Source organism: Physcomitrium patens, chromosome 18, assembly GCF_059467195.1.
Source record: "Physcomitrium patens ecotype Gransden chromosome 18, ASM5946719v1, whole genome shotgun sequence".
Classification (NCBI taxonomy): domain Eukaryota; kingdom Viridiplantae; phylum Streptophyta; class Bryopsida; order Funariales; family Funariaceae; genus Physcomitrium; species Physcomitrium patens.
The window spans coordinates 8,239,026-8,308,163 of NC_143427.1; the positions used below are offsets into that span (position 1 = coordinate 8,239,026).

Below are 69,138 nucleotides of genomic sequence, written 5' to 3' on the forward strand. Positions count from 1 at the left end.
CACTCATAGACAATGGAACATGGGAATTGACTCAACTTCTATCAAATCAAGCTTCAATTGGTTGTAAGTGGGTATTTAGAACCAAAAGAGATATAATGGGCAATATTGTGAGGTATAAAGAAGATTGATTGCCAAAGACTACTCACAAGTTATTGGTGTTGATTTCAATGAGACATTTGCTTCCATGGCCAAATTCACCACCATTAGAACCATTGTGGCAATTGGGGCAGCAATGGACTTAGAGATGTACCAAATGGATGTGAAGACGGCTTTTTTGAATGGAGACATCTACATGGATCAAACTCAAAGATTTGTTGAAGAAGGCAAACAATACCTTGTGTGTAAGTTGAAAAAATCCTTGTATGGGCTTTAGTAATCATCAAGGGCATGGTACCAACGTATCGACACCTTCTTTGTAAATGAAGGATTTATAAGGAGTGAGGCTGATCATTCCATGTATGTGATGCAATCAAAAGCCTTCTTGCTGATTGTTATTCTTTATGTTGATGATTTGATCATTTTGACCAATACTTTAAAAAAGATGGATTGATTGAAGGCAAAGTTAGCAAAAGAATTTGAAATGAGTGATTTGGGAGAGCTCCATTATTGCTTAGAAGTGGAATTTGTGAGAGATCGAGCTAAAAAGTTCATTACATTGAATCAAAAGAAGTACATTAAAGAGGTATTGAAATGGTTCAACATGGAGGAGTGCAAGTCCATTGGAACACCTTTGGAGGCAAATTTGAAGTTGATGAAGCTCACAAATGAGGAATTTGCTGAAGTTGAAGAAGAAATGAAAGATGTTCTATACAAGGCAGTAGTAAGCTCACTTATGCATGCAATGGTTGGTACAAGGGTGGATCTTACATATGTGGTGAGTATTGTGAGTCAACACATGTCAAAGGTTGGACCAATTCATTGGGCAACCATTAAGAGGATCTTGAGGTACTTAAAAGGCACTTTGAACTTCAAATTATGTCTTGGAGGTGATAGTATTACATGTATGGATATTGTGATGCGGATTGGGCTAGAGATGCAAATGATAGAAGGTCAACAACGAGATATATATTCTTTGTTAGAGTAGGAGCAATTTCATGGAATTGTAAGAGACAACCAATAATTGCAAGGTCTACAATGGAGGCGAAATACATGGAAGCAAGTCATGGTGCAATGGAGACAATATGGCTAAAATAAGTTTTAGAAGACATTGGACTTGTGCAATTGGAAGCAACTCCAATGAAGTGTGAGAATCAAGGATGCCTTTCTTTTGCCAAGAATCCAAAGCATCATTCAAAGACAAAGCATATTGACATTTAACACCACTTCATACGGGAGAAGATTGAGATGGAAATAATTGACATGAAATATTGTGTAATGGAAGACATGCTTGTTAATTTACTCACAAAAGCATTGGTGAAGGATAGACATTACAAATTGATAAAGAAATTAGGTTTATTAACCTTTGACCAATAGCAAAGTAGGAGTATTAAAATAAATGGAGGATAAATTAGAAGGTAAAAGATATTATCTTAGATAAGTTACTAATGGTCAAAGGGCAGCAAAAAGATGAAGGAAAGTTATCAAGGTGACGGCTAGGGTTTTAAGTGGTGGCTAGGTTAAGAGAAATCTAGGGTTTAGTTAGATGAAAGTAAGATGAATACTAGCCAAAATGGATGTAATCTCTATCTATAAGTAAAGGGTGTTGGAAGTGAGAGGTATCTCATTCCACACTTCTCTTGTATCTAACCTTGCTGATTTCTACTTACTTATGTCTTGCTTATTGTGTTTCTTCAATAAAGCCTTCGTAACTTTCTTCAAATAAAACATTTAGAATACCATCGGGAGTTGTTCATACCTCCAATAAAATCACCAAATATCGAAAAAAAATTTGAAGGTTGTGATACCAAATACATTGTATCTTTCCATCTATTTGAAGAAAGACATGTCATTCTTGAGTATCTTTATTTTGATTACATTGTCTTAAAGGTTGTGATAATTGTATTGTCTTATCTGATAAGTCAATAAATGAAAGCTCTTGAATTGAATTTGCTGGTTGTTAATTCTCCATCTCTTTAAGATCATATATATAGAAACTACAAAAAAAGATAGAAGATAGAAAATTTTCTTTCTTTGATTTTGTTTCTTATATAGCAAAGATTTGCTATTCTTTTATCTTAATTTTGATGGATGTTGTCAATAAAAATCTTTAAATTTCTTTGCTGTATTTTCAAGATTCTTTGTTGACTCTCATGTGCTTTCTTTAATATCATATCCACACTAATGAACAAGATATTCTAACATATTTTTGTGCTGCCTTGAATCTAAGACTTCTTTTACCTTGAACTCTTGATTATTATCTGCTTCTATTGGAGGAGGTGGCATTTGTCTTCTTTCAAAGATATTCACTGTCTTATATAGTTTAAGAAGAGACAAGTGAAATATGGAGTAGATCTTCATAGACTCCAGTAGATATAATCAATAAAGAATGAGATTGACTTATTTACTAATAAGAAAAGGTCAAAGCTTATGATAATCTATCTTGTCATAAATACAAATAGTCTTAATATTTCTATAAAATAATCATACCTTGTCACCTACGTTGAATTGTGGTTATTTCTTACAATAAGTATCTGCATTAATTTTTTGTCATTCTTGAGCTTTCTTTAACTACGCCTTCATTGTTGCATGTAGCTCTACCAAAAATTTGCCAAATCTTCTTCCATAAGATTATTAACTTTTAAAAAGTCAAAAGTATTAAGTCATAGATAATAACCATAATTAGCAAAGAAAGATGTTTGTTGAGTGGAAGAATGTACCCAACTATTGTATGTAAATTTTGATAATGGTAAAAGAGTTGTCCAATCATCTTGATGATAGTTAATGATACACCTCAAATACTGTTCTAATATTTGATTTATTCATTCTATTTGTCTATTAATTTGAGGATGAAAAGTTGAAGAGAGCTTTATATCCATCTTTAAAATCTTATAAACGATTCTCCAAAATCTTAATATAAATTGAGTCTCTCTATATGATATAATATCTTTAGGCAATCCGTGATAGTAATAGATGTTGTTAAAAAAAAGCTTAGCTATTTCTTTACCTATGATAGATTTTGTATATAGTACAAAATGTACCATCTTGGTAAAATAATCTACTACTATGAGTATAAAATCATACAAACATGAGACTAAAAGATTTGTAATAAAATCCATAGAAACTCAAGACAAAATTTGATGCATCTATTTTAATGAAAAATTTCACACATTAGTTTGAAATAACCAATTCTAATATCCATGTCATCCAATTATTTTAGATTGCATATATTGATACAAATGCCACAGTATTACTTTCATCTTATTCCACATAGAAATATGCATGTATTCTATATTTCTTTAAAAATCAATAAATATTATATTTAAGTAATTGTAAATAGAAAAAGAATAGAAGCAAAGGTGCCATACTAAACATCAGTTTTTGGATCTAATGGCACTACATAAGTAGATGACTTCCCATATAAAAATATCTTATATAAATAAAAAATCAATTTTTAAAACATCTAACAAGTTACACAATATTCTCAAATAGGACATGGTACGACTTAACTAAAGAGTATTCACCATAAATTTAGTCTATATCATACAAAAATTATGAATAGCAATATTTCAGAAATTTCAACCAATCACATGTGAACTTTTTCACAACATATATATAGAGATATTATAGTCTATCTATGATAAAGTTTTTTCAACAAAATTCTTCTAATTCTCAACAAAATCATTTAGGTTGCTAAATAACTCTCCTTTCTAGTTACTTGTACAAAAATGCAATAAATCCTTATTATTATTATTATTATTATTTAATATTAATATCTACTATCCTCTGACGTAAGCAGTGACGTGACATTTGGTGGTTGCTTATCTGAGGCTCTCTGCCAAGAGAGTGCTGCTCATGGGTCTCTCCTGCCCCCCCCCCCACTCTGCCCAGCCTGCCCCTCCTCCTAGCGGGCAGAGAGGGCAGGGCGGGCAGTGGGACGGGCAGGCCTGTCATGCGGGAAAAGGGAAGGAAGGGGAATGGGAATAGCCGCGGCCTCCTTTTGCCTTTTTCGCTTTATTTTTTCCCTTTCTCTGTTTTACTTTACGCTTTCCCGACTCGATTCCCTGAACCCCGTTTCCACAGCGGAGGCTTCTAACGCCCTTCTTCGCATCAAATCCTGAACCTGGACAGCTTCGTCGCGCTCTGAGCAGACCTAGAGCGATTTGTAAACCCAGAGCCTCTCCTCGCCCATCGCCATTGTGGAAGTAGAAGTAGAAGTCGAAGAAGAATCTTTTGACGTCGAGCCCATGAAGCACAAGCGATTTAGTAGCAGGCAAACACAGGTAGCTCAGGGGAATTCCAGCTCTAAACCAGCGCCAGCAAACAAGCTCTCATCTTGAACCCGCGCAGAAAAGCTGTCCACGGAATTGCGGAGGCCTACGCTCTTCTCCGCAGTAGAACGACTCCACTGAGACCCTTCACAGCCGCAATAGAGCCTCGCACGATGACATAACAGTCTTGCCCCTCAATTTTGTTCCGAGAGACGTTTTTTTCCTGTAGAATTCCCATCCGTACAGCCTTGCAAGTGTTTGGGATTGCTCGAATTTGAATCATCGTGGTTTCCTTTTCTCATGATGGTGAGTTAGTTCAACGAGCATTAACTGCGCAACCTGACCCAACTAAGCGAAAATTACGATAATCTGAAGGGTCTTGGGATATAGAATTTCACGAGGATTAGACTTGCATGCTCTTTGCAGTGGATTTTCCGCACCCAATGGGGGCTTTATGTATTCACTCGAAAAGGAAAAGTCAGGCACGCCGATTCTCTTCTACCACCTACATCTGGATTCCCACATGAGAGCGCTGCATGAATATTGTTCTGCATCCCTTATGGGCCTAGAGGATATGATTCGCATCTCTCCGGCAGGGCCCCGCCAGAGGATCGGCTCTCTGGTCTGTGGAATTCCAGAGATGTCAACGAGAAACGTAGAGCCGTTCGTTCTCGCTCCCGCTCTGTTTGATTGACAGTCGCTCTTCCCCACCGCGAGCTCAAACCTGGCAGGATGATACTGGAGAGTATCGAGGCAGCTGCGAAGTCATGGCGACTCTCTCTGTGGGCTTTCCCTTCCGACAATTCACCTGGCGCGGAATCAACACCTTCAGCTTCCCTGACTTCCAGTCAAAACTTTACGAATCCAGGATATCCCACAACATCCATGTTCTAACGCAGCGCATATTTCCACTGCCGAGGAGTTTACCTCGCAGTTCTTTCCTCAATTTCGATTTGAATATCGCACGTCACATTCGATACTTTTGATACTCGCCGGAAATAATTTACATGAATGACCAATCGAGCATCCACCTACAACACCATGTGCTCAAATTAGGATTGACCCTGATTGTGCTACAGTCAATGTTCGTCAATGTTAGTCTTTAGTTTAAAACAGTGAAAACATGAATTGCATGAGTATATTTGTAAAATTAAAAGTAATGGAGCTATTTACTTGTACTAATAAGCCATTCCATGAGACTAATTCAGCCCATGCTGGAGCCTGTCTTGAGGCGTGAAGCTCTGCCGTCGAGTCTGTCAGAGGGAGGTGACTTGACCTGTGGAGTCTGGGTTGTCTCTTTACTCTGGCTGTGCAATCTGGTGCAACTCCAGGAGTACTCTCTGTTGGACTGTCATGGAGTAACTTGTGCCGGTAGTACGCGGCGCGTTTGCAGAGGAGTTCGTTTGCCGCTGCAGATCGAACTGCTGGATATGGTACATACGTGGAGATGGGTACAAAATGAGTTATTTCTCCAAGCGTTTCCTCTGTGTTTTTTGGTACAAGTTAGTACTCTTTCACGGTTCTTACGGTTGTGAGCGCAAGTGCAATGGAGTGGGGTCGCAGGTGAATTCCACAGCAGCGTTGAGGTCATTCAAAGAATCATTCAGATGATGACCTTTCCCTTTGACTCTTGCCTGTCCATTTGGGTGGTACTCATTGTAAGTTGTTGAAGTGGATGTCCACCGAGGTCGGGAAGCCACATTTCTATTCGCTGGACGAGGCCCCCTCCCTTCCTCTGACCCGTGATGCTCATTGACGTCTGTCAGGCAGTAATCTGAGGCTTTAGTTTTCAAGAGCTGGTTCGGTAGTGAGATAGCAGCACCGCAAGATGTTTCTTTGTGACGGCATTGCCTTCTTGAGAGATTCGTTCTCAGTTTATTTTACATTCTGTTCGTAGATGCTATAGCTGATTGCTGACCCTCGAGAGCTATGTAGCGGTTCGCTACGCAACACAGCTGGGGGTAATCAAGAATCCAGTGCTGGAACTGGTTGTCAAGTGCAGCTGAATGATTGCGAGTGCAGATTGCGTAGACGTATCGAGGCGGCTTTTGTGTTGGGAAAGAGGGGCGGAAGCTGTGTGTGTGTGTGTGAAAAAGAGAGAGAGAGAGAGAGAGAGAGAGAGAGGAGACTTTGAGGCATTGCAAGAATGGCAGGAATTAGACCAAAATGGCTGAGGCTGCAGCTTGTAGCGCCATGGGCGGTCTTCATTTTTATTCTCAGCTCGTGTAGTTCAAGGACTTCGGCAATATCCCTGCCTGACCAAGGCGAGTGAATTTGCGAACGCTGCATGGCATGGATTTCTTCGACACCGCTTTTCACTTTCTGCGCAGTGTTGTTGTTGCATTAGGAATGGGAGTTCATGATTGAAGGTTTAACAATGTCGTTGGTGGTGAATAACTTGAATGCAACATTCAATGTGGTCGACTCTGCCAGATTTCAAAAAGTGTTTATAGGTGGCACTGTTTTCACAATGCTCGTCCGTAAAGAACTCTATGAACGAATATCTGTCCAAAGTCATGATCGAGAGAATTGTGTGAAGATAGTCCACAAATTTAACATTTTCCATAGACACTGAGATAAATAACACTCTCGCAGCAATTTCAGGGACTCTCCCAAAGCTTGACGCCCATGACTCTAGCACAATGCCCATCTCTGGCGCGCGACACAATTGTTAGGTTACTGAGTTCATCAGCTTGTACCTATGTTTGTCGCAGTACGTGAACCTTTTCAACATTGTTGATTGCAGTACGTGCTCTTATGAACCTGAAAGCGGCATTCATGAATGGTGAGCACGAGCTGCATGACTGGGATAACGGAAGCCAATCTCCCTGTGGATGGCTGGGTGTAACATGCAACAACCTCACTTTTGAAGTGACAGCGCTGTAAGTTGGATGTGCAAACTGGTATTCGTAGAGCTCCTGGTATTAGCAGGTCCTCCCGGCTTAGTGCCTAGTAAGCTTAACACGAGACGAACAAGGTTGTGCTGTGAAGGATTTTCCTGCAGATGTTTCGACTTATTGTTGTGGTAAAGCTTCAAGTTGCTGAGACTGTGGTTCTTTATGCCTTAGGGATTCATCATTGCGCTTTCTAAGCCTCTTGGGTACGTCTTTCGGCTGTGCAGGAATTTGTCAGATCTTGCTCTTTCAGGCGAAATATCTCCGTCGATTGGACTTTTGTGGAACCTTCAAGTCTTGTGAGGCCCTCAAAAGACTACGACTAATACTTAAATGTCCTGGAAAATTGATATGAGTCACCCTTAAAACCTAGACCTCATGAAACACTCAAAAATTTTCCTCTTGAGTTTTGCAGGGACCTCAGTCAGAACAGTATTTTCGGACAGCTTCCAATTGAGATATGCAACTGCACAAGCCTGACATGGATGTAAGTCTCCTCTTTTGGTGACACATCAGAGTGAAAGCACTGTCAGTATTGACAAGAACGACACATCGATCTGTGTCAACATCTTTGGTGTTCTGACACGAATGACTCATCGATCTGTGTCAATATCTTCGGTATTCTGACACGAGCTATTCATTATCAATATCATGCCCTTCCATCCGTGATACATGAATTTAGCTGGCGTTGGTGACAAGACCAGCTTTAAATCTTTTCATAATACTCTGCTTTTGAATGCTCCTGTGAACGGCTAGAGGCTCATGGTTAAGTGTCACCCCCTTCTTCTGCAGAGATTTGTCAGGGAACAACCTCAATGGCGAGATTCCATATCTCCTGTCACAGTTGCAGCTGCTTGAAGTCTTGTAAGTTCCCTGTTGCATCTTGGATTGAGACGTAGAAGCTGGTTCAACTCCACCTCGATGAAACAACTGCCTCTCACTTCTTAAAACTTCACAGCAGCAAATGGAGTCTCTCTTAGAGCAGAAATTAATTCTTGTTGTTCAATCATGTAGGAATTTGAGGAACAACAAGTTCTCGGGGCCTATACCCTCCTCGTTTGCAAGTCTTTCAAATCTGCGACACTTGTAAGCGCAATGTCCAGCTCCTTATACAATGCATACTTTATTCCTGGTCATGGTTACTTCACGATATACACACTCGATTGAAGGGTTCTTTTTTTTTTTTTTTTTTTTTTTTTTAGCTAGATGCCAATCACACTTACGGAAACTTTGCTTTTGAACAGAGACATGCAGATCAACAACTTGTCGGGTCCCATACCTCCCTTACTCTATTGGAGTGAAACGTTGCAGTACCTGTAAGTCTCAAAACACGAGGACACATCTGTAATTCTCACGAATTCATAGCGACTTATCTCAACGGGTTCCTAGGATATGATATTTTCTGTCTCTCTCAGTTGAAATTTAATCTTTTCGATCTATAGTATCACTGGAAATCCAAGTTTCATTTTGGTTGATGTGTTCACAAGCTTCATCAATTGTGGTCTGTATTTATATTTTAATTCCTTGCACGTTACTTTTAGGAGTGGCATTTCTAATTTAGAATTCTCACTGTTCATTCTGTCAAATTTCTGTTGCAGAATGTTGAAGTCCAACCAGCTGACTGGAGGTCTATCTGATGACATGTGCAAATCAACCCAGCTTGCCTATTTGTAAGCGTCAATTTTCGTTATTATATTATGCGTAAGTTATAAGTTTGCGGCTGTTCATGGTCGTTGTACTCAAGTCCCAACAGAACTCCTGGAAAAAGTACCAGTATTTTCAGATATTTTGAAGCCAAGGAAAATGACTGCGTATCTCGAAAAAGAGAACGGTTCCTCTATGTTCATCCTCTGTAGTATCAAACTGAAGTCTTTGCAACATGCGCCGAAACCCCTGACAGAAGTGCCATTTCTATATTTGTCTTCAGCAATGTCCGAGAAAACAAGCTCTCAGGGCCGCTGCCCGCTTGTATTGGAAACTGCACATCATTCCAGATCTTGTAAGTGACACAACCAATTCCAAGGTCGAATGATTCATATCTCAGCTATTTTGCATTGATCTTAGATGTTTTGAGAGCTTCATATTGAAGTCTCAAGCTTGCGGATGTGTGTCCTCAGGGACTTGAGCCATAACAACTTCTCCGGAGAGATTCCGTACAACATTGGCTACTTACAAGTCAGCACCTTGTAAGTTTAAACTCCTCTCTACAATCGAAGTGGAGCTACCACATTCGATTGACTAAGAATGCAGTCCCTTCTTTAGACATGAACAAAATGATCCTCAAGTCGTGATTTCAAATTTAATTGCAGGTCATTAGAAGGGAACAGGCTCTCTGGTGGAATTCCTAATGTTTTAGGGCTCATGCAGGCCCTTGTAATCCTGTAAGTTTACTTTTTTTGGCTGTCTTGTATGTTGCATGAGAAATGAAACAGCTTGGACGTTTTCAACACCGTCAAACTATATGATGCTTGACATTGATATGCACAAAATCTGCTGGTTGAACAGTGTTCTCTCATCTCCTGAGGAACAGAGGCGTGTTTATTTCTTTACCTTACTGCAAATAGGAAAACAAAATTTTAGGAAAATGTGTAAGATTGTTATGTGATTTTGATATTGTCCAGCGACCTAAGTAACAACCAACTTGAAGGGGAGATTCCTCCAATACTTGGGAACCTAACTTGTCTTACAAAACTGTGAGTTGGACGCATTTCCCTGTTACCTTACAAACCTTCTTGTATTTGGAAGAATTCAGTTGTTTGAATTTTTTTGCTCCATTGCATGATGAAGACCCACTGAACTCATATGCACAATTGATACTTGAATGAACGCGAATAAGATTCATTTGATTACAGGATCACAGTTTCGATTTCTGCCTCTTGCAGATATCTCTACAATAACAACATCACTGGTCATATACCGATAGAATTTGGAAATCTATCACGGCTGAACTACCTGTAAGATCCTTTGAGTGACAGCATTTCTATTTGGAAGCAGATCATCACTATGCCATATTTTCAAACATTGCCATATTGTCAACGGATTGCTAATGAAGTCAATTGGATAAATCATCTCGAAGCATAAATCTGTTTTTTTGCAGGGAGCTGAGCGGCAATAGCTTGACAGGACAGATACCGTCCGAGTTAAGCTACCTCACGGGTCTATTTGAACTGTAAATCTTCTAAACCCATCCTTTTCGCTAAGAGATGTTGAGACTTTTTCCACATGACCAGCGTATTCATTTCGATCAACTCAGACAAATCTAGAAACTAGACCTTGAAGAAACGTATCTCCATTTTGCAGGGATTTGTCTGAGAATCAGATCTCTGGATCAATTCCAGTAAATATCAGCTCTCTGACTGCACTGAACATCCTGTAAGTTATTCCCACGTCCAAATTTTTCAACTAAACCTGCGTTGGACTCAAGCACTCATGTTGAGTAGTACACAGTTGTACTGAGGCACACTGAGGTGTATCACCAGGAACGTGCACGGCAACCAGTTAAATGGAAGTATACCCCCGGGGCTTCAGCAGCTAACTAATCTCACCCGATTGTGAGTTTGCCTCCAATGTTGTGAATCTGAAACCGTGAGCACAGTGTCTTTAAAATAACCACCGTTCTTAATTTGAGATTTTGAGCCAAAGTACTTATTAGCAACCAATTGTTTAATGTTTTCAGGAATCTGTCATCCAACCACTTCACCGGAAGCGTGCCAGAGGAGATTGGAATGATTGTGAACCTTGACATACTGTAAGTCTAGGCTCTCGGAATATCAACTTATGCCTGTTGTAGTTGAAACTGAATGGACTAAAATTCATGTCAAAAACATGCGAGTTCCTTCTAATCTGAATTTTGTAGAGGGTAAAGGATTTGCTCTACGCTGATTTTAAATCCGATGTGCAGAGATTTGTCACACAACAATCTAACTGGACAAGTGCCTTCTTCAATCTCGACTCTTGAGCATTTGGTCTCCATGTATGACCTAGAAACATTCCGTCTTGAGATTTGAAGCACTTCTCTACTTTCAAACAGATAGAAATTTATTGGCTTCTTAACACTCACACGCTGAGTTTGCTAATACAGAGATCTACATGAAAACAACTTGAATGGGTCTATTCCAATGGCGTTCGGCAACTTGAAGAGCCTCAACTTTCTGTGAGTCACTTATCCTACGTGCGAGTTAGACCGAAAGGAGGTTCATAATGCAGATTGGGCCTAATCATCTGTGACTTCTCTTCGTTTGATGTGAATTCTCCCGATAATAAATGCCAATTTTTGTTTTGGTTGCAGTGACTTGTCGCATAACCACATTCAAGGGCCCATTCCCCTCGAACTTGGACAACTCTTAGAGCTGTTACACCTGTGAGTATTCTTCTCAACGTCACCCTCCTCCACTTCCAACGCTGACAGTTCGTCCCATCACACTCCTGTGTGTATACTAAACATTGTTCTATGGATTCTTATATTCTTCAGGGACTTGAGCTACAATAATCTCTCAGGCTCCATACCAGTACCACTAAAAGAATGTTTCGGTTTGAAACACTTGTAAGCTACGAAATCTTCATTGGGTAATTTGAAAGTGTACGCTTGTGTGGAGTGAATGGGTGGAAGAGTTTCAGGGAACGATTTTAAGTGTCCAGGTTCAGCAATGAGCGTAGCTTTGAACTGCCTCTATCAAGATTCTAAACTGATTTTATGAACTCTTCTGTTAACTCACATCTCAATGAAATTGTGCAGGAATTTGTCCTACAATCATCTCTCGGGAAACATTCCTCCAGATGAGCTCTTCTCAAGGTTTCCGGCGAGTAGGTGAAATATTCATATTCCCTCCACTTCTGAAACAGACCCGCGAGTAATGGTGATGAAGCTACCTTCTGCCCTCTTCCAGCTGCTCGTCCTCACACTTGCCAAATAGCTTTTGAGTGGTTGCTTGTTTGTTGGCAGCTACGCAGGAAACCCCCTGCTTTGCACCAACATCAGTGCCTCTTGTGGGCTTGTTCCTTTGAAGAGCACGAACATTGCGTCGCAGCCTCCAGGTTCGTATCGTTTCCAGTGACAAATTTTAGTCCTTCGTGAAATATACTTTTTTTTGTTTCCTCAGAATTTCACGAAATATCAAATTTCTTTAGCCACTAACGGTACTAGAGCATCTGCACAGGGACGCTTGGGGTTTCAGCCACATGGAGCATTACAATCTCTGCGCTTTGCTTGCTCGTTCTCCTCACTGTTGTGGCTATTCGATATGCACAACCACGAGTATTCCTTGAAAGCTCAAGCAAAATGTCTCAAGGTATGAAGCTCAATTTCTTCGAAGTACAATTCAAGGTGTGAAGATCATAAACTCTGAATTCATTTATGTCAAATGCAAGAGAGAACAACACACCTATGAATATCGATTGAATGGTGTTGTGAGCAGGTCCACCGAGATTCGTGATCCTAAACCTGGGCATGGCTCCCCAATCTCACGATGAGATGATGCGGCTTACAGAGAATCTCAGTGATAAGTACGTGATTGGCCGCGGAGGTTCGAGCACGGTTTACAGGTGTTCCCTAAAGAATGGGCATCCCATTGCGATCAAGAGGTTGCACAACACGTTTGCGCAAAATGTGCATGAATTTGAGACGGAGTTGAAGACGTTAGGTACCATCAAGCACCGAAATCTCGTAACTCTGCGCGGCTACTCCATGTCCTCCATCGGCAACTTCCTCTTTTACGATTACATGGAAAATGGAAGCCTGTATGATCATCTTCACGGTGATGCCCTGTGACCTAATCTAAACGCAAATCTAAAATCCATTCTTGTTTGACTGTTCTGCTAATTATCCGTGTGTCGTAACCAAAATGACTTGCCGCTGCAGGCCATGTGTCGAAGATCAAGCTCGATTGGAATACAAGGCTTAAAATTGCCACGGGAGCTGCACAGGGGCTCGCATACCTCCACAGAGATTGTAGACCGCAAGTCGTGCACCGTGACATCAAAGCTTGCAACATTCTCCTGGATGAAAACATGGTGGCACACGTCGCCGACTTTGGCATCGCAAAAAATATTCAGGCAGCTCGAACTCATACTTCCACACACGTTCTAGGCACCATTGGGTACATAGACCCCGAGTACGCACAAACGTCGCGCTTGAATGAGAAGTCGGACGTGTACAGCTTCGGCATCGTTTTGCTAGAGCTTCTTACGAGCAGAATGGCGGTCGACGACGAAGTGAATCTGCTCGATTGGGTACCGTTTAATGGCAGCCTTTCTAGTTCTCAGATTGATCTTGGGTTTGGTTATGGGTGGTGTTGAGAAATGGTAGGCTCAGATCATAACTGGCTTGTTTTGCAGGTCATGTCGAAACTGTTAGGGAAAACAATGCAAGATGTGGTTGACCCACACGCTCGAGCTACGTGCCAAAATCTGAACGCGCTGGAGAAGACCCTAAAACTTGCCCTTCTATGCTCAAAGCTAAATCCTTCTCATCGTCCATCGATGTATGATGTTTCTCAAGTTCTGCTCTCTCTCCTTCCTGTACAAATCGAAGAAGAGAGCCCTACTTTGAAGTCACCTTTCCCTGCGAATCAGCGTCGGTATATTGACATGTACGATACCAAGCATAAGGAAGCAATTTCTCTCAGTAAGAGCTCATCTGGCGACACTCTCCTTCACCAATTCAAGGAGGCAATATCTCGGAAACTGTGAGAAATTTCAAGGCATTGAAATTTATCTGAGATGTCCATGTTCACTCGTTGCACCCAGGGAATGGCATGCTTCAGGCTGGACGATGACGAGGCCGACCTTCGGCGTAGCTGCGATCAGAAAACCAACTCGAAGACGGTTCAACAGAGTCGTTCAAGCACAATGAAACGACATTTAAAACAGGAATCGCTTATCACGAGGATAATCTTGCCAGGAGTGTTCGGAAGTGGCGTCACGACCCAGATGGCGGCAGAGAGCTTCAACCTTGAGTCCCAGATTTCGAAGCATTCAATTAAGACTGTGGAAGGACTACTGGAGCAGTGGTGGGTCATTTGAAAGTGGTTTTTGTAGAGATTTTTGACACAGACGGGCAGGTGCAAGGAGGAGAGACAGACCTGTACAGATAGATCAGTCAAGATGAATTTTAGGTTTCCTCTTGCACTGGACTCAAGACAAAAAAACACATGGAACTTGAGCGCGTGTCTCAATTATGCTTCTCTAAAAGCGAGGAGCAACTGTTGTAATTATATACCACCCTGTTCTCCAGCTGACTCTGAATTGCATACCTAAGTCTGGCGTGTTTTGTTGCACTATTCTGGCACACACCCCCAACCACATTTGAAAATCGCAAGAAGACAGCCAGTTACACATTTCTCTTTAATTGAGCATGCTACAATGTGAACATTACCACAACCGGTGAGCTACAATGTTCCAATTAGAGTGTACAGTGTCCATTTCACAATCCTATGAGGTGTATCTCCCCAAGCATCAGCAAAGAGCTTTTGCTGCTGCTCATTCAACACCTCCCTCCCGGAATCAATAGCTTTCTGAACCGCCGACCACGAACGCAAGTGTGTTAAATATTCATTAAGCGTCGCTTGTTTTGTGGCTTCGAACTGAAACGGGCCAGTAGTTGTGAGTTTGGACCCCACGACAGGTTGAAACGGAAAGGAAATCGACTTATACTCTTCCTCAATGTAGCGCACCTGCGGGGCCCAATCCTGAAAGACCTTCTCATTGAAGTCATGCAAGACGGCATCCACAGCTGGTGATACTGACGGGGTCTGGTAAGTCCAAGCTGCGATTATGCCACCAGGCCTGCGCAGAACGCGCTTTACGTGGCCGTAGAAGTTGTCCAAGTCGAACCAGTGCAAGGCTTGGGCACACACCACTAGATCCACAGTCTCGGCATCTCCCACGAGAGTTCTCACCTCCTCTTCTGTCAAATGTGGGTTGGTGACCGCGTAGGTGATGTTCGGACGCTGGGCAGCTTGCTGGATTTGCTGCTTGCTCGCATCAGTTGCTACGACCTTCTCGTAATGATCCGCCAACTGCACAAGATTACCACAGCCTCCTTATCTCACTAACTCTCACACCCTGATCAGATTACAAGGTGAAATCCCCTTAACATGAGAACCGATCATCACATAATTGTAATACATATGACCACTGCATGACTCTGGGGGATAAACTATAAACTTTGATCGCCTGCCATGATTCTCAAAAACGCAAACCCACGCTGAGACTACCTGTCAGTCAGAAGCGACACGTTGTAGTAAAACATGGAGACCGTGGAGGATAAACAAATGAGGTTCTAGAAGCACCTGAACAGCAGCTTGTCCACTGCCGGTACCGACATCCCAAGCCACGGCGTGCGAAGGGGTGAGCGATGCCAGGTAAGAGAACAACGACTTGGGATAGATTGCTCTCGCAAGTGCATACTCTCGGGCTTGCTTCGAGAACAACGCAGCCATCGTGGCTGCGACTCGTCACAGCACCCCAACACTCTCCCCTCACCCACCTCAAACCCCTCGCAATCAACGCCTTCCACTCAACCACACGACTCCAAAAGAAAAACCCGCATCACTGCAACCATCACTGCAACAATCCACCCCACCAGAGCATTAACGGCATAATTCTGTCACCACCATCATCGACAGCAACTCCGGACAACGAAATTGATGCTGGGACATCGAAGGTGCTCAGAAAACACAGAAGAAACTTCTCCACATTTGCATTCCCCAAGATGCTAATTTTGGATGTCCCTCTTCCTACCCGAAATTGCGTACAACACTTCGACTGTTGGTTTTCATCAACAACGGGAGGGCGGTGTCTTCGACAACAAGCAATTGGAAGAGTGATGCTTGGAGAAGTTAGAATTGAGAGTGCTACAACTTAGTTTTAATGTAGCTTTTTAGAACTATTTTAAAATATATATTTTTAAAAAACATTTTTATTTAAGTTTAATATTTTTTTATGATTTAAACTTTTATTATATATATATATATATATATATATATAAATATATATGTATGTATGTATGTATTCATATGTTTATTGATTTAATAAAATAAGTAGGAAAATTTTGTAACTTTGTCATTTTTATATTTTAGCCTAGGAACATTTATTGCTATTTTAAAATATTAATATGAATATCTGTTATTGATTTTTTAAGAAATATTAGCTATTTATTGTGATAAAAGTATTAATTTTTTATGTTTTTTAATTTCTTTAATTTTAATCTTTGAGATTTTTATTTTTTTAATTTTTCTAAAACTTGTAGCAAGATTTTTTGACAAGTTTTTTTCATTGTATTTCATGTGAAAATGAATAATTTATCTTCTTTTCTAAAGATATCTATGCATCTTAAAGATTAAAAATTATTTATCTTTCAATTGATATGTTGCTTAACATAGTTTTTTTAAATAAAAATATCACTCCTCTCTTAAATATTATTCAAAAATAGAGAATGCAACTTTCTTCTTCATAGAAGATATTTTCATAAGAATTCTTTAAAACACGTTAGATAATATTTTAAATACAAATACTAAAATAGTTTAAAATAAATAAAGTTTTTTCTTTTTGAAATAATTTTTTATAAAATTATTTTATAAAATATATATATATATATATATATATATATATATATATATATATATATATATTACTAAAAAAATTACATAACAATCTACTAATATATAAAATATATGTGTACCTTTTTTTTACTAGCACTATATTAGATTGGTTCACATCTTTGTTGAAAAAGGATTTGGAAGTCCTTGGCAATTTTGAAAGAATATGAAGAAAACTTGGAAAAAAGTGATACAAAAAAAGTAATCCTATCTTTTGTACACTATACTTAGCATCTTATTCCACAACTATTCTTTGCATTAAATTACAGTAAAGAGACATTGGTATAAAAACACTTTTCAACGATAGATTGTTAGCACTATTTGTTAATTAAATTTTTATCAACTAAAAGAATGTAATATAATATATCGATTTTTTATAAAGAATTAGTGTATATGTATGAATGCATACAAAATTATGTGTATCTATATATATATATATATATATATATACATATATATACATTTTAAACTCATCTATACATATAAATACTATTTTGTCCAAGATATTTACAAACTGTAATGGATTACAATAAACTAATATTAAATTAAAAAAATAATAGCCTAACATCCTTTAAAAAAAAACTTAGACATTTAAAGATGAAGTTGGATGGAAAATCACTTGTTAAACTTAATCTTTAAAGATCAAATTATTCAATAACAATTTCTTTACATTATGTTGATATTTATAAATAAATTAATTAAATATTATAATATTATCTTTTTTAACATTAATTACAAGTTGTTAAAATTGTAAAACATAAATAGATATAAAACATTTTTTTCTTCAAAAATCTGAATTATATTGGTTGCTATTAAAACTACATCATTCATATCATATTAAAATAATTAAATATTTCCAAATGCATATGAGTTATTCAATATTATATTTTATTGCTCAAATAAGTATGAACATTAAAAAATAATCAAACTACTAAGTAATATTCTAACAAGATTGGATAATTTTTTGGTTGGAGTTCAAAAATAAGTTGTACTTGATTAATAAATTTATGTAATTAGGACCTAATTCTATCAAACTTCTTAACAAGTTTTTTTTTTTTCTTTTTTTTTAAAATATTTTAATAGATCTTATTATATTTATATATTACTTTGTAAATAATAGTGTTATTTAAGGTAGAGTAGTTGATAAAAAAAATTGCAATTTTGTATCTCTATTATTAGTCACTTTACATGTTAGTTGTAGCAGTAAACAAAGATGATGTATTGTAAGTATTAAATGCTTATTAATTAATGCATTTAAATTATAATTTTAATTACTTTTCTAAAGAAATATATAAGTAAATAAATTACTAAATTCCAAATGTTTTCGCAATAAAAGATACTAGATCATATTAAAAAAATAATAACATAAAAAATTTCATTATTGAAGAAATTAATTAACAATTTCTAAAATCAATTGATGCTCTGAAAAGCACTAAGAAATTTGTTTTAAATATAAAAAAATTAAGTTTTGATATAACAATTATCAATCTTATTAAATTGTCAAAAAAATGAATTTTATTGGATTTATTTTTAAATGACGTTCTTATATATTATTAAAATAAAATAAAATAAACCAAAATACTAAAATAAAATTATTATGAAATGCAAAATTATTGAAGATTCTTAAATTACCAGAATATGAAAATAAAAATAAAAGTGTTGATTTGATTAAAGATGACCTCAATCTTTCTTCTAAATGCACTTGTTAGCAAAAAAAAATCACATAAAAACATTCTAAGAATGATTAGACTTGCAAAATAAGTTGTGAGATTGCAAGACACTTCCCAATATCTTATATATATATATATATATATATATATATATATATAAAGTTAAATGGCATACATAAAAATCTTTTTTTAAAACTTTTTTTCAATATTTCTTTTTTCAACATTTCTTGAAAAAAAAAATCATCTATACAATATATTTCTATATATTTTTATATATTTAGATAAGATAACAATTAAGCAATCACTATAATAGTTCAACAACTTTATTGAGATTGTACATACTCAAACACATTATACTCAAATCATGTCTCAGACTTGATGCCACAGTATTCTAAACAATAGATGCAAACACCAAATCACTGAGCAGATTCCGAGAACGTAACTTTGTTCACAACATGCCCCCCTCTTGATTTAGCAAAATAAAGACCCATGTAGTGTGTCAAGCCCTGCACATAAAATACAAAGTAAAAATCAAAATCAGAAACTGAATTGTATAACATTCATCAGCCCAAAAAACGGAGCATGAAATTATGCTAAGTAGATATCTGGTTTTGCCTTCATGGGCATCATTCTTGAAAGACTAAGATGAAATCAATAGAAAGGTGATACCTGAGGATGAGGCAATGCTTTTGGAATGGTTTTGGCAACGTCATTTGGCAGGTCATAGGTTGCACACCCCTCCGAGTACACAAAAACATCCTCCAAGGGCTTCAAAATACCATGGTTGCGGGCTGACAAGGCTGTCACCACGAGATCCAGCACACAGATGTCGGTGCAGATCCCCACCACAAGTATCTGCATGGTGACAGACCAACAATGTTGATTCAGAACGAAGTATGTGCAGAAAAAACAACTGTTCATGCAATGCAACTCAAGTTCGAAATGCAAAACATGCTCAGCACGTAATGAAAATAGAAAAAAGGATGGAATAGGACACTAACCTGCTGAATTTTGTTGTCCCTGATCCAGTCAATGAAAAGGTTTGAGCCATCATCTCGAATGGCACCCACGAAAGGATTAATGCAATCTTTCCGCATCAGGGTTGCGTTTGGATCGTTTTCTAACCACGCCAGCTCTGCGTTGGGGAAAAAGAAACTGAGAGCATTAGGGGAAACAATTTCACCTGATGAAGAATACAAAAGCCCAACACTGAGGTTAATGTGTTAATAGAAGCATCAGCTTGCGTATCGAGAACAGACCTGGAACAAGGTTTTCTTCTCCAGTCCCTACTATGCAATGTGGTGGAAATGGATGCTCAGGTTTATCGATTTCATGAGTGTCTAGGGTGGCGAGAATCGGCCAACTACGTGCACTGAATTGCTTTGCCAGATGATCTGTCTGGTTAACCATATGAGTGATCGCTTTCGACGATTCTTTTGGTGCCTACAAAACCAATGTATCTGCAATGAGATAATACCTACTTTGTGTACAAGAGCTGCGATTTGATGGATAAAGTACTCAGAGAGCTTACCAAGTTACCAGCTCCCACCGTACAGAAACCATTTTCTTCATCCACAATTACAAGGCCGACCCGTTTTTCCTGACACGGCAGTTCCAGAGCCTCTAATCCCAGAGGAAGCTCCACCTGTAAGTAAGACATGAAAGGATCCGCTATCACCTCCATTTCACTCTAAATCCGCCCACTGGTCTGTCAACAGCGTTAGGAACAAGTGAGATTTTTTTCTGATTCCAGAGCATAGATTTATTGATATTTACCTAGAACAGGCATACAAAAGTGAGAACGCATCTTGCGCCAGTTTCGCACACGAGGATAACCTAGTCCATTCCAACTTCAAGCCAAGGCTCCATTTGCAACGTTGTGCACCCCCTTAAAACACTTACAAGATTCGCACAGTTGATTCTCAGTAAACTAATTTCGTGAATCAGAGTGCTGAATCCCTTTGTAAAATGCAATGACCCATTAACATTCAAGGTAACAATGATTCCCAAAGCGCACAATCGAGTAACGACAATTAATAGGGAATCCAACGTGCTGTTTCTTCGACACGATTCACGAAGGTAGAGAACCACGAAACCCGACAGTGAATCTCGTAACCTCGAAGTGCCACATCGCACATGACGAGCTCACACACAGGATATCCACACAGAAAAAGAAAAAAAGAAAAAAGAAAAACTCTAGGAAAAAATTGTTGGCGAAGAGGCGCAACAGTTTTTATTAGGGTTTCCAAATATCCCACAAATTGAAAATTGAAAAGAAATCAAAAGGATTCTTGAGTAACGACAACCAGATGGCTGTAACATTGAGCTCCCCGAACAACTGTGCAAGGAAAGGGTGACCAAACAGTGTACCAAAAGTAAGGATCCAACGGTGATGGCTTAGATGTATGTGCCGATGCTTGAGGAGTTAATAGAGATGCCTGACTGGAAACCACTGCCGAGTCAAAAAGTGTCCTACTTAGTGCGTAATTCAGATTTTTATTAATAAACATTTAAGTATTGTTAATCTCATTATTTCAAGGAACAAACAAATACTGTCTTGACATTCTGAATCGTTTGTTTGCATAGATGATGAGAAACATACCCGCCAAACTTCTCGGCGGTCCTCAATAAAAAAGCGGGTCTGAGGGGTACCCTTTGGGTTTAGGGCTTTGGAGAAACTCCACAGCGCTCAGTTTTCGAGCTTTGAGATTGGTCTCAGAGCATTGTCATTGTTTCAGACTGTTAGATTCATGGCGATGGCGCCCCGGTCCATGTGGAATACCCTCGTGCAGTACAAGGTGAGGTCGAGGTGTTTGTTGTTGATCTCTTCACGCATTATTGGATACGTGTGTGATCGAGCAACTGCAATTTGGCAGGTGGGTCATCTTGATGCAGGGTTCTAGAGAGCAATCTGATCTCTTTTTATTGATGCAACAGGGTTTCTGGGATCGCAATGGTCGACAGCTATTTTCGAGCAACACTGGGAACCAGAAGCGAGGGCCTGTTATGAGTAAACCCATGGTATTTGGGGTGGAAAATATTATTGCTATTTCCTCAGGGAAAGGAGGAGTTGGCAAATCAACTACCGCAGGTACGCGCCATGGAAGGATTGCGTGGTATTGTGGTTTCCCAATTTGAGCAGCTGATTTTGAATTGATGACTGCTTCTATATGTTTCCATGTCAAGTTTTCGGTCAGTCTAGATTGAATCAAAGTGATGCCCGGCATATGCATTTGTTTCGTTTCTTGCTGTTTGTTTGTGTGTGTTTTTTTTTTTTTTTTTTTTTTTTTTTGTACTTTGATTTCGAGTTCGATTTTAATTCAATAAATCTAAAATGTATAATTTGGTCTTACATCATTTATTTATTTATTTATGTATAAGTGCGTAACGTGAAGGATATACTTCATATTATCAGATTGCCTGAGCAGTAATGATCGTTGTTCAAATTTAAGTTTTTGTATATTTTCTCGACAGTGAATTTAGCAGTAGCGCTGGCTATGGAGTGTAGACTGCGAGTCGGCTTGCTTGATGCGGATGTATATGGTCCTTCTATCCCCACTCTAATGAAGCTTGATGGACGCCCCCAGCTCGATTCAGGCACTTACAATTTTCTTCCCAACTTCCGACTTGTACAGTTTCATTTTTTCAAATTTTTTTAAATTATTGTTTTTATTATCTCGTATTCTCGAAACCCGCAGTCTGTCCCTATCTTCGTGAAATGTCTGCAATTGGTTCCAGAATTTAGTTATTATGATTGTGTCTTTTTATTTGCCGTTTTATATCACCTCTGACCACGACGTTTTGGAAACGCTTAGGGTGAAAGAGTGTAATCTAGAGGTTGATGTAAACTGTTGTACCTTGTGAGTTTCATTTTTCCATGCCTTAGAAGATGTTGTTGCGATTTCTTTTACTTTTCTGCAGAGTCAAAGATGATACCAATGGAAAACTACGGTGTGCGCTGCATGTCGATGGGGTTGCTTATGGATAAAGACTCTCCAGCTGTCTGGAGAGGGCCTATGGTAATTGTGTTTTGTTTCTGCCTGCTCTGATTCCTTTTCAATATTTCATTAAGTGCCCTGCCGAAATTTAATCTGGCACAAACCTAATTGTGTCTCATGAACACACGATGAATAGTGATTGCATGGTTGCAATCAGAATAATTGACAGAGGAGAGGAGACTCCTAAACGTGTTGAGAGTTTCTGTCCCAGTGGAAACTTGACAGGTAATGAGTGCATTGGAGAAGCTTGTACGGGGTACCGCTTGGGGAAAACTTGATATATTAGTAATTGACATGCCTCCTGGTACCGGCGATGCTCAAATTTCCATCTCTCAACGGCTTCCGTTAGCTGGTACCTCAAGATCATTGGATTGTGTTACATTTCTGGCTCCCTTGTTTTCTGTTCGGAAGATAGCATTTCATGCTTTATCTTTACTGGACACGGCTGTGTGGTATATAATGGTTAATGTTCATCAGTCATGCTTAATTCACAAGCTTTCAGAAAGGAAATTTCTCTTTGCTTGGTCTTTAGCTATGTTCAGTCGTTGGTTCTTTGACTTAGTAACTTGTGGCTGAAATTAGTGTGATCCCGTCTCATGAGCAGGGGCAGTGATAGTCTCAACACCACAAGATATCGCACTGATAGATGCCCGAAGGGGTGCAAATATGTTCCGTAAAGTGGACGTTCCTGTGAGTGACCTTGCTTATTCTTCTGTGTTATGGCTTCAACAACACCGCAAATGTAGACTTATATCCCATCATGGCTGAATCAAATGTTTGTGTGGTCTAAACGCATTCAGTTGTCTAGGTTTGTTATATTATAGTGGAAATCCATCGCGTTGACTGGGGGGTTGTACGCAGATACTGGGTCTTATTGAAAATATGAGTTATTTCAAATGCCCAAATTGTGGTGAGCGGAGTCACATATTTGGTCATGGAGGAGCTCGTGCAACTGCGGAGGAAATGGACATGAACTTTCTCGGAGAGGTTGATCTGCAATCTTTCGGGTTTACTTGCAAGTTGCTTTTATCACAATGTAACATAAAGGTACTGTAATGCTGGTTACACATCGTGATACGATACCCGTGATACTGTGCAGGTACCATTGAATGTTGAGATTCGACAGACTTCAGACGCTGGCAGCCCCATAGTAGCATCAGCACCAAATAGTGAAGCATCCAAAGTCTACAGGGGTATAGCAGTGGAAATAGCTTCCAAGTTGAAGGACTGGGTATCCTCAGGTGTGGGTGCCGGACCCCGCATAACAGTAGAGTAAGCTGTTCTTGCTTGTGGAAGACACCTTTGGAATCTGTAACTAGCATGTTTTTTTTGGTGCTGGACATAATATGCCAAGGAACTGACTACCATTTATTCAGTCAGAGGAAATAAAAGTTAAAAGGAACCACTGCTTCTTCGAATTGTGCAAAGATATGGTGATTAGAGATAACAAGTCAGCATGATTTTTTTTGGAGTGTCAATTGTTCAAAGAAGTAATGATTTTTTATGAATTATTGTCACGGATTATGAAATTATCACAAGAACATTTGTGCAACAAGTACATGATAATAGAGTGCTTCCTTAAATCAATTGAAACAATAATAGGGAGGACAGGGCTGTAAAAAGCTCGAGAGAGCTGTAAGTTTGCGAGGGAGGTTTTAAAAAGAGATAACGTGCTTTCTAAATTTTGGAGGGAGAAAAATATGTCAAATCCCATTAAGGAGGGCAAACTTGTTCTGTTTGCTCCCATGGGGGAGCAACACGATCAACTAAAAAAATCATGGTGCATTATGGAAGTTTTGTAAGTATTACAACTCTATTGATTTTAACAAGTACGTTAAACTAACTGTCTTGCAGGACAAATCTTAACACTCTCCAAAGTGGTAACTTAATGATTTTTCAAAACATTTTGGAACATTTTTCAAAACTCATCAAAGGTATAGAACAAAGTAATGCTATTCAATGCGTCGTTGTTGAAGAACTGCGTCCTACCTGGAACTTGAGAACTGTTGGTATCACTGGCCAACTTATGGATTTTGCACCCTGGACAGCTGCCCCCACTGAGGATTTATCATAAGCATTGCTGAAGCATGCTTCTACAGGTTTAAAACACGCAGTTCCTTAGTTAACTGACGCAATTTCTAAGAAAAGTTTAGTCCATTTTGTGGCTATAACTCTCCCGTTTGAGGTAGATCTGGCTTACAGGAGTTAAGATAAACATCTTGACCCCATGAGAAGGTACCTCTTGGCAGATCTCGTACATTTCAGCCTCGCTTATTGTTTCATGCTGCACGTTCAATCCATCCACACTAAGAAGTTTCATCATATAATAAACAGTACTGCTCTATCATACCTGACAAATATGAGCATACAAGTATGAAGTCCCTACCTTCCAGAGGTCTCTAACAGTTAAAAGGGTATCATTTGGAATCCCCATGTCAGACCATCTTGCGGTGATGTTGGCAGATTCGCTGCTTCGGTTCCACAGTAACAATACGACACGGCCCGAAGACAGCGGCCCCGACCATACCTGTGAATTAATAACAATATTTTAGTGCTGTAGTCTAATCAAGGCCGAGAACTTTACGGATGATCGCATTCTTCACAACTTGGAAGATCTATGCTACGACACTTACAAAATAGAAGTACGAGGGTTCACAACTGTAAAAGAACATGAAGGAAAAGCATATATTGCTCACCTCAAGCCCACTGAATCCGTCCATTCGTACTCGTTTCCCTTGTACCCCAAGGGGGTCTGCGCAAAGTAAAGCAATCACATGCCAGTGACAGCTCAGTTAGAAAACAGTAATGCTGTTCGTGAATGCTCATTACATGTGATGCAGGTCGACCTCGCTAAAAATTGAGGATAAATGATTACCTTTCTAAACTAATTTCATCTATCCTTGCCGTTTATTACGTGTTCTGCATCTTTGTTACTCCACTAGAAATAGAACTTACCTTGATTTACTGCTATGACTTCCTCATTTGCAAGAATCTCAAGAATTTCGGCCCCAATGTTGCGCACATCACATCCAATAAGAAGTGGTGCCTGAAAACATACAATTTCACAACAGCAAGTTGGAACTTTCTGGCTCACAATGTGACTCAACATCACCAGGCTTCATAAGAATCAATTTTTGGTCTCATCAGAAATGTGAGGAGTGGCAGTTTTACAGCGGAAGGTTTCTTCAAGTATCACCTATTCTTTGTCATGTTAATGATAAAACATCACCACTGAAGCATTACATTCTAAACCAACGATGAATACGAAAGATCTTGCCTTCATAAGGGCCCACAAACTGAAGTGAGATCGATATTCTTCTACCGTCATTCCTCCATTGCCAACTTCTAACATGTCAGGATCTGCATGAAGAACCCGCAGTTAGACAGATGCTATAGTAGCACAGATAAGAAAAATATTAATCACGCTGAAAAGCAACGTGAAAGAAATACGCCAATAAAGCAGTAAAGAAATGCAAGAAATGAGTGTTACCATTCCAACCACCAGGTGCGGCGTAGTCCGCCCATACGTTATTCAATTCAACAATACCAACCATGCTGCATAAATCGTAAAATTAAATAAGTCTACATAAGAGGAATATAGAGCAGACAGCCTAACTCCCAGGAGCAAGATCACGCATATCATATTCTCATACAACGGGATCTCAACTTGGTGTTCAAAATTCGTGCAGGGAAATGATACATGCAACAACAAACGGCAAGTCGATATTTTTTACCTATTCCAGTCGTCAGTAATGTCACCAGTTGTGCGCCAGCTGTTTCCAACATTATTTGCCCATGTTGCTGGACTGTCAATACCCCTGCACCAAGAATCCATAACTATCAAATGTATTCCTGAGTATCATGAACGACAGCCTCTCAACAAGTCTATGCCAACGACAAAAAAATTATATTTCTGTAGTTCAATGATCGAAGCTATCAGTAACAGCACAAGAAAATGAGAAGAAGCATCCAAAACTCACCATTCACACATTGAGAAGAATATCGGACGACCTGTTTTGTTCAAAGCATCCCGCATGACAGGATACCTAAAGATCTCAATCAACAAGCAATCATTCAGATGTAGAACAAGAATCTAAATTGGTGACAGTAGAAGCTTATTCACTATCGCGCAAAGAATCAACCCGCTCATAATTTACTACGCCCTTGCAGATAACATACTAGTTCTACTATCTAATACTACTATCTAAGTGCAAGATTGAGAGTATGCGAGTAATTCACGAAAGCGATAATAGTTTTCCCATACAACTAACAAGCACAATCGAGTGCTACATACCAGCTCAACGCTAACCCAAGAGTTCAGGTTCATACATGGTTAATATAGAAAAACATTCTTAGCTGAGCATCCACTTACCTGTACTCCGGTTTGGTTCCATCGGTAAAACAGTTATCATACTTGAGATAGTCAATTTCCTGAATTCAATTCAGATCAATTACATCAAAAGAGACACCCAGGATCCTAATTCTACAGCACGTTACTACCAAACAGATGACCATTCTCGACCTGTGAATGATTGTGAGTATAGCACTAGTAGAAAGGAAGCTTGCCCATGAAGCAAATGTCTGGGCATCTTGAGTCTCGTGCCCAAGCGAACCTGGCTGGGATGCACAAGTGTAATACCTGAAATATACAAAAAAATTAGCATCACAATTGATTTTGAAATTGAATCTGGAAATGTAACAGGCTTCAATAAATACCACGAGATGCGAAGGTGAGCTGTACAACTATTAAGTGATAGACACTACAGCTCAATAAGAATACTTCAGGTACTATTATACAGAGGCAAAAGTAGAAAAATGACTAGACACCTGACCGGCGTATATTTCGAAATATACGTTTAACGAACCTTGATAATGGGTGCAGCAAGCAAACTCTTGAAAGTAAAGAGTAATCCACCACATAATGCACTCACCCAGCATCTGAGTATATTCCAAGCTTAAGACCCTTGCTATGCACATAATCTGCCAGTGCTTTGATTCCTGAAGGGAAAGTCGTCGCGCGTGCCAGAAGGTTACCCTGTCATTGAGGCATGCTTCTTCAGAACAGACTAAAACAGAATCCTGTCTACAAGCACACATCGCAACCTAAAATCATAGTTTCACACACACACACACACACAAGCATGAATATGTGTACGTATATATATAGATAGATAGATAGATAGATCGAGAGAGAGAGAGAGAGAGAGAGAGAGAGAGAGAGAGCTGTAGCGTTAGACTTCTCGTCATGCCATAGAAATACTTAAGCAGCTAGCCATAATACCTATCAGAATAATGGTGAATGCTTACTGACCTGACTGTCACGCTGCAATGCAGCCCAGCAGTCATCTGTCACCATTCAGAACAAGAATGCAGATCAATGGAACGCATTCAAAAAGCTGTTCTAAACGACAAATTCGTCACAGGGCATAACAAAATGAGCATGTCTAATACACACAAATAAAACTTGCACGAACATTTTTCCTCAAAAGGAATAAAATACACCAAGCAACATGGTCACTTAAATGGACTTAGTTTAGTTACCTAGGTTGATGTATTTGTAACCCTTGGCAGCTAGACCTGTTGATACGAGCGCATCAGCTGCAAATTCAAAACGTAAATCAGAACTATAAAAAATAATATTCCCATCTTTTCTGAATTTTCAAGTAGCCAAGCCTTAACCCATCTGGATGAGAAGGTTGACCAAGTTCCACACCTTGAAAATTGGAACCCAGTGAACTCAGCTCACACATACACCTACTATGTGCTGCGGCAAAGCTAACCTGAAGGTACATACCTGTTTCAAAAATAACAGTCTCGTTCACATTGCAGGCGAAGTGATTCCAGCTGTTCCATCTGTGAGTTAAACAAACAAGAAATTGGTGGGGGACATTTTCATTTAGAAGCGGTTACCACGATCTCATCCCCCACGTTTAAAACTCAACCATTCAACGGTCTTGTTTTGCTCATAGAAGTCATGCACACACAACTTCATGTGGGAGAATCTAGCTTGATAGAAGTTGTGGGAGGTTCTTCAAAACGCGTATACAAGCATTTCTTTTACCAGCAACAATCATTGAGAAGCAAGAAAAGTTCAAGCACAAGGTTGCCCTAATCATGCAGGATATGGCATTGATTAGGAATATCATGGAGCATGATTATGAACACAATTTGTACTCAACTGAAAGATTTCGCAATTTTAACTATCTTTCAAAAGCCCGTATACAGAGAGACTGTTCACCACGAATGAAGCGACAATAGTAGCAAAACAGCAAATGGAGATACACGGACTGAAGCCGAAAAAGGCCAGCCTACCATTGAATTTCTATTCATCAAGCAGTTCATTTTCAAATCCAAATCAACTCCAACAACACCGTTCGCAGTTTGAGTAGCAATTACTAAGACGATTGGAATCATGAAACATAATATTTCGCAAACCATGTCAACCACGTCAGAAGTAGAAATCACACTGATAGACAAAGATTTCAACACTGACCAATATCAACGTCCACCCAATTGTTGGGATACTAAGTATTCAAGATTCAATACGTTTCATAAAGCCTAGCCTCCAAACAACGCGGACTTCGGAAGAAAATCAAATTCACAAAGTTCAGAGAAATCAGTGCTTCAACATTACATTCATCAACTCGTGCATTTGGTCACACCCCTACACCGCGCACACCAAAATAAAATAATAATAATAATAATAATAATAATAATAATAAATCATTAAATGAAAAAAAAAAAAAAACAATCTACAACTTCAGAGAACCGAACTGAGAGTGCCACAGCTGAGTTCATCGTGTATGAACCCCACAACGATCATTCAAACCACATCAATTCTGACAGATACCAATCAAGGTGGACGAAATACCCCATGGGTGGAGTCGAAGCGAGTCCATTGTCTAACCGCAGCTGGTGGCGACTCACCAAGGGCGCTACAGAGCTCGGAACCCCTTCCGGAAACTGTCGCCGGGGAGTTTGAGGCGATCGCAGCGCCGTATGACGATCTTCAACACAACTAACGACCAGCAGAACCGACGACAGCAGCCCAAAGACCAATCTCAGGTTCGCCATAGCCACAACCACATTTTTCGTCATCCTATCGCCCAATTCAGCTGTTGATCTTCTTCCCATCACAAATGCCGTTGGTTTGTGAGGTGCACGGGGATCGCTATTTCATTCTCTGCACCCTCATGCATCATCCTGGTCTGCATCCTGATGTGCCCCACACGTCACCGACCCACTAACCAAAAAACCACACGTCTTAAAAAAAAATTCAACAAACGAGAGGAATCGGCGTCTGTGAAAAGCGAAGTGATGAGATTTGCTAGAAGTGAGAAGTGTCGGTGATGGGATGGGGTGGGGTGGGGATGGAGTGAGAAGTGCGGTGCCTCGGTTGTTGCTCCTAGAATACATAAAAGAAAAATAAAAATTCAAATTTGGGGGGGGTGGGGGGGGGGATAAACCAACCCGTAAAACCCCCCCCCCCCTCCCCCGCCCTTTTGAGAAAGTGAGAGAGTGATTCCCCTGAAGCTGTGTGAGAGAGAGAGAGAGCATTGCATTGCACGCATGTGAGGAGGCTCTGTCTCTCTGTCTCTCTTTCTCTCTATCTCTGTCTCTGTTTGTGTGGCCTGCCTTTGCTTCCATATCCTGCATCCCACAATTGTTGCCATTATTGTTGTTGTCGTTTTCGCTGCTGAGGTATCCCTTCATCAACGTTTCCATCATCTGGGATTCATTTCCTGCCCGATCAACGGCATGAATGAATAAGTTCTGCATATTATTCCAATGTCTTTTTAGAATTTCGTTTAAAAAGCTATTGTTGTCGTAACAAGTATATGGCATGTATTTTACATGTGTGACATTTTTATTTAATAGTGGTGTTGAATTTATTTATTTTTTAAATAAAAATATTTTACATGTTTTTAGTTTTAATATTTGTGATTGGTTTATATATATATATATATATATATATATATATATATATATTATTTATTTCATTTTGTGTAAGTATTCATTGGAAGGATAATATTGTAGTTGGAAATTTTTATCCTTTTGACTTTTTTTTTTTTTTTTTTTTTTTTCCTTCTTTTTTTTGTTACTGTGTTTCATTTATTTATTATTATTTTGAGGTGATGTTACTTTTTTGGACAATGTTAAGCAATTTAGTATGTTGAAGTTTTGTACAATACAAATATGAACTTTCTTGACAATATTAAAATTTTCTTGTCATGTAAAATGTTTAAATAGTACTTCATTGATTTTCATATTGTCCACTTTTGATTGAGCATTTTGAGGACCAACAACAATTTTTATAGAAACATTGAAGCTCTAAATGTCCAAAATATTAAATAATAAAAAACTAATTGTTGCACCTAACAATAATATTAATTTTTTGGTTCAATGTTAAACTTAATTGAAGATCATACATCTTGATTTGTCCAATTTGTAAACATCAAAGAATCTTTTTATAAATTCTACAAAACTTAATTATTTTTGAAGATTTAAATACTAAATAATAATTGTAAAGATTTTAATGTAAATCCTAAAAACCTTAATTCAGTTTTAAAAATTTTCATATTTTAGATCTCAACTCTTAAAAAAGGCCCTTATTCTAAATTCAATTAACTTATATGAAAATCCTCCAAAACCATCATCAAAATTGTAGGATTTCAATCTTTAGCTATAAATTTTTTATGCAAATTTTATAAGTTAAAAAAAACTTTTTAATTTTTCAATGCTAATTTTAAAGTTTCCAATTACATCCAAAGGTTCAATTTTCAAATCTTTACAATATTGATCTAATGTTTTCAAAATACTAAATATAAATCTTAAATTTTTGTTGTTTCTTACAATTATTGAGAATTCTTGTCAAAACTTAACATCTAAAATATAAACTCAAAGTATTTAAATTTTAATCTAATTAATTTTGATAAATAATAATGATTAAATCTCAGATTCTAAAAAACCAAACTTGTTGAAGAAGTTTATGAATGAAAAAGTAAAATTTATTAAGAATTTAACTAAAACTTTTAAAAACATGACTATTACTCTATAAATTTTAAACTTTGAATTTTACATTTTAAAACTTTAAAAATCAATATATAAAAATCACTTAAATATTTGGTACTAAAGATAAAATAAAAAATATATTTTTAAATTACATGTTTTCTAATGATTTTTTTTTTTTTTTTATCTTTTTTATAAATATAAATAAGATTATCAAAAATTGAATTATATATATATATATATATATATATATATATATATCTCTGGACATGTTTTTCACTTCAAATGATATTTTACCTCTATTATTGTCACGTTAATTCTTAGTCTAATTTATTCATCCAATATGTTTTTAAATAATTTTACTTTTTCATTCATAAACTTTTTATAGATTAAAATTTATATATCTATATATATATATATGTGCAAATAAAACTATCATTAAAAATTGAATATTTTGATCTACACTAAGTAACAAAGAGGTCATTAATGCTTATTAGTAGATATGATATTCTACCAAGGTGACAAATGATTGATGACTTCCTGTGATGAAAATATCAACACGCACAGCATCCAAATCCACAGTTCTAAAAACAATCTCTCAGGAACCTATTCTTTTTTACTGCATATTTGTTCGGTATGTTACTAAATTATATTAAAAACATGACTCTAAATGTGGCTATTCTTGGATCCACAATGACTCTTTTATTGCATTCACCACGTGCCATCTTTGTTCAGTCCTGCTCACCAACAATTAAGAAGATGATATTTTCCCTGTAGACTTCATATCCCATGATGGAAAAAGAAAAAGGACGCACTCCAATTTCCTCATTGGACGTCATCAGCAGTTTTCATACGCATTAAACTAATCCACTGAATTCTGAATAGTTTCTCTGGATTCATCAAACTCTGACAAGCAGTCATCATGCAACGAAACGAGATCACATGCTACTGTACGGGTTTAAAAAAAATGTTGTTTTCAGTAAAATCAGAAAGTGATTAGAACATTATAACGCAACCTTGAATATGTAATGAGTACATCGATATAGGATTGCTCTCCAAAGCTGCCTGCATTTTTTCTCAGTCTCTTGTACTAGTTGTCACACTCGCGGGTAAAATGGAAGACTAGAAAGCAACCTGTTACGTTCAATGAAGGTGAGAAGCTGATGTGATTTTAAACTTCTTATTAAATGTTGAAAAGTCCAACACCTTGCAACTCCGGACAGAAAATAACCACTTCGCTCCTCCTCAACGTGGGAATCTACCACGCTGCCTGAAGCGGGTCATAAACATTGGCATTGACGGCATTTGTATGCAATGTTCATACAAATGAGCTCGTAACATGAAAGAAATCGGAAAGAAAAAGTAGGACGATTGTGGATTTGCTCACCTACTCAAGAACGTCAGCTAGATTACTTTGTATTTTTCTCGTATTGTTTGTTGACCGATTCCTGTTAACCTGTTTCTGTTAACCCGTTCCCGATTCCACCACAATGAAGCAGATTACCAAGTAAACTGAACTTTACAGACCACATGCACTAGACAGATATCAAATGCATCCCCGTTTTGTGAACAGTTGAAACTTGAGATTGTCAACGTTGAGAATACATGGGAAAATATTTGTAAATGCACACACACAATTATGGAAGAATTAAGTATTACACGCACTAATAGGGCTTGGATTTGCGTAGTTTAAAGCAGGATACACGAACCCAAAAGGTCGGAAACATTTAGCTGCCTGATATATCTTAGTTACCTCGGCTGTTGAATCAGGACCTTAATAATGGACCTTAGTGAACTTTGAGTTGCAATATTAAGCAGTATTCGAGGAAGAATCATTATTCACGTGACCTAGATGAGGGGGTGTTGCGATACTCCCCAACCTAACAGTCGGGTTCAACCACCAAGTTAGTTTGATGAATTCAATTCACAGCTATATGATTCAGTCTAGGTACTACCACCCACTCTACATTCAACCCCAAGCGCTTCAGCGTTACAAAAACGTGAAGGGTTGGGCAACAAGATTTGTTGTCTCTCTGATTTGCAAAGATATTCCAGGTTTGAACTAGCTTCTCGGTTAACCAATTATTCAGCACTTCAAAAAGGCACGAATCCATTCCTGTTAGTAAAGTTCCAAAATAGCTGATTAGTACATGACCATATGCTGCATATATAAGAAAACAGCGGCGCATTTTCTTTAATGCAACAACCTGAACGCGTTCCTCCAGAAATAGTTAGCAAAGAAAAAGACAACAACCCCCAGGATGTTACTGCAAGATTAAGAGTTTGCAAGGCATATCGGCGCGCTATGTCCCTTGTAGCTCTCACACTCCTCTCTTCACGAAATTATCAATTTGACATGAATGTCAATAGTGTCTATTCTTCAAATAGCGCTTAGCATCTGTCAATACGGTTACTTCCTCTCGAAACCGCAAACAAGGCAGTATTGAAGGGCGGACTTGACCCATGTAGGCACATGAGGCAAATACACATCCTAATTTCGGATTCAATGTTCAGGCCATTTAGCACATTTTTAAACCTCGATATAGGAAATCTATACTACTGAAGAAATTCTACATTGCTAACTTCACATTGTGCATTTGTATCAGTCCTATTGTAGATATGTATAAGCTATAGTTTCTGGAAAACTTAAATAGTTAGCTGGAGTGCACTGTGCAAGTTAGAATTCTATTAGCCCTAATTTAAGTGAAAATTTTGAAAGTTTTAAATTTTATCGAGTGGGAAAACTCAAGTCGCAGACTAGTCACATTGGTGATTCCTTTAACAATTTGAGTACTTCTAAATCAACTAAGATGCTTTGGCAAGCAATTTCAGGTTGCTAAGTTAACAGGAAAATCTATCGTCCAAATTATACATGCAAGGATCTGCACATTTCCTTCATCCCTAAACAAGTTTGCTTCGTACTAAAGATGAGACTCCAATTATTGACCTACCACTAGAACCCCAAAACTGAAAAAAGGTCCTTTCAGAGGATTAAATCACAATAATTAACAAGGGAGATAGAAACTCAATGCTGTGTGCTACGGCGGGTGTTTTCACCTCCAAATTCCACAGTAGATACTCCAACCAAGCAATGAAGCAGCCATCCAGGCAATTCAAATCTTTGGGGTGCAGTTTGTGAGCATTTTCGTCTGAGACGGACGCCATTATCCGTTGCTTTCAAACCCTATCCTTGGCAAACTTCCTTGTGCATGTCCCCTTTATAGAACCAAGTCCGGCCTGAGGTTAATTAACAAAATCAGAAAATGTCCCTCGCAGCTAGACCAGAAAAGTCGAACAAAAAATGCGATGAAAGTAGAAAAAAACCCAATACAAAATAAATAATCCGCCAGCTCTTACCAAATAAGCTTTAGAAGTATAGAATGATATCAGCCTCCTTTCTCGGCCAAGGGAGACAGACCGGCATCTAACTCCACGAACCACAAGTTATGCGCACGAAAGCGTTTGATCTTCTGGTCGAAGCCAACCACGTAGTTGTTGTGCACTATAACATGTTTGTTTTCAGTCTCTTTACGCCAGCTGTCGTTCTTAAAGTACAATCCCCCAGACGGAAACGCCACTTGGGGTAACAAATAAACATCAACCTTTTTCCAAAAAAAAAAAGTGACAACATCTGCAGTTCGTTAGACATTTAGAACAACATGAACCGATACATTTATCAGAGATAATCTGCAGTTACTACCTACGTCATAGAACTAAATTCTTTCAAAACGAACACTAATCGTCACCAACAAAGAAGCACTGTGCCCTAAAGTACAATTTCAAACATGAGGTAAATACTGTGGCGTGCACCCACCTGGCCTGCTGTTTTATTGAGAGCCCAATTGAATGCGGGTTGATCATTGGTCTTCACACTCGGTGACCATTGCCGCTCTTTAAGCTCTTCGATCCATGTTCGCATCAGCAGCTTCGCACCTTCCGTAGACTTCAGAAAAAGCATGCAGCTGCAGATATACGTGCGGCCCTTCTTCCCTGGTGGCGGTAAAGCATGTGAATGGTACTCTGTTTTCAACTGCCAACGCCAACAACCAATCTAAATAACTGGAAAAGAAGCGGCGATGAACTTGGAATGTGTTAAGATTTTTCCTCTCGAAAGAAAAGAAGTCCAACAAGAAACTACGAGGTATCGCTACAGACTTCTGAGCTACTAAATTACAACAAGATGACGAGGCCAAAGAGTACCAGTGCCATGTCATCTATGATGTAGACTTCACGGTTATTCTTGAAATAGCTGAAAGGATCAGCAAGCCACACCATATCGACGTCATTGTACAGGACGCTGTAACCTAGCTCCAAAATTTCCAGTAGGTATTTGGGCCTTCGCGCAGTCAGATTGAAAAAACCCTGTACATCAAACCACGCTCATTAGTTTGAAATCTCAGACAAGCGGCAGGAAGAAATGGAATCAGAATGCAACCAAAATATAACGTCCTGCCAAACATGTGACATCTCGTTTTTAAGTAAGATAATCATTAGGTGAAAAATAAAACGAAAATAAAAAGAAGGAAAAGGTGGAAGAAGAAGAAAAGGTGGCTCATTTAATTACAGAGAATGTGCTAAAGGTTCCTAAACTAATCAAAAGCTGCTCCTTAGGGCATAGAAATGTTTCACAAGTAAGCTGCTGTAACCAGGATGTCATTGGAGTGCTTAAATTTTTCTTTATTTGAATTAGCACACACATACCTGCTCACCTGAGAGCCAAATCGAAGACTAGTCGTCTCTGAAGAAGCTGGTGGTATAAGAACAGAATGGCCCGGCCATCTCGAGTTCACAAAATCAAGAGTTGTATAATCCTCCGCAATAATGAGCACTGCCTGGTGACGATTGTATTTCGCCAGGCTTATAAGCCAATTGTTAAGAAACGGCATATAAGGATGACTCACCGTGCACACAATGAGTATCCCATCAACAGCCAGCGCCTGTCTCCACATATTTGTGATTCATTTTATAAGAAAGCAAAACTTTTACGAAGTAGGAAGGTGGTTATCAGAAGCACTACAATTGTTCAAAATAATAGAATGAGTTCATGTATTTATGGCATTCCAAAATCAAATAAGTAGATTACCTGCGCAGCCTGACGCAACGTGTAGCTCCTCCAGTTCGGTTGGCCTAAGTGCAAGTTGGCCGTCCAGGACATTCTTGGCACGGACTGCAACGAGTGCGCAGCAACCGGTTCATGATTGGAGCGCGTCAAGATTGGGAATAAGACCCAAACCGACATCAACGCCACGAGAATGAACAAGAAAACTCGGACGCTGGTCACCGCGGGTAGAGAAATCACCGAACGAGGTTTTACCGACGACGAAAAGCGCTCCAATACATCCGAAGCTGCGTGGGAGGAAGGACACAACTCAGGATCGTATCCATGCGCCAATGCGGATAGCCCTCCAGCAGACGATCGCACCATTCTCCTCCTCCTCCTCCCCTCCACAAACCCCCGCTCCCTCCCTCCTCGTCTCCTCAGCTGTACTACAACAACAACGGACTTACTTACTTACTTACTTACTTACTCACTCATTCACTCACTTACTTACTTACTTACAACGGCGCCATCCCCGTGCTCTCTCTCTCTCTCTCTCTCTCTCTCTCTCGCATTCGGAAGTTAGGCTTCCGTCCTGCTCCTCCTCCCCCTCCTCCCCCTGCTCTTGCTTGGTGACGAAATCAAATCAATATGCATATCTGAGTCACTCAGTGGCTGCGCCGGAATGGTTTCCAATAGAATCGGCACCTCCGCGACAGATAGATAGATACTTCTTCGTCTTCATAATAAATCCGATCGGAGGCAACAGCGGAGCCAGGAGAAAGCTTGACAACCAACACGCAATACTACTCGACTTTATATACTCTTCACTACTCTCTAATTCTCTCTCTCGCTCCCCGACACCGCCCGGGACTTGCCTGCGTCCTCTGTTCCGAATGGATGGATGAAATTGTATTGAATGAATGTATGGATGGTCTTTGACGTTGTTCATTTCGTTTTCATTCATCTACTTCTCGAGGTCTGTGGTTTTGAGATAATTAGGATGTGAAATGCTTTTGAGTTGGAAACCTTTTTAAATATTTTCCATGTAATTAAGAGAATCTTTAATATCGAATTTTTGGTTAATTTATATCCGTTAATCTACCTCGCCACAAGCATTTCGAGGCCCATTGCTTTACAATGTAACTTCCAAAGCAGTGGGCTCCCTTATATATATATATATATATTTATAAACAAACATTTATAAAAGCAATTTTAAATTCTCTCAATGAAGTTAGCAAATAATTGGAAATCTTAGTTTTTTCTATGAAAACAAATCCGTGTAATGTGTTTTTGCTATTGAACTTGTTCAAAGATCTAAGTTCAAACTTGAAATCAGGACCATATATTTTTTGATAAATCATATCTTCTAGGTGGAAAATAACCATATCCACCTTATGATATTATGGCAATTTTGGACTCTTCCCTAATGCGTTAATATTTATGAACAAAAATGCTACCGTATTTGTAACTAAAAGTGTGACCGTATTTTTATCGGTGGCCTGTGCGGAGATGTATAAAAATCATCCATGGGACGACATTCATCAACAATCGAGCAGTTTTTTTCGTCCAGGAGAGCGTCAGTGCCTCATCCTGTGCAGCGGAGTGCTTCATGTCCCTTCCTCGAGGCCGATCCTTCGTGATCAAGTGGCTACGGCGAAGACCTCACCACAATTGGTGCAATCTCTCTCGAAATTGCTGATTTTGGGAGGTGGGTTTCAATGCGCGGCTCGAGAACACCCCTTGAAGCATATGGGTTCCATTGACAGGCAATGTGGGTTAACTTCACACGTAAAATGCGTGTGTGTATGTGTGTTAGCCCTATTCGTGGATGAATCGACCCGGTTTAGGGTTATGGGAGATTACGGTTTCGAGAAGTGATAAGTTTCTGGTGTCTGAGTTCGTGCGCTGCAGACGACCGAGGAACAGAAACCGAATTTCTTTGTGATTTTGCACTTGCAGGTGAAATGTGCTGAGTGTGCCCTAATTTTTGCCCTTTGAACCGTATAGGAAAATGAGTTTTCGTAGGAAGTTGACGTCGTTGCTAGTGCTTGGAGTTACTGGAGTTGGAGCGTTGAGCATTTGGGATGACTATCTCATCTTCCACCAATGCAGCAAGTTAGTATTTATTTCACTCTTTCTATGATTCTTGTTTAGTCAGATTTTTGAGTTTCAATGAATTTTCAAGAACAGGAAGGAAGTCTTTTCGCACGTTGGCGTAATTACACGTGTTGATTATGATGCATGCAATTTTTCAGACGTTGGATTTATTACTTCAGTCTTAGAAGCCCTTAACTGATTCCACCAGGAGCAAATGTAAATTGTATCTTCGATTTGGAACTTGAAATTTCCGTAACTTGGAAATTGAAACCTAGTGAATTGAGAATTTCTCCGAGCTTATGTTGTTTCCGAAAACTGCTAGAACTTCAAATGCCCTATATTGCGTTCTCTAGTTCTGAATACAGAGGGATTGATTGACCAGGGGCGCTTTGGATATTGCAAACTCCGATTCTGAGCTGAAAACAATTTTGGGAGAAAATATTGCGCAGGGACCTTTGTATGCTGCCACCATGGGGTTAGACCGTGAAGGTAACTCCGCTCAGTGTAGTTTTCCTGTAACGGGTAGCTTGGACAGTGGAAACCTCCATCTTCGAGCAGTCCGGTATGAAGGTTAGACCCTCCTTATGCCTCAAACTTCAGCTTATTAAAGTTTGGGTTATAGCTTTTGAACATGCTATGTTCTGTCCTGGCGTTTTCATATCTTGACAGACCTATTCTATTCCAATCAAAGTGGATGGAACTGCTTCTCTTCCTCCTAAAACCGAACGTATCATCTGAAGACCATTTGATGATATTACCAATGTTGCGAAGAGCAATTTGAGATCAAGAGAAAAACTTCCTAATCTGCCTGAGGTGGCCTTGAACTTCGTTCCGTGCCAAAACTGGAGTGATGAATGCTCATCGGATTATCCTTCCATTGCGTTGCAGAGAAGTACAAGTGGTTGACGCCCTACTTCCCTGGATTCTCTGGCGGACGATGGGAAGTTCTAGTGTTAGAGGCTTTGGTGCCGACCAATAATCCACCGGCTCGGCAGCGCCTCAACCTTATTCAGAGAAAGCCAAAGATCGGAGATGGAGGAGGTGGAGGACCCTGCGGAACGCCCAGCACCATAGGCCACCACGAAGTCTGATTTCTCCTTCCTCTCTACCGTAACTCTACAATTCTTAAGTAGCGATCCAAGTGTTGAATCAGCTCCTTCATTTTGAAAAGATTGAGATTTTCGTTTCTGTGCATTTGACTATCACTACTTGACTGCTTGCACATGTGCTCTTGTGTCGACATCACTTTTCCTTCTTCTGTTTGCTGAGATTCTGTCTCCCTTTCCGTTAAAAAATACCTGCAAAGTACAAGCGCCAAGTATGTTGATCAAATGATGCCACTACTCAAAGGTGAGGGAGAATCCAGTTTGCCAATGTCTTGGGAGCTATTTCTATGTCTAGGGAATGATGAATATTTGTCGGTAGTTGTATAATGTGTATCATTACATTCTAACTTAATGTATATAAATACGTGTCATTATATCCAATGTAAAAAAAAATATAGCCTACAACAATTTATGTCTTAATACTTGCTTCTGTTAAATAATCATATGGTACTGTTTTGCTTGGCTATGTAAGCAAGTAGATTGTGTAATTGATTTTGGCACTAAAAATGTATGTTTGTTATTTTATTTTATTTTATTTTACAGTTCTCATGATTTGCCTCATCATAACAAGTATAAATCGATTCTCTACATAATTTTTAAATCTGATTTTTTGGGAGATTATTTCTACATCTATTTATTGGTCAATTTCGATTCTTAATTATAACATAATATATAGTATTGAAAAATGGCATTAATATAGCACCAATTCAATTGAAATTTATGTATGTATAATTTTCATTCCATTGTTATAAAATATCCGCATACATACATATTCTATTTAAAATCATTGTTATCCTTAAAATTAATTTAATATGAGTCTAATCATAACTTAAGAATCCTTATTCTAAATAGTTTTTGTATTAATTAACACGAAACGTAGTGTATATATATATATATATATATATATAATAAACAAGTTATTTTTGTATAAATCAATTTTAAATATAATAATTTTTTGGTAAATGAATCAATGGAAATATGTGCCATTAAACATGAAAATATTCCACAAAAACATCTAACAAACAATAGAAAAAGAATCTTCTCATTCCATCAAATCATCCTAGTCATGATCAATCTCAATTCCAAATGATTAATTTCCAAGCTCAATTTGAAACTCCAAACTATAAAATGCTCAAGAAAGCATCACAATATTTACTAATACCAACCAAAATCTAAATATGTAATGAAGACAAATAAGAGATGTATACAACTTAGCAAAAGAGCTTTAAAGATTTAAAGATAATCTTATTAAAATGTCATCTTTAAAGATTATTTCAAATTACTTTGCTTTGGACCAAATTATTGTGAATGAACTATGCATGATGTTAATTCATAAAAATCAACTACAAAGCGGCACTTTGACCTTCACAATGGAATAAGATCACCAAAACTAGATTATAATAATGAGTTTAAGCCACAAAGAATGTTATCTATGTCACCATCAATATTGTGCACCAAAAACTTCTCCTATCAGACAAACTTTCACCTCTACTTTGTTAGTTTTAACTTTTAATTGTAGAGGTTTAAAGTTGAGAATGTAGTATAGTTAAGATGATAGTTTTGAAAATCTCATCTTGTTGTAGATTGAACTATGAGCAATTGTTTGAATTGAGATAATGAGTCTTGATTAGTATTCTATTTTAAATGCAAAAAATATTCATAGAAGGCTTGCTTTTTTGATACCTTCAAACTATTAGTTGTAGAGACTTAAAAAAATAAAAGGCATTAAGATAATTAGAGTTGATGTAGAGCTTTTTTCTTACTAATGGAGTTACTTTACATTACTTATTAGCAATTAAAATACAGTTAAAAGTACAATGCCTCTCTATTAGAACAAAATATTTATTAACCATATACATAGGTATAATTATTTTAATAATATCAAATATTCATCCAATTAAGGGGTCACAATATTCTAGTTATACCTCCCTCAACTAAATAATTCTTGTACCACATAAAATACATTGTGATACTTAATTATTATTTTTATACATACTCAATCTACAATTCTAATATGATATTAGAGCATAACTTTGCATATTTTGATATAGAAGTTCTAAAAAAGCAATAAACAATGACAAGAGAAGGAAGCTATGTAGAAGACGTTCTTCACAAAAATTGGAGCATTAGTAAACTTATTTCCTCTTTAACATAGCAATAACTAGTCTTTCAATTAAGAACTCGCCAAAATTTGATGGCTCTTGGTATATAGTTTAGAAACAAAAAATCCAAATGAAGTTTGAAATGGAAGAACTATAGGAGTTAACACTTATCAAAGAAAAAACACTAGTACCTATTCCAAAAAACAATGCACTAATATCAACACCACTAACAAATTAAGTTGTAAAAAATCTTTACAATCAAGAAAAATAAAATATTCAAAATGATTCTTTAATATTGGCACAATACATCACTTAGCTCACAACAAAAACCAATTAATTAGTTTTGAAAAATTATCATTAGAAGGAAATAAAATTTACCTTGAAGATAATATAATTCTTTTTATTAATAGCTAAGATAATGTTGAGATCTCTATTGTCAATGAACAAAATATTTGGCTTGCCAATGTACTTTATATTCTAGATTTGTATAAGAATCTATTTACTATTAGTGACTAAAATATACAAAGAAGTGACATATTAATAAAAAATTATATGTATCAACTTCTTACATAAGATGATTCTACAATCATTTCTTGTCTACTTCAAAATAACTTATATTTTCTTAGAAATACAATGTTACAAAGTGACCACATCTAGATCAATACTATTATCAATTATGTTGAAGAAATTGACTTACCTCCATAATTTTAGGCTGAAAATTATACTACAAATTTTTTGCAATTAATATTACATTTGGATGACAATTTGGATTCATTTTGTAACAAGGGAAATTAATTTTAAATAAATCTTAATCTAATTTCGAATGCAGCAGTGCTAAATCTCTTTGCTACAAAATCCAAATATAGTCCATACTTGCTTGTTGCTTCCAACAATCAATTCTATATTTTTACAAACTTAGATTGATTACTAAAATTAGTCTCAATGTCTAAGTTGCTCACTATCCAAATTTTGACAGTTCTTGCAATCATGTTGACTTGACATCCTTTAACATAGCTTGGTGCTTTGATGTAGTTATGATCCTTGAAATTTAGTGAGAGTTAGTTATTAGATTGAGTAATTCCCAAGCAACTTCTTATTATTCACAATATATATTTGGTGCATCCATTCTTGAATTATAGTCATAGTCTATAGAATTGTTGTTGTATCATATGAAGTTTGCTTCAAAATATATTAGACACCTATTTATAGAAGAAAAAATAGAACTTGCAATAATATGATTCTAACAGTTTTAATAAAATTTTAAATAAACTTCATTTAAATTATAATAATACTAAACTGTATTAAATTAAACTCTAAAAAAGTCTCAAAAACTTAAAAAAGAAATATAAAGAAATCATAAATTGATATTAATAAAAAATTTATAATAAAAAATATTAAAAAATATCAAAAATAAAAATTCTAATTGAATCTTAATCAAATCCTAATCTAACTTTTAACAAATTCTAATAGAATCCTAAATCAATTCCAATCAAAGCTTAATCAAATTTTAAATCTTAAATAAATTTTAATCAAATCTTGAATATATCTTAATCAAATCTTAAAAAAATCTTAATCAAATTCTAAATAAAATTTAAATGCTAATCCTAAGCCAAATCCTAATAAAATTTTAAATCCTAATTCTAAACTAAATTCCAATAAAATCCTAAATCCTAAACAAATCCAAATCAAATCCTTCAAAAAACTCTAATAAAATTCTAAGCATATTTTAAATCCTAATTTTAGACCAAATCCTATGAAATCTTAAAACTTATATAATCTCAAAAAAATTCTAAGTAAATTTTAATCAATTATTATAATTATTTGAAACCTCAATAAATATTAATTGAACCATATATCTTCACTAAAATTTAATTCAAACTTTAGACAACAAGTAATTAATAAGCATACAAAATTTGAGAAGAATCAAATTTACTAATTGTAAGAAATACTCTCAAAACCTTTTGATTGTTGGCCACCTTCTTTCTCCAACTTAAATGTTGATTTTTTAACAATGATTTTTCCTTGCTAAACTATTTAATTGCTTCAAAAATTGAATTATGTGTAGATATTTAAGTCTTTATTGTTCTCACTAAATTTTATATTAATTTAATTAGTAAATATTGCTAGATTTTGGAATTACTCACTGATCCTAAATTTCAAATTTTTGAGACCATAATCCACAAAAACCCTTATATGCTTTAATTTAACTGCTTAATTGATCTCAAATTTTTTACACACATTTAAAATAAGTACAAAAACAAAATATCTAATTTTTACTTACATACACACAAAAAAATTTACAAAATTGTAAAATTTATAAATCTATTTTTATTTCTCAAAATCTAAAGCCATTGAATACATGATTAATTTTAGAAATATTTCAAAATCAGACCCTGAGGCACAAAACCGAGTCTCAACGACGACTCCAGGACTCTTTGGCAGATCGAAGAATGGAGTTTGAGAGAAGATTGAATAAGGTTTCTATAGGCATTGATTTTGGGTGATTTGGAGTTGATATGAATTTGTAAAAGCTTTGCAAAGTTGAGTTTTTTTTGGATGACTTGGATTTTATGAAATAAAATAGGGTTTATGTTTTGAGTGATTTCGAGAGTTTTGTTGCAGATCTACAAATGAATTTTTTTTGGGTTCATGGTTATAGTTTTGTTAAATACATGTTGTGAATTTGAGCTTGATCTAACGGTTGAACTGAGAGATATTGAGGTTTAAGTGAGTCAAGGTCTCAGAAAGTAGAATTTTAGGTCTAGTGAGGATTTTTAAGATTTCATGCAATCTACTAGTTGGATTGGAGTAAAACTTGTGTGAGAGGATATTAGACTTGTTTTCCTATATTCATGAGAAATTTGAAACCAATCGAACGGCGCAAAGAAGAGAAATTGGCTCTGGAAGGTTGGCAACAAGATTGGAGAAGGAGGCCGGCTAACACCCGAACACATTTTTGAGGTTTTCGTCAATTTGGTAACTCCGATCCTTTTCAAAAAAAAAAATTCTTGTTTAAACTTGATTTTTAAGAAGTATGAAAATTTTGAATTGAGATCAACGGTTTATTCATTAGATATTGAGGTTTAAATCTGTCATAGGAATTACTAGGATTTGGATTAGGGTTTGGCTAGGGTTCGGTTTAGGGTTTGGATTAGGATTTGGATTAGGATTTGGATTAGGGTTTAGGATTTGATTAGGGTTTGATTTAGGGTTTGGATTAGGATTTGGATTAGGATTTGGTTAGGGTTTGATTTAAGGTTTGGTTTAGGATTTAGGATTTGGATTAGAGTTTAGGGTTGGATTAGGGTTTTTATTAGGGTTTGGATTAGGGTTTAGGGTTTAGGGTTTGGTTAGGATTTGATTTAGGGTTTGGATTAGAATTTGATTTAAGGTTTGGTTTAGGGTTTAGGATTTGGATTAGAGTTTAGGATTGGATTAGGGTTTGGATTAGGATTTGGATTAGGGTTTAGAGTTTGGTTAGGATTTGATTTAGGGTTTGGATTAGGATTTGGTTAGGATTTGATTTAAGGTTTGGTTTAGGGTTTAGGGTTGGATTAGGGTTTGGTTTAGGATTTGATTTAGGGTTTGATTTAGTGTTTAGGGTTTGGAATAGGATTTAATTTAAGATTTGTTTAGGATTTGACTTAGGGTTTAGGATTTATTAGGACTTAAGATTTAATTAGATTTGGTCTAAAGTTGAGTGAAATTCAATAGGGTTTTAACTAGAATTAAATTAAGGTTGAATTGACATATATTTGAGTAAAAATTTGTGATCATTCTAATATTTCTTTAAGAATTTTATTGTTTGTTTGAAATTTCTTTGAGTTGTTTTGAATTGGATTACATTTGTTTACCATTATTATAGTCTAATTAAAGCATTGTTAGTATTCTATTTAGGATTTTGTTATCGCAATTTCTATTCTTCCTTCTACAGCCAAGTGCCTGGAGCATTCTCAAGCAAGACTTCACATATTACGACATATTTGGTGAACCCGACATGAAACGCTTGAGGTGGAAGGAATTTATTATTATTTTTTTTATTTGAATTTTAGAGAAGGAAATAAAGGAAAATGGAAGGAGGCAATTTGGATAGTGCTTCAAGTGGAGTTCGAAAAAGAGCTTCATTTGGAAGACAAGGTATGCATTTTGATCATAATTCCACAAGCATAGTTGAAGCTTTGACCTTATTCATGCAATAACAAGAGCAACAGGTTAAAGATCGCAAAGAGAATATGGCTAACAAAGCATTACAAGCGGTCGTGGACAAGATCGATCAATTTGAAGGAAAGAATATTACAAAATATTTAAGATGTTATGTAAAAGAAATGGAATTGAAGCGTATTTCAGAAAGTGAGATGGTTCAATTATTTGAATTAGCCTCTGCACGAGAGATAAGAAATCAAGTTAAGTTTCTTATTCAACACTTTGGAGGTTCATGGGAGAAATTTTCTCAAGCTTTGAAGGATGAGTTTTTCTTAGAAGATAGTGATAGGGTTACAAAAAGGTCTTTTTTTGAATGGATTGAAAAGCCAAAGAAGGATCTTCTAGCAATAGAATTATTAAGGGAGTTTGAAAAGTAATATTCTTCTTTATCAAAGAAAGAAAGACAGTTATTGGATCCAAGTAAGGTGGAGTTCTTTCTTCAAGCAACTCATGGAAAGTTGCAAGAGAAGTTGGAATTCATGCTTGAAGATAAAGAAGAAGATAAAAGTTTGACAACAAATTGAGAAATGGTAGAAGAAGCTGTAAAGACGATGACAAAAAGAGTAAAGAGAAAAGATATGGAGGTTGATCTAAGACCATTACAACCATCTAAGATAAAGGTGTCTAGTATCCATCCGACATCTTTAATTCAACCTTCAATAGCTACATCAAAGAAAGAAGAAATAGGAATTGATGAAATCAAACGTAGGATGAGAGATTTGTAAATAAAATTTGCAAAACTTGAAGAGAAAGGTCAATCATCAAGAATATCAACAAAACAAAGACCAAGGCCAATAGAGGGTGTAGTACATAGATGCATGTGGTGTGACAGCATAGATCACTCGAGGAGGAAATGTAAAGAATTTACAGAGGCATTACGTAAAGGAGTTGTTTTTTTTAAAGATGGTATGATACACTCAAAAGAAAATGGAGAAAAATTGGAAACAAATTTTGGTAAAGGAGGAATGAAGTTATTTATTGGAGATACTTTTAAAGTATAGACAATCTCAAGTAATAAAGCATCAACATATTGGGTGGAAGCAGATCCTAGTAGATGTTTAAGTATAAACCTTGAATTTCCAATAGAATCTAGTTCTTTGTGGACAAGTGCAATGAGGTATGCTGAAAGGGAAAATTTTACTAGAGATGATTTAAAACAGATTGGTAATAACATTCGATAAATCACTGGGATGATCCAGTAGATAGACTATCTGTACATGCTCATATTGCAAGGAGTCAACATGAAGCATTAATAGAAGAAAAAAGAAAGAGAGATGAAAATAATAAAGGGCCTTCAAAAAGAATTACAAAGGGAGAAAAAGCACGACAATAAAATAATTCTATACATGAAGAGACAATGGAGAGCATTTCTACAAAAGAGAGGGAAATTGGAAAAGAAAAAGCAAAGGCTCCTACTTATAAATTACAATCAGATATTGAAGCAGCTACAGATTTGAAGAAGGTATTGGAGGAGCGGATTTTAAGTAGAAAGGTTGAATTTATAATTGGTGAAATTCTAGGAATTGCAAAGCGTGAGTTTCATGAAGTTATTATTGATACAATAAAGAAAAAATGACAATCTATAGGAGACTCTATGACATCAAATGCACAAGGAACAAGAGCAATGGAAAGAAATGAAGATGAAGAAGATGAAATATAAAATTTTGGTAATGTCTTGCGAGTAAGGTTTGCAGAAAAAGAAGATGTCATTCAAGCTTCTAGCCATTATTCTAGAAGTCATTGGGCAAAGGCTACAATGGAGACTTTAATAAAATTAGGAAATTTAAAAAAACCACTTGTAGCATTAATTGATAATGGTTCTGAAATCAATTTGATGTCAAAAGAATTATATAACAAGGAAAAATGGCCTATTGATACTGAACATGGGTGGATGATAAGAGCTGCGAATAATTCAAAGGGAGATTTGTATGGAGCATGTCCAAATATCAAAGTGACAATTGGAGATGTTATTCATGAACAAAATTTCTTTGTGTAAGACATGTCTACATACCCTATTATATTGGGACAATCATATATTATTTCCACACGAATGGAAACAAAAATAATGGATGATGGTTCAGCTTATGCAAGAATAAGAAGCCAAGATGGGATGAAAGCAGTTCAATTTTTAACTGTTTGTACTAATCATGAGAGAAATCGTGATAAGTTGAGAGAGAAACCAATATCAAATGAGAAATTTGAAGACCTTGAGGATTTTTACCACACACCATTGTAAGGCGGGGTTACAATGGATTAGAGAAAGAAATGCTCCTGCTTAATTTAGAAAAAGAATTATTATCTACCGAACTTATTGGGATGACACAAGATTGTGTATTGACTTTTAAGACTATTGACAAAATAAAAAAGAGGGACAGATGTTATATTAAAAATATAGAGAAAAATTTGAAAGAAAATGGAGAATTGGTTGAAAATGAATTTATTTCAGGAACATATGAAGAAGTAGGTTTTGCAGATACTATGGAGGAATTAAATTATCTATTACAATGTGGATTACAAGTAGAAAATAGAGTTATTAATGTGTGTTCTAAAGAATTTTATGATAAAATTCAAGGATTTAAAGAAAATTTAAGTCACCAAGAGGTATATATTGAAATTAAATATAAATCAGTAGCAAAGAAGGTCAAACCAGTGGCTTTGCCACTACCATGTGATTGTGAAGAAATGATAAGTGGAGTATCGACACAACCAAATCTAAGAGATCCAAAGAAGATAGGGCATAAATTTATGGATGTTACATTAGATGGGTTAAATGTTGGAGGTGATGGATTTTTGACAAAATGTGAAGAAAAATATTTTAGGGATATGCTTTCACGTCATGAAAAAGCTTTTGCATTTGAAGCATATGAAATTGGGTGTATTGATCCAAATATTGTAGCATCCATGGTTATTTTTACTATTCTTCATGAACCATGGAATTTGCGACCAATTCCAGTACCAAGAGTGCATTTATCTAAGTTAGTAGATTTACTCAATGAAAAGATTAAAATGGAAATTTTGGAACCATCTATAGCACCTTATTCTAATCGATGGTTTACAGTGCCAAAGAAAAATGGAACAATGAGATTTATACAAGATATGCAACTCGTAAATAAAGTGACTATTAGAAATATGGGTTCAAGTCCAATTGTGGATGAATTTGTAGAAGCATTTGCTGGAAGAGCTATCTACTCAATGGATGATCTTTATTTAGGTTATAATCAATTTCAATTGGCAATACAAAGTAGGGATTTGACAACTATGAAGACACCATTAGGATTGGTTAGAATGTGCACATTACCACAAGGGGCTACAAATTCTGTAGCACATATGATGAATGGAATGCATAAGGTATTAAGAGATTTTATTCCAAGAATAACAATGCCTTTTTTGGATGATGTACCTATTAAGGGATGTGAAGAAGAAAGAAAGGATGAAACTTTAGATTCAAAGGGATGTACGAAGTTTGTGGCAGATCATATTGAAGATTGTGAAAAGATTTTGAAAAGATTGGAAGAAGTTCATTTAACCTTATCGGGGACAAAATCAATGTTTGGAATAAAAGAAATTTTGGTGGTAGGACACGTATGTGGTTCATATGGACGTAAACCAAGTATAGAAAAGATTGATATTATTAAAAAGATAAAAGAATGTATAAATATAACGGAAGTGAGAAGATTTTTAGGAGCATGTATTTTCTATCATATATGGATACCTCACTTTGCACATATAGCAGATCCATTATATAAGTTGTTAAGAAAGAATCAAAAATTTCAATGAAAAGAAGAACAACGAAAAGCTATGGAAAAATTGAAAGAACTTCTTTCTTCATCTCTAACTTTGAAGAAAGTAAATTATGAAGGTGGAAGGCCAGTGGTATTAACAGTTGATGCAAGTCCAATTGGAATAGGTTGGGCGGTTGGGCAAGATGATGAACAAGGAAATAGATATGTAGTAAGATTTGGAACAAAGGTATTGAATTCTAGGCAAAGGGCATATGCGCAAATCAAAAGAGAATTATGGGGTATAGTAATAGCTATGAAAAATAAAAAAGAGTACTTGATTGGAGGATCAGTAGTTATAGAAACAGATTGTCTACCTTCGTTAGGCATGATTACAAGTTGTTCAACTCTTGATATTGCTATGTTGAGGTGGATAGCATATATCAAATCTATGAATCTTGAATTTAAACATATTGTAGGGAAAGAAAATTCAGTTGCAGATATGTTATCGAGAGCAAGGTATAATGATGAAGAAAAGATGATTGATTTAGAAGATGATGTGGGTACAAAATTTTATACCAATGCGTTATCAAAGGAAAAGGGTTTATGTTTTAATATACCATTAGAAGCATTTTTAAGAGATTTATATGAAAATGAATGGAAAGATATTGGAGAGTATTTCAGCACATTAAAACGATAAAAAGATTGGACAAATCAAGAATTTAAGAAAATTTGTAAGAAAACCTATGGATATTTTTTACATGATGGATATTTATGGAAACATCCAAAAAAAAGAGAAGAAGTACCAATTAGGGTAATATGTGGTTTAGAAGTTCAACAAAAGATTATTAAAGAATTTCATGAAAATTTATGGGCAGGGCATCGAGGTATTTGGGCAACATTCACTAAGTTAAAGGAAAAATATTGGTAGAAGGGAATGTACAAAGACATAGCAAAATTTGTAGAATCTTGTGAGACTTGCCAAGTATACTCAAATATTCGACATCGAGATGGGTTACATCCAACATGCCCTTTGGCTTTACAATACAAATCGGTGGTGGATTTAGTAGCAATGCCTATGGGACTTGGACAAATGAAGTATTTGGTACTTGCACAAGAAGATTTATCGAATATGGTTGAAGGACAAGCATTAAGAACAAAGGATACTAAAGATGTATGTTGATTTCTATTAGAAGAAGTTATTTGTCACTATGGTTGTATTAGAAAAATTATGGCAAATAGAGGTGAATTGGATGCAAAGGAAGCACGAGAATTCTTTAATAGGATAGGAATTAAGCTTTCTTTAACAACTCCATATAATCCAGAAGGTAATGGTAAAAGTGAGCATGGGCATTTACCTATTGTTAAGGTATTAGTAAAGGCATGCAATGGAAAAGCACATGAATGGTCTAGACTACTACCATTTGCACTATGGACAGATCGTACAACTCATAGTTCGGTAACAGGTTATATGCCTTTTAAATTAGTATATGGTCAAAAACTAGTAATGCCAATAGAAGATGTAGTACCTACATGGGATATATTGCCTTGGAAGAATGATCTCAACAGAGAAGAACTTTTAGCATTATAGATTCAACAACTAGAAAGAAGACCCAACGATATTGAAATAGCAATAAAAAAATTGAAAGAAGCAAGGAAAAAGAATAAAGAAAGATTTGATAAAAAACATCGATTACGACCTAAGGCTATTGAAGATGAAAATTGGGTATTAGTTTATGATAGTAGCTTAGAAAATCAATATAGCACTATGAAGAAGTTTGCAAAGAGATGGTTTGGACCTTATATTGTCAAAAGGGCACATTCTTCGATCTGCCAAAGAGTCCCGGAGTCGTCGTCGAGACTCGGTTTTGTGCCTCAGGGTCTGATTTCGACCCTAGTTCATAATCGGCCCTCTCCGAGTATCAATATCTAGTTTTTCTAAGTAAATTTTTTCTAGAATTTACTCTTAACTTTCTTTTAAAGATTCCTATATCATTTATTTTCCCAATCTATTTTGATTTGCCTTACTTATGGTACTACAAAGTAAGTAGAAGTCACCTTTCTAAAAGGCAGCATTGATACCTTTTAATTTTTCTACCCCTTTGGCTATTAACTATATTTCTAAGATAATTTGTTCTAATACTTTGAACTAAGATCTCTTAAATTATAATAATCTCCACACTCTTTCACCTATTAATTGTGTTACATCATGACAACGTGCCATGACCATTGAAGATTTAGTAGCCATTGATATCAAGCAGTGTGCCAATAATGACAAGTTCAAGGTGGAGGGAGATCTTTTATACTTTGAGGAGCGATTGTATATTCCAAAAGGACTAGCACGACTTCGAGTTCTTCAATCTCGCCACGATTTTCCAATTGTGGGACATTTTGGATTCAACAAGACCTTGGAGCTTATTTCTCGAGATTTTTGGTGGCCCCAAATGTGGAAGGATGTGAAAGATTTTGTTCTCTCCTGCGACATCTGTTCAAGATCCAAGAATCCTCGACATCACCCTTATGGACTTCTACAGCCATTGCCAATTCCATGTCGACCATGGTCTTCAGTTTCCATGGACTTCATCACAGACCTGTCATCATCGAACTCATTTGAGAGCATCTTTGTCGTGGTTGATCCACTTACAAAGATGGTGCACTTTGTCCCTTGTAAGAAGACATCACTCAGTGAAGTCACAGCAAGGCTTTTTCTTGATAATGTGTATCGATATCATGGACTACTAGATGATATCGTATCAGATCGAGGAATCCAGTTCGTATCAAAGTTTTGGAGATCTTTCTTAGAGATACTGAAGGTGGATATTAAGCTTTCTTTGGCTTTTCATCCTCAAACTGACGGCCAAACGGAACGGGTGAACCAAGTCTTGGAACAATACTTACAATGCAGCATCAACTATCAGCAAGACGATTGGATCGCATATGTGTCGCTAGCCGAGTTTGCATATAACAACATCCTCCATGCGTCGACTCAATACACACCATTCTTTGCTAACTATGGATATCATCCGAAGCTTGATTTGTTGAGTCCGTCAACAAATAATAATCTAGCAGCTGAAGGATTTGCGAAGCAACTATTAGAGCTTCAAACTACGTTGAAGCTTCAATTACAATCCGCTCAAGAATCCTACAAGGTGTCTGTAGATAGATTTCAGAATCAAGCACCTTATTTCAAAATTGGAGATAAAGCATGGCTTCTTTGACGGAATATCAAGACCAAACGACCATGTGATAAGTTGGACTATCGAAGATTGGGACCATTTATCATCTAGAAGCAAATCAATCTAATGGCGTACCGTCTGGAATTACCGGCTTCTATGAAGGTACATCCAGTCTTTCATGTTTCTCTGTTGGAGCCTTATCGAGAGTCGTCTTTTCCTGGAAGAGTGCAATGTCTGCCACCTAGTATTGAGATCGAGAACCATGAGGAATATGAGGTTGAAAAGGTGCTAGATTCATGGTGAAGGTGAGGCAAGTTGGAGTATCTTGTTCATTGGAGCGGCTACGACATTAATGAGCGAACATGGGAGCCAACTAAAAATCTCGCCAATGCGCCACAAAAGGTATAGGAATTTCATCAACAACATCTTCATAAACCTAAGCCGGTTCGACGATAGCTTCCTTCTAAAGCTTGCTCACCCAAGAATATAAGAAAGGGAGAGAGCACCACCAAAATTCGCAGTTGATGTAGTTATTTTTTCCAAGATAAAGTAGAATTTTTTCAGTAGCCATAGTTTGGTCTTTTGATATGGATAGCCTAGAGATAGATACTATGCCAGTCAGATTATCTCAACTGACTAGCTCACGAAGGCGACCCCGAGATGAACAACTGCCTACACCACGATGACGACGGAGGATACCGAGTAATTGATCACTGGTGATTGTATTTGAGTTCGAGCCTGCTTACGATGGTCAACCAGAAGGCATATTTGCAGGACAATTTCACAATGAGGACACGGAAGTTCATGCTTGGTTAGAAGTCGAAGGAGTGGGCCACTACCGTTGGCTTCAAGGGTCGATGAACCACTTGCCTCGTGAACAACAATTGGAATTCATAGTAGACACTATAGGACAGATCTTGATTTTCTTGCGTTAGTACTGATTACTAATAACATTGCTTCTCAGAGACCTTGAAGCTAAAAGAGGGGGTGATGTTAGGGACATAGTCCTTAGAACCTTCTAGAGACAAGTTTCTAGAACCTTCTAGAAGCAAGTCTTTGGAACCTTCTAGAAGCTTCTTAATTAGTAGAAGATGTTAGGGACATAGTCCTTAGAATCTTCTAGAGACAAGTTTCTAGAACCTTCTAGAAACAAGTCTCTGGAACCTTTTAGAAGCTTCCTAGTTGGTAGAAGTTGTTTGAGAAGTTTCCTAAATAGGAGTATATATTGGAATCGAGGCTGAAGAGTTCTTCAGTCTCGACAATACATTTCTTGGAGCTCTAGCTTACCTCTCTGGTGTTCTTGTATTCATCTGATTAATCTAGTTCTTGCAAGTTCTTCTTGAACTTCTTGTTAGATCTCGAGCTTGTATTTCTATGTCCGTGACATCTAACTTGTAAAATACTTGTAAAATTTTGAATTTCATCTTCTTCATCTATATTGCTTCTCATTGCCTTTGCTCTTTGTACATTTGATGTCACAATATATCTTATAGATTGTCTTTTTTCTTTATTGTATCAATAATAATTTTATAAAATTTATATTTTATAATCCTTAAAATTTTACTAATTCTAAATTCAACCTTTCTATCTAAAACCTATTCTTCTAATCTCTTCTTCAAATTTGTAGCAACTTCAATATCTAATTGTAATTTATAAGTAAGAGCCTTTGTTTTTTGTTTTTTATTTTATTTTGTTTTATTTTGTTTTGTTTGTTTTTTTTTTTTTATAATTATTTTTATTTGTAGAACTATTCTTTATTTCCTCTTCATGCATAAGAGTCTTTTATTGTTGTGATTTCTTTCCTCTTTTAGTTCTTTTTAATGGCCCTTTATTATTTTCATCCCTCTTTTGTTTTTCTTCTATTAATGCTTCATGTTGGCTTCTTGCAATATGAACTTGAATCAATAATCTATTTATTGGATCATCCCATCGAATAATTTGCTGAATGTTATTGCCAACAAGTTTTGAATCATTTATAGTAATTTTCTTCTTTTCAGCATAATCTATTGCACTTAATGACAAAGAACTAGATTTTTTTGAAAACTCAAGATTTATGCTTAAATATTTGTTAAGATTTACTTCCATCTAATATATTAATGCTTTATTAATTGAGATTTTAAATGCTTCTTTTGTAAGAATCTTCATCTTTTCTTTGTTAAAATTTGTCTCTAATTGTTTTCTACTTTCTTTAAATTATGTCATATCATCTTTAAAAAAAATAATTCTTTTGCGTAATGCCTTTATAAAATCTTCACATTTTCTTCTTAAATGATCCATGTTATCACACCACATATACCTATGTACAACACCTTCCATTGGTTTGAATTTTTGTCTTGTTGATATTCTTGATCATTGACTCTTTTCTTTAAGTTTTTTAAATTTTATTTGAAAATCTTTCATCTTTCATATAATGTCATCAATATTCATTTTTTTTTTTATGTAACCCTTGAAGATTGAATCATAGACATAGGATATTTAGTAGGAATTTTTATCTTAGATATTTATAATGGCCTTTAAATATCCATTCTATCATTTTTATTTTTTATTTATTTATTTATTTATTTTTTCAAGCAATTCTATTGCCTCTTCCACTTCTTTCCAATTTGTCGTCAATTCTTTTTTTTCTTTATCTTCAAGAAAAATTTCTAACTTCTCTTGCAACTTTCTATTGGCTACTTGAAGAAATAACTCCACTTTGTTTGAATCTAGAAATTGTTTTTGTTTTTGTTTTTATTTTTGTTTTTTTTGATAAATGAGAATATTAAAATTTTAATTCTTTTAATAATAATATTATTTGAAGATCCTTTATAATAGAATATAGATAAGCTATTTGTATTATTGATATATAAAGATAGATAGTTAGAATAATGTTTGAAAAGTTTATAGAAGTTTCTAGAATTGGACTAATTAGTGGATTATGTATGATCTATCATAGAATATTCTGAAAAGAATTTAAGACAATTATCTAGATAGAGCTTACTATAGAAAATTCTAGAAAGAGCTTAGGATAATTATCTAGGTGGGATCTATCATTAAAAACATTCTAAAAAGTTCTAGAATGATTGGATAAAGTATAAATAAGACTTATTAAGGCCATTTGAGGCATCTGGTTAGATATGGCTTTGGATCATTTTTTTTAGTAAAATTTAGTTTTGTATCTTCTTGTTTAGTTTTATTATATTTTCTTTTATTGTAGTCTGCTTTCTCCTATATTTTAATAGAATTTATATTGTTATAGATTAGAAAGAACTTAAATATTTGAGATAATTGAGTTCCATTTCATTAGTATCAAATGAAGTTTAAGAATCAATTTTGGTCTATCAATGGAGAAAAGATAGCCCACAATTTTTAAAAAATCTTACACAATTCAAGTTGGTGTAAGATTATGTCTCTCAATTCAAGTCTCTATGTCTCAAAATTGGCAACGTTTCAGAGGCAGAAATAATGGATTGATTTCTATAAGGATTGAAATCTAAGGTCCACCAAGAGGTGGAACTAAGGGATCTATAAATATTTTAAGATGCAATTAGGATTGTAGAAAGTGTCAATGGTATAGATTTTAAAAATCATAGAGTACGACCTATAACACAAAGTCCTATGTTACTATCTAATATTATAGCACAACAACTAATACTAATGGAGATTGATGCCTTGCAAAAATCATCAATACTACAAAGACAAAAAATATTGGCACATAAAGAATTGTGTTTCTATTATCAAGAGCAAGGCTATGACATTGGAAGTTGTCCAAAACATCAAAATTCAAGCACCAACAAATCAAGGCAAGTTCACAGTCTTGAGACTTATTAAATTGATAATAAGATGGAGCAAAGAAATATGGTTCCCTAATAAAAGAGCCGAGGGCTAGTATTAGAAATAGTTGTTGTCTCTTAGAGAGAAACATCATAGTCTCAAACAACTATAAAAAAGATTGAATGGTGTATTTAATTGAATAATTAAGAAGATAATTATATTGAATGTTTGTAGAAGGTGATTCTAGAAAAAATTATAACTTGACTAAAATTATCAATCGACTTGAGATTAAAAGCAAGATAATCATAAGAAGGAATGTATACTTTGTAGATGACCAAGAAAACATGTTGAGTGAGGCATGTAAAGAAGAAACCTTAATATTGGTGACACTTATATCTTAAGAGAGAAGTTCAAGGTAATAAAGTTAAGATATGATGTTATCCTTGATATGCCATAATTAGAAGTAGAAAAATGATTTGTAGTTCAAGACTTATTTATAGAAATGAACTTTATGAAAAAGCAAATACAGCATAAATAACTGATATATATATATATATATATATATATGGTGGTTCCAAATCTTACATTGTCATAATGTAAGATAACTAATAAGTGAAAAGAGTGAAGAATCTATTATATTATTATATCTCTTACTTCAAATATTATAACAAATTATCTTAGAAAATAGACAATAGTCCAAAAGAAAGTAGAATTAAAGGTTTAAATACTACCTTTTTGTAAAGTAAGCTTCTACTTACGTTGTAAGGCCATAAATAAGATAAAATAAGATAGATTAGAAAAATAAAAAATATAAGAATATAAAAGAAGAAGTTAAGAGTTGATTGAAATAAAAATTAATTCAAAAGGGCAAAATTTAATATCCAAAGAAGACTAATTATCAACCTAGAATAAAATCAGACCCCAAGGGACAAAACAAAGCACTTATGGCAATTCAGAGGTTCTTTGGTAGATCAAAGAGTAGAATTTGAGAGAAAACTTGATAAGGTTTCTTTGATCATTGATTTTCATGGAATTAAATAGATAATAACTTTCTAAAAGCTTTACAAAGTCACAATTGTTTCAAGTGACTTTAAAATTTGTGAAATAAAAAGAGTGATACATTTTAGAGAATTTTGTGAGTTTGATAGTAGATCTATAGTTTAAATTTTTTTAACTTATAAAATTAATTATCTTAAGTATATGTTGTAAGTTTGAGCTTGATCAAACGGTTGAACTGAAGGATATTGAATTTCAAGTAGATTGAGGTTTCAAAAATTGGACTTTGAGAGGCAATTAGGATTTCTTAGATGTTTAGCAATCTACTAATTGGATTGAAATAAAATTTATGTTTGAAAATAATAGACTTGATTTTATATACACATGTGAAATTTTAAAAAAAATAAATAGTTTGATAAGGAGATATTGGCACTAGAAGTATAATATTTAGATTAGAATAGAAGGCCAGCCAACACTCAAGAAGTTTTTAGGATTTTTCTTTTATTGAATATGTGTGATTATCTTCAAATTTTATGTATTTGTTGCCAATTTAGTTTTTGAAAAGTATGCAAATTTTTAAATAATATCAATGGTTCAATTGATAGATATCAAGGTTCTAAATAATAATAGAATTAGATTGAATTGGTTTGGATTTTATTAGGATTTGATTTAAGATTAGGATTTTGTCTAGGATTTGATTTAGGATTTAGGATTTATCTATGTTCGATTTAGAATTTAGAATTATTTTAGGATTTGATATAGGATTTAGAATTAGGATTCAGTTTAGGATTTAACGTTAGGATTTGGTCTAGAATTTGATTTAGGATTTAAGATTTGTCTAGGATTTTATTTAGGATTTAGGATTAGAATTTGGTTTAGGATTTAAAATTAGGATTTGGTTTGAGATTTGATTTGAGATTTATTTTAAAATTTAGGATTTATTTAGGATTTTATTTAAGATTTGGAGTTTGTCTAGGATTTGATTTAGGATATAGGATTTAGGGTTTGGTTTAGGATCTAGGATTTGATTTAGGATTTGATTTAGGATTTAGAGTTTTTTTGGGATTTGATTGAATTCCATTAAGGTTTCAAATGAGATTAAATTAGAACTTCATTGAAATTTATTTAAGTTATATTTGTGATTATTTTAATATTTTTTAGAACTTCTTAAGGATTCTTTTAAGATTTGTTGTAGATTTTCTTTCAATTCTTTTAAGATATCTTATTATTTTTTTTGTAATTTCTTTAAGATTTCTTTTGAATTTGATTAAAGCTTATTTAATATTGTTAAGGTTTAATTAGAATTTATTTAATATTCTATTAAAATTAAGATTTTATTGTTATAATTTCCATTCTACCTTCCATAGCTAAGTGCATAGTGCACTGTTGAGCAAGACTTCATGTAATACAATAGCGTTAATGGTCAAAAAGATAATCAAAGGAGTAGAAGAAGTAGAACAGCTCATATAGAAATATTGAGATGTCTTTTCAATTGGCCTATCAAGTGGCATGCATCTTGATTGAGGTACCTCTTTCTAAATAGAATTATTCTTTTGGGCCAAATTGGTAAGTTGGCCAATTTATTGCCTAGCACCAAATGAACTTAAAGAGCTGTAAAAGACATTAGATAAATTCTTAGAAAATAGCGTTATTTGAAATAGTACATCACTATAGGGAGTATCTATATTCTTTGCACTCAAGAAGGATGGTGGACTTTAGCTTTGCATTGACTATTAAAGCCTCAATAAATAAACTATTAAGAATGCATATCTACTACTATACATAGATGATCTTTTTGACCAATTTTAAGATATAACTATCTTTAGTAAATTGGATCTTCACAATGGCTATTGGCAAGCACCTATAGTAAGAAAAGATATAAAAAAGAAAAAAATTTATATGCTGTCACGGACACAGAAATACAAGCTTGAGATCTAACAAGAAGTTCAAGAAGAACTAGCAAGAACTAGATTAATCAGATGAATACAAGAACAACACCAGAGAGGTGAACTAGAGCTCCAACAAATGTGTTGTCGAGACTGAAGAACTCTTCAGCCTCGATTCCAATATATACTCCTATTTAGAAAGCTTCTCAAGCAACTTCTACCAACTAGGAAGCTTCTCAAGCGACTTCCACCAACTAAGAAGCTTCTCAAGTAACTTCTACCAATTAGGAAGCTTCTCAAGCGACTTCCACCAACTAGGAAGCTTCTCAAGCGACTTCCACCAACTAGGAAGCTTCTCAAGCAACTTCTACCAACTAAGAAGCTTCTCAAGCAACTTCTACCGACTAGGAAGCTTCTCATGCAACTTCTACTAACTAGGAAGCTTTTCAAGCAACTTCCACCAACTAGGAAGCTTCTAAAAGGTTCCAGAGACTTGCTTCTAGAAGGTTCTAGAAACTTGTCTCTAAAAGGTTCTAAGGACTATGTCCCTAACATATGCACTATGGATATTTTAAATGGCTTGTTTTATCTTTTGGCCTCATCAATGATTTAATCCCCTTCATAAGTCACATGAATATATTATTTTGGAACCTTTTAAATAAGTATGTAATTATCTTCATAAATGATATCCTGTTATATAATAAAATCTTTAAAGAGCATAAGCAATATCTATGAAAAGCGTTGTGCTAGCTATAAGATAGTTGTTTTTATTACAAGCAATCAAAGTATAAATTTTGGTGGCTGGAGGTCATTTTTTGGGGGCATGTGGTATTTTTTAAAGGCATGCATATAGAGCAGGACAAGAAAAAAGTAGTAGAGGATTGACCAATATCCAAGGATGCTTTCAAATTTTTCTCATCCTTAGTCCTTGTTGAATATTATTGCCATTTTATTTGGAAATTTGCACACATTTTTGCCTCATTAACAAGTTTGTTGAAAAAAGGTGCTTTATTTGAATAGAAATTGGAATAAAAAGGAGCCTTTGATAAGTTGAAGAAGGCACTCATTACTACTTCAATATTGCAATCATATGATCTTAGCTTTTCTTATATACTTCACATTGATGCTTCTAACTTTGCTATTTACACAATCTTTCTATAAGACTTTGATAGGGGCTTTCAACTTATGGTATATGAATTATGTAAGTTCAAAAAAGATAGAGCACAATTATTGTGTATGTGATTGATATGCCAATTATACATGCCATAAAGATATAGAAATACTATCTATTAAAGAAGTTAATGATTGTTCAGATTGACCATCAATCCTTGCTACATAATTTACATATAAAAAATATGAAATCATGACATCATCATTGAAATGAATAATTGCACCTCTTTGACATTTGCCTTCAATATAAGCAAGGAAAATAATATATTGTGTTGGATATCTTATCACACAAACCAGATTTAAAGTCCAATTTGGAGAATAAGCTAAAAATTGCTACTATTAGTAGTGTCAATTAAAACCTAATAAAAAAGAATAAAATAGAATAAAAATATGTATTGAGATGCTTAGTTCAAAATAATTATTAATCAATTGAAAGTAAGTGATATGTAATATCAAGATTATTATTTTAGTAATGGATTATTCTATCTCAAGGAATGGATTTATGTACTTGATAATCTTATGTTCTGAAGATGCATATTTCAAGAGAGACATGATATTCTAATATCTAGATATCTAGGGCATAAAAAGATTCTGAAACGGATCTCAAAGACATGGTTTTGGACAAGTTTGGATTGTGATGTTTGAGCTTTTGTGTGCTCCTAAAATTCATGTCAATATAACAAAGTATGCAATGCAATATCTTTTAGACTATTATAGCCAATTCTACTACCTATGGCATGTTGAAAACAAGTGACTATAAATCTCATTGTCACGGACATACTCATGTAAGCTAGTAATTACATATACAAATAGATAGAAGTAAGTAAAAATAGATAAAAGTAAGTTAATTCTATAGTATTTAATATGGAAGCTTTCTAGAAGCTTTATAGATGATGCTTTGACTTCATAGGTGTCTTTAATTGACTTTTTGGATTAGAAACGTGGTCAACAAGTTGGCCATGTGCCACACATGTTGTTAGCTTGAAGATCAAACTAACTATGTGGCCCACACGTAGAAAAACTTGCCTTGTAAGTCAAGGCATATGTTCTACAAAGTCAACACATAATGGAGGTCCTATAGAATTTCGCCACATAGTCCCTAGTTAGATAGTATATATAGAGACAAGAGTGAAGCCTTCTTCACTCTTATCAACTCCTTTCTTGCTTCTAATCTAGTTTCAAGGGTCTCTAGTTTTCTTGTCTTTTGGTAATAGCCATTCTAGTTTTTCTTTCAATATATATATTTATTTATTTATATTTTGTTACCTTTCTTTGAGTGAAGGCTCACTTATCTGGATTGTTTTTTTATCGAGATCTTGTCCTTGATAGATTGACAAGAGTACACCTACAATATCAGAGCTTTGTCTAATCTTGATTAAGAGTGGATTACTCCTTTTTCTTGATAAGATATAAGTATATTAGAAGTTACGGATTACCTTCTTCTAAACTGATATTGTCCTTAGTATTTTCTTTGTTCTCAAGTCCTCTCTTCTATTTGTCTTGAGCAATATTAGACATCTTCTCTTTTTTAAGTGTTATCATAGCAGAACTTATTGAAATGAAGAATGCAATGGCACAAATGTAAGAGCAATTGAGGGAGTTAATGCTTGCGATGCATCAACTCAATTTACCACCACAAGGAACAACAAGATTGGCAGGAAGTGAAGATATAAAAATGGTTGGAGCTACTTCAACATCTGTACCAAACCGTGTTCTTTTTCCTATGGTGGAACGCCCTTCCAGTGTTAGAGAACCAAGAATTGCCCTATTCGAGAAGTTTGATGGCACCAAATCCAAGTTTCGAGGATTTATCAATCAAGTGTAACTTGTGATTGAACTTCAATCCCAAAGCTATCCAACTCCAGGATCATAAGTAAGATTCATTGGTATGCTTCTTTCAGATTCAACACTATCGTGGTTTTTATTTTTTTTTGAACGACGAGATCTAATATTGGATAATCTAGAGGCTTTTCTGGTAGAGTTTCGATCCATGTATGGAGAACATGATGCAATTTGTGTTGCAACCAATAAGATCCATATTTTACGACAAGACTATCGATCAGTAACATTGTATGCTTCACAATTTTGACAACTTGCAACTGATATCAAGTGGGATGATGTTGCACTTATTAGCCAATTTCTCTATGGATTACAATATGAGGTAAAAAAATTAATGCTCAACTTACCTGATCCTCAAACATTGAGTCAAGCAATTGACTTTGCTGTGAAGTATGAAAATTACCTTTTTGAATTCTGATCTGAGAACCGTACAAGTGGACCTCAACATTACTCTAATTCAATGGCAACACCAACACCTCTTCAACACATACATTCGAAAGTAGAGGATATGTAAATTGATGCAGTACGATTCAAACCTCTTATTGAGCAAGAAAAGACTCGTCGTCGTCAAGAAGGATTATGTTTATATTATGGAGAACCAAAGCACACTGCTCAACATTGTCCAAAGAAACAACGCAATCACAAAATGAGGAGTATGGCTATCAAAGAAGACAATATGTCAAAAAATGAGTTTGTCCAGCTACAATAGGGACCGTTGTCGTGTTGTAACACGAGTATATCGTGAAAATATAAAGAAAGGGGACTTTTATTAATGTTCAGTTACCTCGAATATTGAGAGCAACGACTGATTCCAGTGCCAATATTCAAGGGCAGGTTCAATCACCCCATTATAGTCAGCTGGGGCATATTGAAATGCTCCGTTCGATTCCAATAACTGGAGTTTGTAGAAAGGAAAAAGACCAATTTAATGACGGGTGAGCTTGGTTCGAAGAGCCAATTGGATCCAATTTCAAGACATCCAATCCTGGTCCTATTACGGGCCTCTTACTCAATATGAGACCTGACTTGGTCAGGCAACCCAATGCGGTCCAATTACGGGAACATCCAGATCTTATTACAGGCCTCTTAGCCAATATGAGACCTGAATTGGTCGGGCGACTCAATGTGGTCCCGATTATGGGGCTTCGATTTTGTTTCACGTTGTTCCGTCCTTTGTGCCGTTCCGAGAACGTCCTTTCGGTAAAAAGATCTCTTAAAGGTAAAAACGGAGGAAAAAGCTCTGATGGCGGAGCTAATTCCGGATCCAAGACGAAAGATTGAAGAAATTTAGAAGCTAGGGTTTGAAAGAGGGGAGAATTAGGATTAAAGGGGGGGGGATAGGTTAAGAAATGAAGGAGAGAGAATAAAGTTTTTTAGAAGGGTCAGAGAGCTAGCTTCATGCTTCGGGCGAGGAAAAAAAAACAAAGAATTGGGATTTTTTTTTCATAGGGTTTTGGGAAGGCTGAGGCAATCGTTGCTGAAGTCAGTGTTGTACTAGTGAATTGGAGTTTTAATGAAGTGGGTGTGATTACTCTTGACTGTTTTGTGAAATCGAAGTTACGTCCGTGATTGAAGGATTAAAAGGGTGTCTATAGGATTGAGTATGCGGAGTGAATGAAAATTTTTGGGTTAATCTAATAAGACAGTCAGTAGATACAAGGTCGTGAGTATAAAGTGGTATCGAAGATTAGCAGATTGGATTATTTGGGGTTCTCTGTAACATCTAAAAACCTACCGACTGGGGCAAGAAGGATTTCGGTGAGTAGTCGAAGGACATCTGTATAGATTTACGGTATATTCTTGTAGTCATTTATATTCCAACAGTCAAAAACCGATAGATTACTTGAATATTAGTGAATCTCCATACTACCTTCTACAGCCAGACGTCCGGCGTGTTCTCGAGCAAGAAAGCACGTAATATGACACAAGTGGTGAACCCGACGTGAAAGCTTAAGGTGGAAGGTATTGGATTTCATTTGATTTTATTTTTATTTTTATGGAGAACGAAAATAAAAATTTTGAAGGATCTTTGGGAGGAGTTTGTGGTGGGAGTTCTTCTAAAGGACAAGGTATGCACATGGATCCGTCTATTGCTAGTATGTTTCAAGCCTTCTCATTATCAATGTAGCAACAGCAAAGCAATGATCGAAAGGAAGCTTTGGCAATTAAAGCATTGCAAGCAGTGGTCAATAAAATTGATCAATTTGATGGAAGGAATATTTCAAGGTATTTAAGATGTTATGTTCGTGAAATGGAATTAAATCAGGTTTCTGAAAAGAAAATGGTTGAATTATTTGGACTTGCCACGATACTGGAGATAAGAGACCATATTACATCGATTACGGATCATTATTGGAATTCATGGGAGGTTTTTTCACATGTATTGAAAAATGAATATTTCTTGGAAGATGCTGATCGCGTTACTAAGAAGTTGTTTCTGGAATGGATTGAACGGCCTAATAAGAATTTGCAAGCAACAGAGTGACTAAAGAAATTTGAGAGGCAGTACTCTCAATTATTGAAGGTAGAAAAATTGACATTGGAGCCAAACAAAGTTGATCTATTTCTTCAAGCTGCTAATGGAGAATTGCAAGGGAAATTAGAACTCCTTCTTGAAGACAAAGAAGAAGATGAAGGATTGACAAGAAAGTGGAAGAACGTTGAAGATACGGTGGAGTTGCTTACAAAAAGAGAAAGGAGGAAGGATAAGAGCAATATTTCAAAAACAATACAAGCACCCAAAGCTCCAGTACGTACAACACTACCAACAATGCCTACAGTTCAACCTTCGACATCCTTATCAAAGAAAGCAGATATGGGAATGGAAGAAATTATAAGAGGAATGTGAGATCTTCAAATCAAATTGGGAAGACTTGAAGAGAATACTTCTACAAACAATTTGAAGAATGTTTCAAAACAAGGATATGTACAAAGATGCATTTGGTGTGATGATGCTTCACACACTAGAAAAGATTGCAATGAATTTAATAATATGATATGGCAAGGAATTATTTGCTGGAAAGATGGGAAGATAGCATTAAAAGATAGAGAGGATCTTCAAACAAATTTTGGCAAAGGAGGAATGAGAGCATTGGTTCAAGATTACTTAAAAGAGCATGAAACAGCAGCATGAGAAAGTGCAAGTTATGGTGCTAGAGTAGATGATGACCTTGGTGGAAGTACGGAAACTTGTGAGTTTTGGGCTTCTGCCATTTCTACAATGCAAGAAGGGAAATTACCTTGGGAAGCGTTATTGAGGACTACGGCTACAATACGAGGTGCAACAGGTTTGGAGGATCTTGTTGAGTCTCTTTCAATTCATGCATATATTGCTAAGAGCCAACATGAAGCTTTGATGGAAGAAAAGAGACAATGAAATTTTGTTGATACTAGAGAAGGAAATTCTTCTAAGAGGCAAACTCGAGGAGACAAGGCTCGAGAGGCAGCTTCACAAGAATTGCCTGTAAAGGATATCTCAGCATTATTGGAAGAAAAAACAAGGGAGACAAAAGATAAGGGCAAATCAATTACTTATAAGCTACTTTCTGACATTGAAGCGGCAACAAATTTGAAAGGGGTGTTGGAAGAACGTATATTAAACGCTAAGGTGGAATTCACATTGAAAGAAGTCTTGGAAATTGCAAAGAAGGAGTTTCATGATGTTATCATTGACAGCATTAAGCGAAAGAGGCAATTAATGAGCGAAACTGGAATGAGTCATGCTATTGATGCAAGAATATGTAGAGATGAAGAAGAGGTTGATATTGGTTACAAGCAACCAACAAATGAAAAGAATGGGTATAATCAGCGAGTACATTTTGAAGATTCTAGTGACAAGGAAATGGAAACTTTGAGCCATTATACTCGAAAGCATTGGGCAAGGGCAACTACTGAGGTATTGGTGAAGGTAGGAGATATAGAAGAACCAATAGTTGCCTTGGTGGACCATGGTTCTGAAATAAATCTCATGTCTAAAGATCTTTATAAGAAGCAAAAATGGCCAATTGATATGGAATATGGATGGGCAATACGAGCAGCTAATAACACACGGGGCGAATTATATGGAGCTTGTCCAGATGTCAAAATTCGGATTAGGGATGTTGCGACGGAGCAACATTTCTTTGTTCAAGATACAACGTCTTATTCGTTGATTTTAGGACAACCTTATATTACGGCAATACGGATGGAAATTAAAGTACTTGACGATGGTTCTGCTTATACAAGGGTACGTAGCGAAAATGGGAGGAAAGTTATACAATTTCTAACAGTACCTCTTAACCATGAACGGAATTGAGATAGGTTGAGGGAGACACTATTGCCAAAGATTGTTGAAGGATTTAAGGATTTTGGAGAGGTACCACTATAAAGCGAGATTATGGAGGTACAAAAGAGGAGGTACTCTTGTGAGATGAAGGTACTTTTGATGCGAGTTTTATTGGTATTTTGGAGAATAGAAATATTATGTATAAAAAAGTTGATGATTTTAAAAGAAAAGAAAGAAAAAGATTATAAAATATTGAAGGAGAATTACGCAAGTTAGGTACATTGCAAGATGATGAGAGGATTTTAGGTGTTTATGAAGAAAATGGACTGGAAGATTCATTGGAATTGATTACATCTATTGGGTTAGGAGATAATGATAAGATTGTTGAGATTCATTCGAGAGAGGTTTATACCATACTTGAATCTTTTCAAGCACCAGAAGTCACTGTAGAGACAAGATATAAAATGGCAGATAAGAAGGTAAAGCCTATTGCCGGACCATTACCATAAGATTCTAAGGAACAAATGGGAGAAGCATCAAAAGAAGCAAGTTTAAGAGATCCAATGAGTATTCGACATCAGTTTACTAAAGAGATTTTTGAAGAATTGAAGATTGGTTCTGATGGTTCTTTATTGCCGGAGGAAATTACTTGCTTCAAAAAGATGTTGGCTAAACAAGGTAGATCGTTTGCCTTCGAATCTCATGAAATTGGGTGTGTGGATCCAAATATTATAACACCTATGGTTATCTTCACTGTACCGCATGTACCTTGGAATCTAAGACCGATTCCAGTACCGAGGACACATTTACCTAAATTGGTGGAACTATTGAAAGAAAAGATAAAGATGAAAATATTAGAACCTTCATTTGCGCCGTATTCTAGTCAATGGTTTACGGTACCTAAGAAGAATGGATCACTGCGGTTTCTTCAAGATATGCAGCCGGTGAATGCTGTAACTGTCATGAATGCAGGAATTGGACCTATTGTGGATGAATTTGCTGAGGCGTTTGCTGGAAGGGCGATCTATTCAATGGGTGACTTATATTCAGGTTATGATCAATTTCAACTTGCCGAAGGAAGTAGAGATATGACAAGGATGAGAACACCGCTTGGATTGGTTAAAATGTGCACTCTTCCTCAAGGCGTGACCAACTCAGTTGCACATATGATGAATGAGATGAATAAGGTATTGAGAGATTTTATTCCAGAAAAGACTATGTCTTTTCTGGATGATGTTCCAATAAAAGGGTGCAGAGAAGGACACAAGGATGAAACTTTAGATAAGAGGGGGTGTCACAAATATGTTATTGATGATATACAAGATTGTGAAAAGATTTTAACTCGGCTTGGAGAAGTTCATCTTACATTATCAGGTATGAAGTCCGTATTTGGAATACAAGAGGTTGTGATTGTTGGACATTTATGTGGATCTTACGGAAGAAAACCAGATCCGACTAAAGTTGATGCAATTGGAAGGATGAAAGAGGATTGTGATTCTTTAACAAAGGTTTGTAAGTTTTTAGGTGCATGTGTATTTTATCGAATCTGGATCCCTTATTATGCTCACATAGCGGATCCATTATATGAACTATTATGCAAGGCTTACCGATTTAAATGGAAAGAAAGGCATATTCATGCAATGCAAAGATTGAAGAAATTATTGATATCACCTCCAATATTGAGGAAGGTTGATTATAAGTGCAATAGTCCAGTGATTCTTAATGTGGACACTAGTCCAATTACCATTGGATGGGCTGTGGATCAAGATGATTCAAGTAGAAATAGATTTGCAGTTTGATTTGGAGCTAAAGTTTTAAGTATTCGTCAGCGTGCATATTCGCAAGTCAAAAGAGAACTTTGGGAATTTGTTTTGGCTATGAAAGCTGAAAAAGACTATTTGATTGGGGCAATAGTAGTAATTGAAACAGATTGCTTGCCATTGCTTGGAATGATTATTAACTGTTCAATGCCAAATATTACAATATTGAGATGGATTGCTTATATTAAGTCACTAAATCTGGAATTTAAGCATGTTACTGGGAAGGACAATTTAGTAGCAGACATGCTATCTCGAGCAAGATACGAGAGGGAGGACGAAATGATTGAAGACATTAATGACGTCGGATTGAAATTCTATTCAATATCAAATCTCAACAAAGAAGACAAGCTATTTCTGGAAGAATCTTATGAAGGAGAATTATTGAATATTGGTCATTATTTGAATACCTTGTCTAAGCAGGGGAATTGGTCT

The 69,138-nt window shown here is 36.0% G+C and overlaps 7 protein-coding genes across 21 annotated transcripts; 3 read left to right on the forward strand and 4 right to left on the reverse strand.

The window, feature by feature from the left end:
• Positions 1-5,856: 5,856 nt before the first annotated feature.
• LOC112295578 (uncharacterized) lies at positions 5,857-14,491 on the forward strand. 2 transcript variants are annotated; one of them, XM_024547346.3, is made up of 27 exons: positions 5,857-6,631; positions 7,114-7,249; positions 7,489-7,560; positions 7,677-7,748; positions 8,054-8,125; positions 8,276-8,347; positions 8,506-8,577; positions 8,860-8,931; positions 9,189-9,260; positions 9,379-9,447; positions 9,571-9,642; positions 9,883-9,954; positions 10,144-10,215; positions 10,359-10,430; positions 10,562-10,633; positions 10,741-10,812; positions 10,938-11,009; positions 11,163-11,234; positions 11,343-11,414; positions 11,550-11,621; positions 11,733-11,804; positions 11,997-12,068; positions 12,204-12,295; positions 12,418-12,549; positions 12,676-13,014; positions 13,119-13,489; positions 13,595-14,491. In XM_024547346.3, the coding sequence occupies exons 1-27, from the start codon at positions 6,514-6,516 to the stop codon at positions 13,946-13,948; spliced, it is 2,979 nt and encodes a 992-aa protein (XP_024403114.1). In that variant the 5' UTR covers positions 5,857-6,513; the 3' UTR covers positions 13,949-14,491. The 2 variants fall into 2 exon arrangements, with proteins under 2 accessions (XP_024403114.1, XP_073396773.1); XM_073540672.2 differs by having other exon boundaries at positions 6,518-6,657.
• Positions 14,426-15,822, reverse strand: LOC112295579 (uncharacterized). The gene is made up of 2 exons (XM_024547347.3): positions 15,550-15,822; positions 14,426-15,276 (listed from the first exon to the last, which is right to left on the reverse strand). Exons 1-2 carry the CDS (start codon positions 15,697-15,699, stop codon positions 14,647-14,649), a joined length of 780 nt encoding a protein of 259 aa, XP_024403115.1. The 5' UTR covers positions 15,700-15,822; the 3' UTR covers positions 14,426-14,646.
• Positions 15,823-18,820: 2,998 nt separating this feature from the next.
• LOC112295564 (nicotinamidase 1) lies at positions 18,821-21,068 on the reverse strand. 5 transcript variants are annotated; one of them, XM_024547331.3, is made up of 6 exons: positions 20,898-21,068; positions 20,059-20,235; positions 19,787-19,970; positions 19,529-19,662; positions 19,197-19,382; positions 18,821-19,033 (listed from the first exon to the last, which is right to left on the reverse strand). In XM_024547331.3, exons 2-6 carry the CDS (start codon positions 20,209-20,211, stop codon positions 18,944-18,946), a joined length of 747 nt encoding a protein of 248 aa, XP_024403099.1. In that variant the 5' UTR covers positions 20,212-20,235; positions 20,898-21,068; the 3' UTR covers positions 18,821-18,943. The 5 variants fall into 5 exon arrangements, with proteins under 5 accessions (XP_024403099.1, XP_024403098.1, XP_024403097.1 ...); XM_024547330.2 differs by having other exon boundaries at positions 20,834-20,926; XM_024547329.3 differs by lacking the exon at positions 20,898-21,068 and adding an exon at positions 20,430-20,713.
• Positions 21,069-21,229: 161 nt separating this feature from the next.
• On the forward strand, positions 21,230-23,943 carry LOC112295563 (iron-sulfur protein required for NADH dehydrogenase, mitochondrial). Its single transcript, XM_024547328.2, has 8 exons — positions 21,230-21,325; positions 21,465-21,618; positions 22,002-22,124; positions 22,449-22,546; positions 22,751-22,877; positions 23,130-23,215; positions 23,387-23,512; positions 23,625-23,943. Exons 1-8 carry the CDS (start codon positions 21,278-21,280, stop codon positions 23,799-23,801), a joined length of 939 nt encoding a protein of 312 aa, XP_024403096.1. The 5' UTR covers positions 21,230-21,277; the 3' UTR covers positions 23,802-23,943.
• Positions 23,944-24,292: 349 nt separating this feature from the next.
• Positions 24,293-30,131, reverse strand: LOC112295561 (alpha-galactosidase). Of its 3 annotated transcripts, none has more exons than XM_024547322.3 (15): positions 29,397-30,131; positions 28,320-28,378; positions 28,067-28,123; positions 27,837-27,871; positions 27,457-27,560; positions 27,092-27,164; positions 26,898-26,956; positions 26,506-26,571; positions 26,260-26,343; positions 26,016-26,080; positions 25,803-25,885; positions 25,481-25,571; positions 25,222-25,277; positions 24,912-25,052; positions 24,293-24,809 (listed from the first exon to the last, which is right to left on the reverse strand). In XM_024547322.3, the coding sequence occupies exons 1-15, from the start codon at positions 29,657-29,659 to the stop codon at positions 24,675-24,677; spliced, it is 1,371 nt and encodes a 456-aa protein (XP_024403090.1). In that variant the 5' UTR covers positions 29,660-30,131; the 3' UTR covers positions 24,293-24,674. The 3 variants fall into 3 exon arrangements, with proteins under 3 accessions (XP_024403090.1, XP_024403092.1, XP_024403091.1); XM_024547324.3 differs by having other exon boundaries at positions 24,293-24,831; XM_024547323.3 differs by lacking the exon at positions 26,898-26,956 and having other exon boundaries at positions 27,048-27,164.
• Positions 30,132-32,491: 2,360 nt separating this feature from the next.
• On the reverse strand, positions 32,492-37,378 carry LOC112295562 (UDP-D-xylose:L-fucose alpha-1,3-D-xylosyltransferase MGP4). Of its 6 annotated transcripts, XR_016498239.1 has the most exons (9): positions 36,618-37,378; positions 36,244-36,471; positions 35,735-35,896; positions 35,349-35,564; positions 34,892-35,136; positions 34,592-34,771; positions 33,288-33,414; positions 32,922-32,996; positions 32,492-32,668 (listed from the first exon to the last, which is right to left on the reverse strand). XR_016498239.1 is itself a non-coding variant. In XM_024547326.2 (6 exons), exons 1-5 carry the CDS (start codon positions 36,957-36,959, stop codon positions 34,921-34,923), a joined length of 1,164 nt encoding a protein of 387 aa, XP_024403094.1. In that variant the 5' UTR covers positions 36,960-37,378; the 3' UTR covers positions 34,233-34,771; positions 34,892-34,920. The 6 variants fall into 6 exon arrangements, 2 of the variants coding, with proteins under 2 accessions (XP_024403094.1, XP_024403095.1); XR_016498241.1 differs by lacking the exons at positions 32,492-32,668; positions 32,922-32,996 and having other exon boundaries at positions 33,188-33,414; positions 34,592-34,750; XR_016498240.1 differs by lacking the exons at positions 32,492-32,668; positions 32,922-32,996 and having other exon boundaries at positions 33,188-33,650; positions 34,592-34,750.
• A 766-nt stretch (positions 37,379-38,144) lies between these two features.
• On the forward strand, positions 38,145-39,866 carry LOC112295065 (uncharacterized). 3 transcript variants are annotated; one of them, XM_024546204.2, is made up of 4 exons: positions 38,145-38,283; positions 38,583-38,690; positions 39,055-39,242; positions 39,561-39,866. In XM_024546204.2, the coding sequence occupies exons 2-4, from the start codon at positions 38,587-38,589 to the stop codon at positions 39,761-39,763; spliced, it is 495 nt and encodes a 164-aa protein (XP_024401972.1). In that variant the 5' UTR covers positions 38,145-38,283; positions 38,583-38,586; the 3' UTR covers positions 39,764-39,866. The 3 variants fall into 3 exon arrangements, with proteins under 3 accessions (XP_024401972.1, XP_024401971.1, XP_024401973.1); XM_024546203.3 differs by having other exon boundaries at positions 38,175-38,346; XM_024546205.3 differs by lacking the exon at positions 38,145-38,283 and having other exon boundaries at positions 38,448-38,690.
• The last annotated feature ends 29,272 nt before the right edge of the window (positions 39,867-69,138 follow it).

What these genes read in the sequence shown, in the direction of transcription:
- LOC112295563 (XM_024547328.2), top strand. Translation starts at nt 21,278, where the DNA reads ATGGCGATGGCGCCCCGGTCCATGTGGAATACCCTCGTGCAGTACAAG. An exon ending in TGGCAAATCAACTACCGCAG is followed by an intron (nt 21,619 to 22,001) that starts GTACGCGCCATG and finishes TTTTCTCGACAG; the next exon opens with TGAATTTAGCAGTAGCGCTG. An exon ending in CTGTCTGGAGAGGGCCTATG is followed by an intron (nt 22,547 to 22,750) that starts GTAATTGTGTTT and finishes GAAACTTGACAG; the next exon opens with GTAATGAGTGCATTGGAGAA.
- LOC112295579 (XM_024547347.3), bottom strand. Translation starts at nt 15,699, where the DNA reads ATGGCTGCGTTGTTCTCGAAGCAAGCCCGAGAGTATGCACTTGCGAGA. An exon ending in GTGGACAAGCTGCTGTTCAG is followed by an intron (nt 15,277 to 15,549) that starts GTGCTTCTAGAA and finishes AATCTTGTGCAG; the next exon opens with TTGGCGGATCATTACGAGAA.
- LOC112295564 (XM_024547331.3), bottom strand. Translation starts at nt 20,211, where the DNA reads ATGGAGGTGATAGCGGATCCTTTCATGTCTTACTTACAGGTGGAGCTT. An exon ending in CGGTGGGAGCTGGTAACTTG is followed by an intron (nt 19,971 to 20,058) that starts GTAAGCTCTCTG and finishes TTGGTTTTGTAG; the next exon opens with GCACCAAAAGAATCGTCGAA. An exon ending in AAGCATTGCCTCATCCTCAG is followed by an intron (nt 19,034 to 19,196) that starts GTATCACCTTTC and finishes TTTTATGTGCAG; the next exon opens with GGCTTGACACACTACATGGG.
- LOC112295562 (XM_024547326.2), bottom strand. Translation starts at nt 36,959, where the DNA reads ATGGTGCGATCGTCTGCTGGAGGGCTATCCGCATTGGCGCATGGATAC. An exon ending in CGTTGCGTCAGGCTGCGCAG is followed by an intron (nt 36,472 to 36,617) that starts GTAATCTACTTA and finishes ATGTGGAGACAG; the next exon opens with GCGCTGGCTGTTGATGGGAT. An exon ending in GTCTTCGATTTGGCTCTCAG is followed by an intron (nt 35,897 to 36,243) that starts GTGAGCAGGTAT and finishes TTTGATGTACAG; the next exon opens with GGTTTTTTCAATCTGACTGC.
- LOC112295561 (XM_024547322.3), bottom strand. Translation starts at nt 29,659, where the DNA reads ATGGGAAGAAGATCAACAGCTGAATTGGGCGATAGGATGACGAAAAAT. An exon ending in GCTTCGACTCCACCCATGGG is followed by an intron (nt 28,379 to 29,396) that starts GTATTTCGTCCA and finishes TTTAACTCACAG; the next exon opens with ATGGAACAGCTGGAATCACT. An exon ending in CCCAGACATTTGCTTCATGG is followed by an intron (nt 26,957 to 27,091) that starts GCAAGCTTCCTT and finishes AATTGAATTCAG; the next exon opens with GAAATTGACTATCTCAAGTA.
- LOC112295065 (XM_024546203.3), top strand. An exon ending in ATCTTCCACCAATGCAGCAA is followed by an intron (nt 38,691 to 39,054) that starts GTTAGTATTTAT and finishes TTGATTGACCAG; the next exon opens with GGGCGCTTTGGATATTGCAA. An exon ending in TCGAGCAGTCCGGTATGAAG is followed by an intron (nt 39,243 to 39,560) that starts GTTAGACCCTCC and finishes ATTGCGTTGCAG; the next exon opens with AGAAGTACAAGTGGTTGACG.
- LOC112295578 (XM_024547346.3), top strand. Translation starts at nt 6,514, where the DNA reads ATGGCAGGAATTAGACCAAAATGGCTGAGGCTGCAGCTTGTAGCGCCA. An exon ending in CTTGAGCATTTGGTCTCCAT is followed by an intron (nt 11,235 to 11,342) that starts GTATGACCTAGA and finishes TTGCTAATACAG; the next exon opens with AGATCTACATGAAAACAACT. An exon ending in CTCTTAGAGCTGTTACACCT is followed by an intron (nt 11,622 to 11,732) that starts GTGAGTATTCTT and finishes TATATTCTTCAG; the next exon opens with GGACTTGAGCTACAATAATC.